This window comes from Mercurialis annua, linkage group LG3 (genome assembly GCF_937616625.2).
Source record: "Mercurialis annua linkage group LG3, ddMerAnnu1.2, whole genome shotgun sequence".
Taxonomy (NCBI): Eukaryota; Viridiplantae; Streptophyta; class Magnoliopsida; order Malpighiales; family Euphorbiaceae; genus Mercurialis; species Mercurialis annua.
Genome location: NC_065572.1, coordinates 71,212,326 through 71,264,485, shown reverse-complemented (window position 1 = coordinate 71,264,485; position 52,160 = coordinate 71,212,326). Strand labels below are relative to the sequence as shown.

The 52,160-nt window shown below is 30.7% G+C and overlaps 5 protein-coding genes across 6 annotated transcripts; 2 read left to right on the top strand and 3 right to left on the bottom strand.

Moving 5' to 3' along the window:
* Nucleotides 1-17,557: 17,557 nt before the first annotated feature.
* LOC126675437 (ethylene-responsive transcription factor 2-like) lies at nucleotides 17,558-18,599 on the top strand. The gene has a single exon (XM_050370079.2). The coding sequence runs from the start codon at nucleotides 17,638-17,640 to the stop codon at nucleotides 18,436-18,438; it is 801 nt and encodes a 266-aa protein (XP_050226036.1). The 5' UTR covers nucleotides 17,558-17,637; the 3' UTR covers nucleotides 18,439-18,599.
* A 2,808-nt stretch (nucleotides 18,600-21,407) lies between these two features.
* On the top strand, nucleotides 21,408-22,264 carry LOC126675438 (oleosin Cor a 13-like). Its single transcript, XM_050370080.2, has 2 exons — nucleotides 21,408-21,770; nucleotides 21,855-22,264. Exons 1-2 carry the CDS (start codon nucleotides 21,496-21,498, stop codon nucleotides 21,982-21,984), a joined length of 405 nt encoding a protein of 134 aa, XP_050226037.1. The 5' UTR covers nucleotides 21,408-21,495; the 3' UTR covers nucleotides 21,985-22,264.
* Nucleotides 22,265-23,851: 1,587 nt separating this feature from the next.
* LOC126671300 (zinc finger CCCH domain-containing protein 54) lies at nucleotides 23,852-24,701 on the bottom strand. The gene has a single exon (XM_050365063.2). It carries the CDS (start codon nucleotides 24,699-24,701, stop codon nucleotides 23,943-23,945), a length of 759 nt encoding a protein of 252 aa, XP_050221020.1. The 3' UTR covers nucleotides 23,852-23,942.
* Nucleotides 24,702-30,461: 5,760 nt separating this feature from the next.
* Nucleotides 30,462-39,820, bottom strand: LOC126673889 (polycomb group protein EMBRYONIC FLOWER 2). 2 transcript variants are annotated; one of them, XM_050368199.2, is made up of 22 exons: nucleotides 39,712-39,820; nucleotides 39,462-39,607; nucleotides 39,197-39,344; nucleotides 39,051-39,106; nucleotides 38,702-38,813; nucleotides 38,378-38,531; nucleotides 38,238-38,288; nucleotides 37,404-37,543; nucleotides 36,383-36,445; nucleotides 36,133-36,254; nucleotides 35,615-35,679; nucleotides 35,485-35,537; nucleotides 35,236-35,289; nucleotides 35,091-35,150; nucleotides 34,239-34,285; nucleotides 34,005-34,126; nucleotides 33,210-33,417; nucleotides 32,944-32,992; nucleotides 31,899-31,982; nucleotides 31,707-31,786; nucleotides 30,944-31,033; nucleotides 30,462-30,658 (listed from the first exon to the last, which is right to left on the bottom strand). In XM_050368199.2, exons 2-22 carry the CDS (start codon nucleotides 39,497-39,499, stop codon nucleotides 30,535-30,537), a joined length of 1,920 nt encoding a protein of 639 aa, XP_050224156.1. In that variant the 5' UTR covers nucleotides 39,500-39,607; nucleotides 39,712-39,820; the 3' UTR covers nucleotides 30,462-30,534. The 2 variants fall into 2 exon arrangements, with proteins under 2 accessions (XP_050224156.1, XP_050224157.1); XM_050368200.2 differs by lacking the exon at nucleotides 35,236-35,289.
* Nucleotides 39,821-44,940: 5,120 nt separating this feature from the next.
* Nucleotides 44,941-46,009, bottom strand: LOC126671249 (uncharacterized). Its single transcript, XM_050365006.1, has 2 exons — nucleotides 45,515-46,009; nucleotides 44,941-45,435 (listed from the first exon to the last, which is right to left on the bottom strand). The coding sequence occupies exons 1-2, from the start codon at nucleotides 46,007-46,009 to the stop codon at nucleotides 44,941-44,943; spliced, it is 990 nt and encodes a 329-aa protein (XP_050220963.1).
* Nucleotides 46,010-52,160: the final 6,151 nt, after the last annotated feature.

Here is a 52,160-nt window from a genome sequence, read left to right as displayed (position 1 = left end):
TTTTAAATTTTTTCCGAATTTTTTATAAATATAACTGTTTCATATTCAATTTAATAAAATTAATGAATTCAAAACAAAAATTTATTTTATTATTTAAATGTGAAAACAAAAACAAATTATGTTTTTCTTAACATTCCATTATTTTCAAAACTATAGTATCCTTACAGTAATTTATACACAGAAATACATACATACACGCACAATGAGTATTCTTAATTATTTATTTGTACTTGTATAAAATATTTTAATAACTATGATTTTAAATAAAATTAATAAAATAAAATTAGTAACTAAATTAGAAAATATACATCATTAACTCATTTAAAAACTTTATATCTATAACATTCAATACTTAATTTTCTAGTTTTAAATTTTATTTATCAAAATGCAAATTATAAGTTGGTTAGTCAATTTTTTATGTGATCAGTTAATGAACCAAAAATAAAAAATTCCGTCGGACCAACTGCATTAAATGTAGGAGTTGCTATAAGAACAAAGTGACATCATCATCTACACAAATAAATGTTTATCATACAAACCTAACAATAATTTGAATAGAATTATTAAAACAAAATTGAAAATAATATATAGTACTAGATAAATAGTATGATATATTTAAATATCACATATTTGAGCAACTTGACTGAAAAATTAGAAAAATAAACCAATGAATTTATGAATGATGGTGACTTCAAAAATTGTGTACGCAACGAACAACAACTATCTTTTAATTATATATATATATAGACAGAAGAAAATATAAAATATAAATTAAAGTCATATTCTCAGCCGTAAATTAACAGATTTCCTCATCTTCCAAATAATTACATGCATCTAAATGCAAACTCAGGTTTATTGCATTATTTTTCAACCTATTTTTGAGTCCAACATATTGACTCTTTGACCACATTTTTTTTTTGAAAAGTTGACCACATTGTTTTAAAATTGCATTCTTCTTCTCTTTTATCTTAATTTAATTTATTTACCATTTTTATTTTATTTATTTTGCACAATTTTCAAAATATAGTGAGAGTTTTCAATTCAACATGTGCTTTAATTGTTTTTTTTACTGTCAATTGACTCATTGTCCCTTGTTAAATTGATGAAGGCTTAATTAAATTTTATTTCGAAATTTTATTGTGAATTCAATATTTGTTCAGCGTTTAAAAAAATCACTCAGGGTTGTTTGCTTTTTTTTCTTTCTAAAAATTAGAATCCATTAACATAAGATTAAAATACAATTAAAAAAGTCATATGATAAAATTTCACAATATCATCTTTCTAACTCTATTCTATTTAAAGTACTACAAACAACAAATACATCAAGCAAAATTAATCGAAAATAAAAAGACTCAAGCTGTAGATCTCGCTAAGGTTGTCATTTTTGGCCTACAAACGATGAACAAAGTCCCATTGCGTGTGAGAGTCTTTGAGTACGAAGCACTTCCGATTTGCACCTTGAAACTGCTACATCCGCTGAAATTTAGTATTTCTGATCATCTTTGTCCATGGGATTCGACGAAATTAGATTAGAAAACTCTTCAAAATTTTAAATCTACAAGAAATTGAATCCAAAGTCCGAACAATCGCTATAAATTCTTGATAGATCTAAAAAAATCAACCGTAAATAACCATAAAAGCAAACAAATTTCAACAAAAGAACATAAAATCCATGTCGAAGAACTAGACTGCGGAGAACTTTTATTGGAATGAATAGTAAATTTATAAAATATTTAATATTTATTGGCAGAGAGGAGGTGATTTCCGGTCAAAACCGGATAATCACCTTCTCCCACCGTTCAAATGGAGAAAATAAGATGAAGTCTTTTAGAGAGAAGGAGGAGCAAAGTTTTTTTTAGAGAGTGAACTTGTTGGTCAGATAAGTAGGGTCGATTGTTTTACTACATTGAAAAAAGTTAAAAGATAAAAATAATTCTAATTATTTATTTTTAATAAAAAAATACAATAAATTTTCTATCAAGAAAAAAATATGTAACTAAATAACATATAAAATAAATTATTTGCATCTTTTTGTTATTCTTATTTATTGCTGATTATGAACCAAATGGATCTTAAATACTAAATATATCAGTAAATCTATTTATATATCAAATGTGAGTACTTGAGAGAAAATGAAACAGTGAAAGAAAATATGTAGAAAATGTTCATTTGCTATACTTATCTCAACATTAAAATTCTTGCATTTGAAAGGTATGAAAAAGGAAAATCGATTACGGTTGTAATCATTTTGCTTGGGACCAAATTGATGAGGTTCCGGCTGTACTTCGTTCCTTGATAATTAGTTAGTTAGAAACTTGTCGTAAAGCCAATTTTAAATAATAATTTAATTGTAGATATTAATACAAAAAATGTGAAAAATAATAATTTAATTATAGATATTAATACAAAAAATATCAAAAAAGATATAATTTACAAAAGTAATAAAAAATTTATTCTCTCAATCAAAAAAATAAATTATTCTAATAGTCTAGTGAAGAATTATTCTCAAATATTGATATTTATGATACACTTTTTACGGTTAATATCTTTTTATATTAAAATTTAGTCTTTTTTCTCCTGTGATTTTTTTATATGTTTCTTCGCAAATTTATATACTTCTTCTTATTATAAGAGCATCTCCACTCTAATGCCAAAAATACCTCACAATGCTCTAATTTAGCATTTAGTATAAAAAATACATCTCCATTGCACTTCTATTTCATGTGCTAAATTTAGCATATGCTAAATTTTGTGTCAAATTTGTTGGAAAGTTTAGCATATGCCAAATTTTATTATATCTAAATTATTTACAGATTTGTCATCAATAATGATAATTACTTATAAAATTATAAATTTAGCATTTAGTTTAGCATTTTGCAATGTAATGAATTTTAATAAGGCTTAATACATCATTTGACCCCTAAACTATACACTTTTATTCTCTGAGACTCTTAAACTAATTTGATATTCTATTGGACCTGTTAACTTTATTTTTTGTTCTATTTAACCCGTCAACTGCAACTTTTTTGCCGATCTGACCTTTTTCCTCCAACGTGGTAAAAGCGCGTGTTTTCAAAGTTTTGAAGCGCGTGAAGGATAATTAAAAAGCATAAATTGTTCTATTGAACACACGAACTACACTATTTTGTTCTATTTGACTCCTGAATTTATTTTATTTTCCTATTACACCTTCAAACTTTTAATTTGTACCCATTTAACCTTCTCCAAAATATAATTATTTAATTTTTATCCATTTAATCTTCTAGAAAAATAAAATAATATTGAAATTTAGTCAAATAATTACATAATATAACTTCTTGTACATGTAAATATTTGTTTACATTTCAATAATGATAAATGAAGTTTGTCTGTTTTTAACGATATTATAAAATATATAAATTTACTATACTGTGATAATATTAAAAAAAGACTAAATTTTTTAAAATATTATAATTTTTAGTGTGTTTCACGAATTTCCAATTTTAATACGCCAACTTTTAATTTTTTGCAATTTCAAACTTTTAAATTAATTCTGAATTTTTAAAATTTGTGTTAAAATTGGAAAACACGCTAAATTTCATGACTTTTAAAGCCTTAGATGATTTTTTCAAATAATATGTAAAGTATATCACTTTTTATTTTAAATAAAAAAAATATATTTAGGCTTAATATATTTTTTGACCCATAAACCTTACCCTTTTATTCCCTATAACCTCTAAACTATTTTAGTGTTCCATTGAACCTTTTAACTATTTTTTTTATTCTATTTAACCTCATGTCAGAAAAGCCATGTCAGCAATTTTATCCACGTCATCGCGCGTGGTTTGCACATTCCGTGTGAGGGGTTAAATAGAACAAAAAAAGAGTTAAGAGGTCCAAAAGAAAACGAAATTAGTTTAAAGGTCGCAGAGAATAAAATGGTATAGTTTAGGGGTCAAATTATGTATTAAGCCATTTTAATAATATGTGCTATATATAACATTTTATCTTATTTTGTGCTAAAAATAGCATAAAAAATACAACATGCAATGGAGATGCTCTAATGAAATTACTTGTATGGACTCGTTTTTTTTTCAAACAATTGAAGTTTACTTTAGGTAGAATGAAGTTTTTCTTAATTATACAAACTAATTTACTTGACATGAGGTATATAATTGACTAAAAAGTAATATTTTAATAATTAATAAATAAATATATAGGATTATCAATTCACTAAATTATTATGATCAATAATACTAGTTTTATAGCTAGATTCATTTTATTGTTAAAGATTTTATTAGTAAGTTCAGAAATAGTTACTACTCTCTTCATTTTTAATTACTTATCTATTTTATCAAATGGATATGTTAAATAATTATTAATCCGTTTAAATTTTAAGATGATTATAATCGTTTTTTATTATAAAATGTTTATTAATTAATAGGACTATATTAGTAATCTATATTTATAATTCAAGACAAAAATAATACTTTTTAGTATGTATAATTTTAGATAAATGGATAAGTAAAAAACGGGGGGAGTATTATTTAAGTATAAATACTAAACAATCTGTTAATGCTAGATAAATTATATCGAAAAAACTTCCATCACATGCTAGTACATAAAACAATAAAACTATGCTAATACAGAAAACAATAGAATTAAATTTTATTGTTATTTTAATATTATTATGTTTTCAGTTATATTTTATTATCAGAAATTTCGAAGATTTTTTATTGTATGATTAAAGTAAAACTAATGTTTACATTCTTAGAATTAAAAAAATTTAGATTCATTATGAAAAACTCAACCTGTCCAACATATTATTTGTGAATATTTTTTTGACGATATTTCACAACAATATAAAATATTGTATAATATTATAATTAAAATATTATATTTTTTCCCATTTAAAAAAGTATCTAATTTTTATATATCTTATTTTAAAAGTTTATACTATGTCCTTTTACACTTTTTTTTTCCAAAAATTAATGGCTATAACTCTAAATATAACTGATAAAACAATCGTTAACAGAAGATAAAATAAATAAAAACATAAGTTGCTATCTTTTTAATCTATGTACTGGTATATTTATTAATGTATTGAAATATGACTTCATATAATAACGATATGCTCAATTTATTTAACTATATTTTTTTATTTTTTATTTTAAACAAAGGCTAAAAACTATATAGTTGAAACAGGAAAGAAGTAGATAGCTTAAGAAGATTGGGCATAGACAGCAAAAGAGATGATAAACTTGGAAATATTTGATCAAAATTTGCGACTCTAAATACCATGTGCCTTTGAATCTTGACTTTTACTTGCTTTCTTTTTCACACAACATCGCTAACACAAACAAACAAACTTTTCAAACAAGAAATTGTTACTACTGTTGTATTTATTAGGAAAAATATCTTAGCAAACGCTCAGTTTTATAATTTTTTTAATTTTTTCCATATGTTATAAAATCGTCAATTTTATTTAAATCTCTACTTTTTACTTTTAGTTGTAGCTAATTTAATAAATTTGACTTTACTCTATTCGATTTTTAAAAAAAATCTTATAAATAACTTAATTTAACTCTTTTCTATTCGAAAAAAATTAAAATTAATGACTTTTTTTGAACTTTTTCGAGTGATTTTAGGGTAATTTTTTTGTCGACGGAGATGCTCCTGTTACACTCGTAATCTTTGAAGAATGAGAACCAAAAACGGGACCAATTTAATACTTCTAGGTAAAATTAAAAGTGAAAAGTAAAAATTTAAATAAAAATAGCGATTATATAAGATAAAAATATAATTAAAAAATTATAAAAGTAGATGGTTTTCAAAATATTTTACCTTTTCATTATCTAATTTATAATTAATTAATTAAATAAAATATGTAAATTAACCTTCCAAAAACAAAACGAAGTTGCATTGCATTTGCATGCATCCTCCACTTGCATCAATTATTATGACTATGCGTTTATGATCAAGTTGGCCATAAGCATCCAATTTCAGCTTTAAACTTGTCCTCACGCCACCTTATCAATTTATTAATTAATTGATTTAGAGGGAATGAATTTGGTCCCTTTTGTTGTCATTTATTTTTATATTCGTGATCGACTCCTTCTATTTTATATCTAAAATTGATTACTTAAGTACAATTATGACATGCTTAGACGACATTTTAATTATTCATGATGGCTTCACACACTAAAAGTTTCCTTTAAACTAAACTAAATAAAATCAAAATTAAATTAAATATTTTTTAAAATCATATCGGACCAAAAATGTAAAATATTTAAACAAATAAAATCAGTCTGTTTTAATTAATCTTTTAAAATTTATAGCGCGTGCACTAAAATTTAATTGAAAAAATTATATTCAAAATAGACTCCTATATATACTAAAGAAATAAAATAAATTAAAGTGAATGAAATTAGTTAGTTCAATTTTAGTTTTGGTATGTCTTACCGTTTTAAGAGAATTTTAATGTATGTGAATCTAGTCCACCATATAGGATTATGGACTATCCGTCAATAATATGCCGCATCGGATAAATATATTAAACAATCTGATCAATCAACACCATTTAATTTTAATATATGAGTATTTAATTTCATTTAGAAGGAGTATTTTATTTAGTTTTCAGGAGAGGAATGGACATGGAAGGGGGAAAAGGAAGGAAGTTGCTTCCTTTATTAATTATTACAATATCTTAATCATACACACGTATGTATGCATGCACGTGCAGTAGAAATTAACAAAAAGTGCTCATTGAATTCAAAACTCCTTTACTTTGTTTATTCAATTGTCAATTTGCATTTACCCCACTAATTGGTTTTAATTATTCATGATTATTTCACATTTTCATAAGCATAAGAAGTAAACTAGAATGTTAAGGCTTAAGAAGAAATGTTTATTTGGGATTCAGATTTTAAATTCAGTAGTCATCAAAAACCTTGTTTTGTGTGCTTTTTAGGTTTCATTTTTTTTAATGTTCAAACAAATAATATTTTCAAGTTTTGATTTGGGTTTGAAGCACAAATGTACAGAGAATACCAACATTAAGGCCTAAGTTATGACTTTATTTGATGCCCATAAATGTGTCCTTGGGCCACAAACTCCTTTGAATAAAAATTAAAATCTATCCATTTTTTAATGTGATATTTATAAATTAAACAATCCTAAAAGATCACTTAATTAACAAAAATACGTATTTAGTTAGAAAAATTCAATTGTATATAAAAATAAAAAAATTACATAATTTACGTATATTTTTACTATAAAAAATATATTTTTGATACATATTTGATATATTATCAATACATTTTTGATACAGTATGTAAAAATTGAAAACCTCTTTCGTACTTTTATAAACTTTTTAAGGTATGAAATGTAAATTTTTGGGTAAACACGTATTATTATAATTCTTTCCGTTTTTAGTTTTTTTTGTATTTTTCCATTTTTAGTTTTTACTTTATTCACAAAATATACACCACACGCAAAATTTTAAATATTTTATTTTATTTTATTTTTACTTCATTTACTTTCTATTTTAAATTATAACTCAACTTAACAAGAGACAACTGATATTTTAATTAGCAATATGGCTCAAGTCAATATTTTCTTCATTAGATCACAATATAACCAAATTTGATCTCCTTTAATTTTCTTTTTCAAATAAAAAAGAAAAAAAAAAGGGTTCCAATTGCTGATTTTTTCATTCAACTAAAAAAAATTGTGTAGCTTGAAATTAGTATGAAACTATTATAAAAATTATAATAAAATTCTTATGAAATAATTAAAAGACTAAACTTTTAAAAATCTGTTATAAAGTTTCATATGAACTTCGTTTAGAAATTTATTTGTACTTTTATAATATTTATTTAAAGCTTTACAAAATATAATAAACAGAAGCATTAAATTGTTGACGGAAATAAAAATGGAAAACCACGTCGTTTGATTGTAAAAAACAAAAGTATAAATTATGATACAGAAGATCAGAGTAATTTACTCTAAAATTTCACATAAAATTAATTTCACTTAATTGTTATTTGGATTTCAATTGTTTTCTTCTGAAGACATTGATATTAGGGCTTATAGAAATAGCTGGTGCTGGCCGTTACTTTGCAAAAGGAAAAATCTGAGAAACGGTTAGTCAAAATTTAGACAGTTTAAGTCTTCCTTCCAAGTCCAAGTTCTACCTTTTGAAATTTTGACAATTCCAATTTTAAATTATTTTAATTGTCTAGTAATTAATGCTCAGTCGCCATCACTGCTAAATTTCATATATAAGCATTTTATAACTAACATCTCTCTACAAAAATTTCTTAAATCTTGATTTTTATATGGAGAGGGGGTGGGTTTTCAGCATTTTAATTAGAAATTCACCTTTTATCTTTGTTATTGTTTTGAGTTTGTAGGTCTGATTTTTTGGTTTGATTAAAAAAATTCACACCGATTCTAACTTGTAAGTTACATGCTTATTGATGAATCAAAACTTTTAGAAAATTGAGTTCAAACAATAACTTAGTTCCTCCTTTTAGGATGTATAAGATGATATGTACAACGTCGTGTATGTGTTGTACCCAATAAACTATTGCTCAAATGATATAAGTACTGGTCAGTTGTTAAATTATTTTCATAATTTTTTTTAATTATAAAAAAAAACATAGATCTTGTTATGTTCACATTTATCAAAAATGAAATCTGTATTGTAATTATTATGGTTTGGAACTAATGTAGTGGATGAACACTTATTAATTAATAGATTCTATACTACTATTAGATTTTTCTTTCTCACGCTTAAATTAAAGTTATAAAATCTAATCTCAGAATAATTGTCTTGAATAATTAAGGCCAAATGACTAAAAAAGTTCAAATCTTTCATAAAAGATTCACAAAAATTCAAATCTTTCAATTTTATCCAATTTGTCCTGAATTACAGGATTATGTTTCAATTATGTTCAACCACGCGATTTTATTGATGTGACGCTTATATGACGCTGATGTGGCATGTCACACATCAATAAACAAAATCGCTTAGTTGGACATAAGTGGAACGAATCCTGCGTTTTGAGACATATTGAATAAAATTAAAAGGTCTAAATTTTTGTAAAACTTTCATAAAAGATTTGACCATTTCTAATTATTTGGCCAATAATTAATATGTGCAATATTTTTTTGATGATACCTCTTAACTTGATTGAGTTCTTCAATCCCTGAAACTCTCTTTTCACACAAGAAATATCGAGTTTTATGGCAGATTATATGATTTTTCTGTATTTGGAAATTGTGAAAAATAAGAAATAAAAGGGTCTTCAACAATGTGATTATAAAAGTAGACAAATTGTTATTTATTGCAGTTTGCAAGGCGATAGAGTATTATAAAGAAGGACAATAATGAGGGGTTTTTATATACGGGGAATAATATGTCTCGAAATTTACTTTTATTTTATAAATTTGATTAATATTTTTTGTTTTTTCAAGGATTTTGGCAATCACAGTTTTATAATTTAGCTAATATATATATACATCATTTATCTAAAAAAACTTTATCTGGATAAAGTATTCAAATCAAAAAACCGACCAAAGTAGAAAAACAAGTTTGTTTAAATATTTAATGATATTTGTTTATATTCCGGCATTAGCTATAAACTAAAATTCAATTATTGATTTTTACTCAGGCTCATAATTTTTGTCACCTCACCAAATTATTTTAATTTTTATGGAAGCGTTACACTTTTTAATTCTATTGCAACCTTCTTATCATATTTCTTTTGGAAAAAAATTTAGATAGACCCGGTCCATCACGTCATCTTTGAACTAAACCTATCACATAATAACACATTATTAAAATGACGGCAATCTTATAATATTACTATTCAAATGTGTAAATAAATAATAAACAAATTTACAAAATTGTCATCATTATAATGACGTATCATTATATGGTAGGTTTAGTCCACGAATGACGTGGTAGACTGAATCTATCTAAAAAAAATTCATTTCTTTTGAGATTCTTGTAATGTGATACATCTTTTGATATTTATGGCTTTATGTCAGCACTTTTGAATGTAAAATATGTAAAATCAACGGTGAGAATATTTTTATTATCTTATTTAAATATTAGAAATTTTATGGTTATAAAAAGAAATAAAAAAACTTTAGCGAAACATAAGTGAAATGTCAGGAATGTGAGTGAAAATAAACCATTATACCATTATAAAAATTATTTATGATTATAAATTAAAATTAAATTTTTTTGTAAAAAGTAAATGAAATTCAGAAATAGCGGGGAAGTTATTAAGAGTTTTCACAATCAAGACGCATCTAATAATATAAATAATATTTTATATTTTCGATTGTGTAAAGATATCATCTCATGTTCATATAATTATATGTAATACTCACATTTTCATGATTTTAGCAATTGAATTAGAATTAAGTATAGAATTTTTATTAAACACATATCATCCACTTTATAAAATTCAAAACTTTATTTGATGAAATTTCAGCCATTTACTTTTTATTCTAGAATATGATCGGCTAGCTAGTAAAAACGATTTATTATATTCACTATTAACATGAGATAGAATTCTAACTCAATTTTACAATTTGAAGCAATCGGTAGGCCATATAATTTGAAGGATGAAAACAAGTAAATAGGCATAGATACGGATGTAAATGAATCAAGCGGAGCCGAACTTTGAGGTGTTCATGTTCGGCTCGTTAGATAAATGGGGATGTTCATATTCATACGACCTTTTAATAGGGTATTTATTCGGTTAGTATTCAGCTCATGTTCATTCATTTAGCTAAACTTAAATATGACTAGTTAGTTCGCGATAGTTCTTATACAAGTCAGCTCGCGAACGTTTTATCGAGTTTCTACACAAGTTAGTTCGTAAATTCTTTATCGAGTTTCCATACAAGCCTGTTCATGAACTTCTATCGTACGAGCTCGTTCATAAATTTTTAATCGAACTCGTCCACAAACATTTAAATGAGTTTTTTCATGACCGTACACGAGGCGAACATTATCACTATGTTCATGTTCAATTCATTTAAACAAATGAGCATACTTTTAAGTTCAAATTTGGTTTATTTGTGGTCTAAATGAATATCAACTTAATTTTTATCGAGCTGAATATCAAACTGCTCGTGAGCAGGTAGTTTGTTTACATGCCCTAGCTAAAGAAAACAAAAAATGCCGACATAAACTATAATGTAAATTAGTTAGATTGCCTATATTTTAGTATTATGTTATGTATAAGGAATAAAAACCGTAATGAAGGAAGTCATGGCCAGCATTGTCTAGGGCAAATGTATCTACCAAATGTCCCTTTAGCTGCCTCTCTTGCGCTTTCTACAGCGCACGTTTCTCTTCTACAACAGTTTACAACATTTTACTGTTGGAAAGCAAGTTTGAAAGTGACTACATAATTATCAATTTGTTTTGTTTCACATACCATTTGAAGATTAAAAATGTAGAACTTTCTCATTAATAATTTCACACAGGCAGCCAATGATACTCAAATTTCACAATATATAATTAAGGCTTAATTCTTTAAAAAAATCCCAACTTGCATTTTATTTTTATTTATACCCTGACCTTGTAAAAACACCATTTGTACCTAATTTTGAGTTTTTATGTTTCATCTCTACCCAAAAGTATTAAATTGTACTCTTTTCATTTGAAAAAGAGTTTAAAACAATCCTTCATTTTTAACTTATATACTAATTAGATATTAATGTTATTAATAGTACAAAAATACCATCTTCTTCAAAAAATTAAAAATAATAATAATTTTTTTTAATTTTTTTAAAAAATATTTCCTATTTTTTTAATTTTTTTTAAATTTTTTTAAAAATATTTCCGACAAAAAAATTAAAAATAATAATATAATTTTTTTATTATTTTAATAAATTAAAAAAATTAATTAATTATTTGGATGTATTTGATTATTTTTTTAAGTTTAAGGATTTATTTGTATTTTTAAAAATAGAAAAAAAGTATGTTTTAAACTCTTTTCCAAATGAAAAGAGTACAATTTAATGATTTTGGGTAGGGATGAAACATAAAAACCCAAAATTGGGTACAAATGGTGTTTTTACAAGGTCAGGGTATAAACGAAGAAAAAGTGCAAGGTGGGGTTTTTTTAAGGAATTAAGCCTATAATTAATTACCACAATTCTGATTAATATATGACCGCATAAATTATAGGCTTTTTTAAAAAAAAATACGAATTATAAGCTTGAATGCACTAAAAAGCACAACGTTCACGTGTTTTACATATTTAATATGAACTTTTAATTTTGGCAAAAAAGTAAACGAACTTTCTATTTTTGCAATTAAGACCACGTTTGCATTTCCTTTTAAAAATAGTGTCGTTTTATATCCAAGACGGTGCTGTTTTACATCCAAAATGGGGTTGTATCTTAATTGCAAAAATTGACAAGTTTGTGTACTTTTTGCCAAAATTAAAATTTTATGTTAAATATGCAAAACACGCAAAAATTTGTGATTTTTTGTGCATTTAGGCTAAATTATACATAAGTTTTGAAAATTAAAAGGATTTCATATATGCTTAAATACATCAAAAATCACCAACTTTCGCGTAGTTTTGACATTTAACATGAACTTTTAGCATATATAACATGAACTTTCTAATTTTAAAATTATGTATGATGTTTGCGTTTTTTTTCATTCAAAACAATGCCATTTTATATTCAAAACGGCACCGTTTTACACCCAAAACGGTGATGGTGTCATTATTGCAAAATTTTGAAAATTTATGTATTTGTATGTCAAAATAAAAATTTCACGTTAAATACCAAAAACACGCGAAAGTTGGTGATTTTTTGTGCATTTAAGCCTTGAATATATAAAATAGTAAAAAATACTTTCACTTCCATCAAAATTTTATTTCCTTAAATAATATATAAATTAGTTAATTTAAATAATATATATTCAAAATTATCAAGAATGTAACATAATCCTAATTGTACATAATTTCTAGTTTGAAAATTATACCATCTCAAAGAAAAAAAATGTGAACTAATCTTTTCTTCTAGTTTATTCTCCTGAAAAAGATGTAGAACTAATTATTTGATAGATGATATTAACCTTTTGTACATTGAAAAATGTCTACATGAATCCTTTACCAAAAATGTAAAATAACTTTTAGTTAAAAAATTTATGTAAGAACAAGACAAAACAAAAATTATAGAAATATTAGGACTATGTTGTATGAATTGACTTTTGAAATAAAAATTATATAATTAATTAATTTTATTCTACTTTAATTATTCAAATTACACAGTGGATATATCGGACATTAAGCAAATGAATAAAGGGTTAACGCACTTTTTAAATTTGTGTCACGAGATCATTTAACCCAATTTATACTTTTTTGAGCAACTAACCCCAAAACTCTTAATTTTTGGATCAAATAATCCCATTATTGTATTTTTAAAATGCATAAAATACAAATTGAAGATGAGAGATGTAAAAGAAATTATTAGATACTTTTTTAATTGTTGCTATATAATTATTCTAAATTTAATTTTTGAAATAAAAATATAAATTATAGATTATTTGATTTAAAAATAAAGAGTATTGAGATTAGTTGATTAAAAAAATATAAATTAAATTAGATGATCTCGTACCACAAGTTCAGAACATGTTGCCCCTTTATTTTTAACCAAATTAGTATGAGATTCTTATATTCTATCAAGGTGCAGGGTTGTTGTTCAATAACTATAATTTGATGATGAACATCAATGATTACGCATTATTGCTGTGGTACTTTCCCTTTTTCTTTTCTTTATTCAGTTCGTCAGGAGTGACGGGATAAGCACAACTAAATAAAACATACAACAATGTTTAAACTTTTTATAGGTACATTATAAAGAACCAATAAATTTATTAAAATGTATTAATACACTATCTTGAAGGTATAAACTCAAACTAAGTTTTTGCATTGACATTTTTATAATCTCTAAACAAAATAAAATATATTAACATAATCATTTCAATATATCGTAAATCAACCGTTACAATAAAAAAAACATTGATTCAGTATAATTAAGACAAAATAAGAAAGTAGAATTCAAAAATGAAATTTTGATGACGCTATTAAATTAGAGAATTCATGTATTGATAATTCCTTAACACTATTTACACCTTAAGTACTTTCACCTTTAACTGTTCCTTGTCAAATATACTAAAATTATTGGACTAAAACCTCAATTTGCCAAGAAATTTGGATATGAAGTTCGAGCAATAGAAGGATCGACACAAACAACAATAATTAAAAGCATCAAAAGACATTAAAAGTTCATCAGATCTTCACAAGCGAAATAATTTGTTAAAATAAAACTAAGATAAAACAAAAAAAATAGCCATGCGAGTGATGAACGATGAATTTTTGGCTCAAGGTCGGATTTGCCGCCCCACCATCCTCAAAAACGAAACTTTAATTCTTGGCAGACGTTAGAAGTTCTTTAGAGAGATAAAATGAAATGGTAAACTTCTATCGATGTTTTTTTATAATTATATATGAGTCACAAATATTACATGTTAATACATAAGTAATAAACAACACTTATTTAATAAATTAGTTCAAATACAAGTTATTTAATTAATTATGTCAAATTTTAAATACTTATATGATATGCTTAATTTTTTGGGGTAGTGTTGGATAAATTCATAAACTATATATATTTTCTTAATTTAATCACAAATTTTAAAACGTCTCCAATGTATGTGGGATGTCCATTTTCATTCGATTCGATACATATGCTGACAGCACTCATTCATTGGTGTGATTTTGCTAAGGTATTTTTAGGATACCAGGCCTCCTGGCCTCTGTTTGCCCTTTGTCACCATTTAATTTAATTGGTGGGCGGCAGAACAAAACAAGTCCGACCTGGAGAGCTTTTTCATAGGTACGCGGTACTCGTGATGATATTTTCATTTCCGATGAGCCCGTAGCTCAGTCTTATTCTTCAGCCTTAACTTAAGTAGGTTGGGGGTCTTAATTAGTTATCAAAAGTCCCTCATATCTACTTTTGGTTCAGTAGAGTTTTCTAAGAGATTTCGAGTCCGGAGATTGAGTAAGGATGTTAGTAATTTATCAATCAAGAATCTTTTTGGCAGCCACATCATCATATTATGACCTCGTGTATCGAATTGAGAAAAAATAAAACTTTCGGCATACAATTGAAACGTTTTAAAGTTCGTGATTAGATCGAACAAAAAGATATTTATAATTTATGAATTTTTTTAATAGTATCCCTAATTTTTTTAAGGAATATGCTTATTTAATGAGTTTACATGTATTTTACTATTTTTACTAACTAGTATTATCATATAAATCATAGTATATATAAAAATATATTTAATATGCTTATCCAATTAAAATAAGATAGATTATAAAAATTTAGTGAACTTGTTAAATAAATACAATTTATGTGAAAATATAAATATAAATATAATTAAATATAATATTTTAAAGGCAAAATATGGATATTGAACTCCGTACGTCACTAGACTTCTCTCAAATTACAGAAAGGTCACTAAACAAACGTTTCTTACAAAATAGTTATTGAACTATACCTTTTGTTACAAAAAGGTTCACCCATATAAAACGTACCGTTTTCACATAAAAATGCAACATTTTTACTTATATGACAAGCCGAAATTAAAAAAAGGGACATAATTTAGTGACTTTTTATAATAAAATCTATAACCCAATGACTTTTGTGTTTTTTTTGTAACAACATGAACACTTTTGTCATAAAGGTATAGTTCAGTGATTATTTTGTAAAAAAATGTTATTTAGTGATCTTTTTATAATTTGAAAAAAATCTAGCGATCTACAGAATTTAATATCTAGCAAAATATAAAAATATCAAAGGTTCAAATTAAAATTCTTTGACAAATCATTAAAAACTACTCCCTCCGGTCCATAATATTTGTCGCAGATGAGAATTTCTTTTGGTCCATAATATTTGTCACATTAGAGTTTCAAGAAAGCATTAATTGCTATTTTTTCAAAATTATCCCTAACAATAAATACTTTATAAGGTTAAAAGAACTAGTCAAACATAAAATAAGTGGTAATTTTTTTTTTGAGAAAAAATGTAGGATTTTATTGCAGCACTAGAAAATGTATTACAATTCAAGCATATAACTTTTTGCGAATACATTAATAGACAAATAAATAATAAAAGCTGCAACCCTTTTGCGCAAATCAATAAGATAAGAATTTCCGATGATAGCAATATGAAATCGAAAATTGCAAATTGTTGATAGAGCATCACAATGTCTTCTGGACGCAATTGATCTGGATTTCGTCAATTGGGCATTAGATTCAAAGTGCACTTTATCAAAATCCACAGCTCTGACAGTTTCAATCTGAATTGTTCAACTGGATTATATATTTGAATGAATTCAATTGAAACCTAAAAATAAAAATTCCATCATAAACGATTCAAATCTGCACCGCAATAGAAGAGCCACAAAAGGACATCAAATCCCATAAAGGGCAATAGAAAATTTCCACGGAGGAAAATATAAACTCCATAAAAGGAGAGATAAGAACAACCATAAATAAAAACATAAAATAGCAAAAAACAACGATCATATATAAATATATAAATAAAAACTAAAACAAAGGAAAACGAGACACCGCCGATCAAAATATTGAACGGCGGTGGCTTTGAAGGAAGCCAAGCTTAGAGTTTGTTTTTTTGTTGGGAGAGAAAACAAGTGGTAATTAATATGGACAATTTAGTAAAATTATACACAAATCAAGACATATTTATTATTTTCTTAATCTATGTGAAATGGCCAAATACGACAGATATTATGGACCGGAGGGAGTACCTAATTCGACATTAGTTGCATCCGGTACGAGTTACTCCCTCCGTTCTTTTTTAGTTGTCCATTTAGCCAAAATTACACATATTAAAATAGTGGAATTTTTGTCTTAAATAATAGAAGTAAATACTAATATAACCCTATTATATAATAAATGCTTTGTAAATTGAGTTATAGAGTCATTTATTAGGGTTAAATTTAGAAGATGATAGCTAATGTTATCTTAAAATTCTAAATGGATAACTAAATGTAGACAAATTTATTTGGCTAAATGGACAAGTAAAAAAGAACGGAGGGAGTATATGTTAGTCCGTACAAGAACGCACTTACTTAAATTTTGTAACAATTTAAATAGCTTTTGAAATTGGAATAGATTATAAAAATTTAGAAAAAAATCCGCTATAATTGAAAAGATATTAAACGAAATAAAATAGGTACACGTTCTAAAAAAATGTTATTTTCACATAGCGTATTGGCTTAGAAGAGCAAATGATGTCAGCATGTGGCAAATATCTAGTTATCAACCACTAGGAGGAGACACCTCTTTTCCCCATTTGCCCACTTGAGCATTCAAGAACCACTACCTCTACAATACTCCAAAACATTGCCAAATCGCATTACCATTATTATAAACCATATATTATAACCATAAATATCAATTTATATCATACTTTTCATTTATCTCCTATATATATATATACCCTTCATCGTTTATGTTCTAAATTCGATCCCCTCTCTTCTCTTGCAGAAACAAAAAATAATACCTAAAAATACTTAAAATGAATGAAGCAACTTTATATTATGATTCATCAAATCTGTCTCATCATCAATATTTATACCCTCGAACATCAAGCTACTCGAGTCTCATACCTTGCTTAACAGATATCTGGGGTGTCTTGCCGTTAAAAGTTGACGATTCTGAAGATATGGTCATTTACAACTTCCTTCGTGATGCTGTTTCCTCTGGTTGGTCTCCGTTAGATTTCACCGCCACCGCAACAACAACGACCGTTAAAGCCGAGCCCAGGGAAGACTTAGAGCTGCATGGTCCGGTTTTAGAAAATAAACCGGTTCAAGAAACTGCTTCAGGTTCATATTTTGAGAGTAAAAAAAATATTGAATTTGTGAAAAAGCAAAACAAGAAAGTGCTCGTAAAAGGAAGGCATTATAGAGGAGTAAGGCAGCGGCCGTGGGGGAAGTTTGCGGCGGAGATACGTGATCCGGCGAAGAATGGGGCCAGAGTATGGCTTGGTACGTACGAGACAGCTGAGGAAGCTGCTTTGGCTTACGATAGAGCGGCTTTTAGAATGCGCGGCTCAAGAGCTCTATTAAATTTTCCAGATAAGATTGGCTCGAATGAGCCTGACCCGGTTAGAATCACGGCTAAACGTCGAGAGTCTGATATGGCTGTGGTGGCTCTGGGCAGCGGCTCGGCTAAAAGAAGAAAAAACTTAGCGGCTGCTGAAGCTGATAAAGAGTCGGACAGGGAGAGTGGATGCAGTAGTGGTGGAACTGTTGTGTTTCCGGTTAGGGTTAAAATTGAGACGATGCCAGCTGGCGAAGAACTATTGGTTAGTTAGTTTTATGTCTTTAGGGATTGACTTGTAGTCGGCAAGGGCATGTTTGGAATTGTGTAATGTGTGTATAGAATGAGATTTTAGTAAGTTTATTTATTGATGATCAGTGTAACTATCTAAACAAAGGTCAATGATACAGCATGCTAATGAGATCATTAAATCGATTTTAACTTGTTAAATTTTTTATTATGTTAAATATAAGTCATTAAAAAAAACTTATACTAATTAAAATATTTTAATCCAATAGGTAATAGAAGTATACTTCATTATAACCACAATTAATTACTAATTGGGTGCTGTTTAGTTAATCTGAAAATTAAGTATTTAAAATATAAAATTGAATTTGAAATGTTGAATATAATAACTACTGAAATTAAATAAGGGGTAATTGATTTTGGAGGTCACTGTACTTTTCAAAAATTGCAAAATGGTGACTGAACTTCAAAACGTAACATTTTAGTTACTATACTATTTGGTTATGTTAAGATAGAAGAATTTTTGGTCACCGAAGAAAAATATTTCGAGTCGATTTTTTGTTGATTGTATGTATATATGAAATATAAGGTATTATTTGTCATAAATAATCAAAATTTGATTACAACATATGTATAATTTGACCGTAAAACACTTAAAAACCTTCCAAAATCACATATTTGAAAGTTTAGTACCCATTTTGTTACGTTTTGAAGTTCAGACACCATTTTGCAATTTTTAAAAAGTACAGTGACCCCTGGAATCAATTACCCTTAAATAAGTGTCAAAGTAAATATTTTGTTAGATAAATTTAACTACTAAAAAATATCGATATTCTCTTAAATATGTGTAAATAAATAACCATTAAAATGTATATTGTTGCAATTATTAATAATAATTATAATAATAATAATTCAATTAAAATGTTATATAAATAAAATTGCCGAGGGATTTTAGGAAACCTGGAATTGCCGAGGAATTTTAGCGATGAACCAAAAATCGTATATTTTCTCATGTACATGTGAAAAAAATAGTTAATAATATTAATAAATTATATATTAAAGATAAAACAATTATGAACAATTATTAATACTTTGTTATTAAATTAAAATACAAATTTATTTTAATAAAATTAATAATTTAATAATTTCACAATAAAATTTAAATTAACATTTTTGATACAAATTTTCAAAATATTTTTATATAATTAAATAATTTAGCATGATTATTAAACACTAGATAAAAATAAATATTTTAAATGTTAAATTAAAAAATAAGTTAAATTATCAAACACCACTTAAAATATAATTTTTCTTTTCAACAACCCTTATTAAAATTAACAAATAAGGTTACCTTATTACCCTTTTATATGTCTTCTCTGTTTCATAGTTGTGGAATATTTTATGTATAGTATTTTGAGTAACTTGTGAAATCAAAGATTTTGATGCTTTCTATTTCTATGGCAAGTCTTTATAAAATCTTGACTTCATTTCATTCTACTCATAAAAGCGAAAATGCAGGAAAAAAAGATGAATGAATGTAAAAGAAAGAATAATTTAGTGAAAGATCTTTTACTCCTCCAATTTATTAATCAATTAAAAATCAATGCCTAAAGTTTGAACTTTGAAAATGAGGTTAATATGCACATATGTCGTAGACAAATTGGCATTCTTTCAAAGAAAAATTTATGAAAATTGGTATTTTTTTTGTTATACTTTGAATTGATTTGCCCTATGAAGATTAGTTACATGGTTTCAACATAGTGTTAGATCATATGATTAAACTGTAATGGGAACTGTTAAAGAAAAAAATTATTCTTTTCTTTTTGGGTTTTCTTTTCTGGTGTTTGGTGATATATAATGATATTATATTATAAATTTGACAAAAAGAACAGTATATTATATTATACCTACCACATGGCACATTATTTATCTGCTATATTATGTCCTTGATTTAATTAACCTCCAATTAGGCCAAAAGTTAGCTTATATGAAACCTTCAATTGATATTTAGGTGCTAAACATGGTCTAAGAGTTTAATTTAGGTGCTAACCTTTTTATTTTTATTAATAATAAAATTATTATAATTAATATATCGTTTAACAGTTATGGTATTCTAGCTTTTATGATAGATTTTTTTTAGAGTATTTGATCCCACGATTTTAATAGAATGTTGTCCAACACACTTACTATTTGAGTTATAACTCATCGTTTAATATTTAGTCCTTAGTTTAGCCTAAAATAAAATGAATATGTACTCAAATTGGATGACTATTAGACATCCATTTATTATATTCAAAAGATACTAAAAATTAGTCTTTGATAAAAAAAAATATTCAAAAGATAATAAAAATTGTTTATTAGATTAGATCATCTAATTGAAAATCCAATGTCAATTGACATCTTATTAAACTTTTAAATTGAATGACTATTTGACATTCTTTTCTTATATTGAAAAGACACAAGAAGATTGATTATTTAATTAGCCCTTCTAATTGAAAATTCAATTGATGTTATTAATATTTAAAACAGCCCTGTAATAGACTCTGGTGGATTCATTCTAATTAAAATATGAAAGTTCATCTCTCTTCTCCCTATTTGTTAATTGGCATACACAAATTAAACATAAATGTTTATTACACTAAAAACCCAATAAAATCACATGAGATTGAAGTGTTCAAATCTTCTAGCATGTCCTTGTATTTCCTGTGGGCTCACTAGATAAACAATTATTTGGGCCATGCTTAAAGCCCAATACTAGAGTTCTTCACCTTCATGGGCTTCCTTAGTCGTTTAATCCCAAAGCGGAACTTCTTATGAAGTCTGAACTAAAGCTGGAATCCGACAAGAACAAACGTGTCCTGTAATGAAACCACCTCGTTTGCATGCAACCCATGCATGACAACCTCCTCAACACGTGCCTCTTCTCTATTCAACACGTGCCAATCTCATCGGCACCATCTTTCGTCACCTCAGTATAAATCACAGACTCTCTCAACTCAAAATCCTTCATCATACTCATCTACTACGCAAAAGTCAAGCAATCTTTGTTCTCGGACAATACAGGCAGAAATTTTAAAAACCAAATATGGCTGAGCAGACACTGTCAATGACGCAGCAGCCACGGTCACACCAAGTGGTGAAGGCAGCAACCGCCGCCACAGCTGGCGGTTCTCTCTTATTCCTCTCTGGCTTGACCATGACCGGTACAGTCATTGCGCTCACCATCGCTACTCCACTGATGGTCATTTTCAGCCCGGTTCTTGTTCCTGCTGTCATTACGGTTGGTCTCATCGGTGCCGGGTTCTTGTTTTCCGGAGGTTTCGGGGTCGCTGCACTAGCTGTCTTGTCTTGGATGTATAGGTACATTTACATATATAAATTTGTTCATTGAATTTGTTTATGTTAGTAATTTGGTGATATAAGAGAAATATGTGGTAATTGCAGGTATGTCACCGGAAGACATCCACCAGGTGCAGAGGGGTTGGACCAGGCGCGCATGAAGCTGGCCGGAAAGGCGAGAGAGATGAAGGATAGGGCTGAGCAGTTCGGACAGCACGTAACTGGTCAGACTTGAGAAGTAAAAAGTGTGGGTTTTTTTATGGATGAGCAATGATTTAGATGAGATTTAAGATGGCCCATATGTGCATGGATGTTTGGGTTCGAAAGGCTATGGCATTGCTTGTTTAGAGTTTGTATTTTGGTGTTTCTTTTCTTGTGGGTTGATGCTTCTGTTATAAAGTATTTTGTTGGTGGTTTTTAAATAATTATGTATTTGATGAGTTCTTTTCTTTAATTTTGGTGTGTTTGTGTTAAATGAAGTTTTTTTCTTTCTGTCCAATAAATTTTGGTATCATAATTAAACTGAATGATTAATTATGAAATGCCCGTGTTCCATTTGGTCTATGAGTTAGAGGGGCAGCGCATTGCATCTCAAGTGGAAGTTATTACATAAAATATTAATCCTCTGCAAATGAATATCCATTTTATAATTAGCGACTGATTCTTAAATTCATGGAAGCAATTATAATAATTATAATTATAAGCATAATAAATTAATAACAATGTGCGAAGAATTTGAAGTTTTTATTGGATTATTCGAGCTGCAAATCTTAAAGCACAGTAAATGAATGATAAATCATGGATTTCGAGTGGAAAGTGTTAATATGTTAGGTCATACATGGTCCACATGCATCGATTATAAGAGAACTTATATTTTGTGATGTGTAAGGAAAGAGTAATTATACAACGCAACGGTTGCGGCACGGCATTAGCCAATGTTTAATGATAAAAGAATAAACAATAAATAAAAATTCTATATCGCAAATGATTATTGGCTTGTTGTAAAATGAGGTGGCATATTTGTTGTATGAGATAAACACTCGTAAGAAAATGAAAGGAAGTCATTTTTACGGTTATCCAACTGATCTTTTCTATGGGTCTTTTACATCCGGTCTAATTCCCACTTAACGGACCCGCTGTCTCCTCATCCAAATATAAACAACTATTATTTTCTTGCAAGATATAATATCCTTTTTAGCCGAAATGATTGTATCGGTTAACTACGATGTACTTCTAACATTTTTTTTTGGTAAACCTATCCGGTTTCCAAGGCTTCCCTGACTAATCCGGATCCGACCCGCGTCGCGCATCTGGCATGGTGTGTGAGTCTGCCGGTGGAAATTTTCTGCAATAACATTTGTTTTTAACTTTTGATAAAATTAAGTATATTGTTTCCTATTTTAAAAAAACAGTCCTAACTTGGTGAGAACTTAATTAATATAGCATAATTTAATTGTGAAAAAATTGATATATATTAAAGCCTAAACAAAGTTCAATCTTATAACTTATGGTTAAAAAAAAGTTCAATCTTATAACTTAATTTAAATAAATGATTTGAGATTCAATTCGGTGATATATAAATCTATAAAAATAACTGTGTAATGGAAATTTATACTAAATATTCAAATTCACTATTTGTATGTATTTTAAGAATTACTACGGTTTGATCTCTTAGTTATTTGTAATGGAAATTATAAGATTTTGATTTATTTATTATCTAAACATTTATATATAAATATTAAAATAATGTTGTTGGTTTTGAATTCCCTTTTTCAATCAGTTTGTTGGTAAATCAAATTAAGATCAAAAATTAAACTTCCTATTTATTTTAATTTAAATTAATTTTTTAATTATATTAATTGAATTAAAATAAATTTTAATTTGAACTATTTCAAATTAATTTTTGATTTTGGCAGTCCTAAGCATGAACATAAATTTAGGAAGCTAATAATCTTCAACTAGTAATATAGTATAGTCTCTTTTGACATTAAAAAAGAAATTTAGAAGACACTCCCCGAAAAAAAAACATTTGATATAATAAGAAGAAAATTAGACAAACTTTATTTAAACTTAACAGTTCACAATAAACAGTCCTCGCCCACAAAACATACTTACGTAATGACTGCAAAAATATTATTCCTCAATAACCCACAATTTATAAAAATTGTACAAAATTTACCAAATCTTTATAATTCACTTCACCAGTTCTGAAATCCAATCAAGCTGTGGCAATCCATCTTCAGATTCATCAATTGCACAAATAATCTTTCCCTCTTCTTGATCATGATCTTGATCATCATCACCATCACAATCAATCCTCACCTTTGAATTCCTCAAGCTACTAATCAACAGCTGAGAAACCCCTTCAAAACACATCCTCCTATCCACCCTCACAGGAGATTCCACCACAGGAGTGGACGTGGCTCTTTCATCACCACCCGATTCAAATCCCAAAACCCCATCTCCACCGTTCATCCGAGCCCTATACACAAACGGATACGCATATTTCTTCTCCGACCGGAGCTGATCAGGAGTATGAGCAAAAAAACAAACTTTACGTTGACAGAATTGCCCCGCATTGCACGTGCGAGTACGGTACCGGGCAGGATGTAGCCAGTACTCAAAAACCCCGTGCGCGAACTCGCACGTTTCGCCTCTCAGGCATTTCCCGTTACGGAAACCAGGGCAAGCGATTGCTATGTAGGAAACTTTCCTAGGGTCGCGGCGCGTGGCTTTCTCGCCACGGTGAGCGTAAGGACACTCCGTCCAGTCATGGCTGCGGGTTCTTGAGCACCGTTTGATCTTGTAAGCAAACATGCGGAATTCATCTGAGCCGTAGATGGCGTCGTGGATGTTATCGTAATGAGCTGGGGTTATACCAAGCCCTGAAAATGCATAATCCCCGAAATCGTAAAATTTGGTGTAGCTCGACGGGTTAACTCCGGTCAACATTTTCTTGATCGTAAACCAAAAGAATCTTGAAAATATTTAAAATTATTACAGTATAAGATATATCTACAGCACCATATAAATATATGTACGTGTATATAAATATATATAAATATACAACTTTACAGAGAAAAAATGAAGAAGTTGAGAAAAGGAATTGATTTGAGCTTGAATTTCTTCATTTAAGCTGAAAGAATTGAACATAAATGGGTAATTATAAGAGGTGGTTTTTGGTGCATTTATAGAGCAATGAAGTGAAGTGGAGTTGAGTTAAATGTAACCATTATGATGAGTTACAAATGAACTCATCAAATATATATAAATCCTGACGCTTAATCTGACGGTAACGGACGTCCAATGAAATGCCCTGGCCTGTTCTACATCTGCCATTAATTGGTTACTGTGTGTCACACAGTTGTTAGCTCAAGGAGAAACCCTTTCTTCTCCATTTAACAACTATGTGCTCTTTTGTTTTTGACTCGCTCTGGCTCACTTTTCTAAATTACTAATTTCTACAATTGTTTTCTTTTTATTTAAAATACTATTAGATTTTTACTCTATCCAATTAAGATCTCTTTCCTTATTAAAATTAAAAGTATGTGATATATTGGGTGGAGATTTTCGCACTCCACCCAGTTATAATAACACTCCAATTTTTTTTATTTTAGCCATAAAATCACCTAAAAATAATACTTTGAAAAATTAGAGCTAACGAGAAATATTCAAATACAATCTCAAAACATCAGCATACAACCTTGACCATTAATTTTTACTTTTTTAATAGATATTAATTTGCATTTAAGTAGTTCTTTATAGGGTTAATGTCAAAAAAAATCATGAACTTTACACGTTTTCTCATTTTAATCACGTACTTTAAATTTTCTTATTTTCATGCACGAACTAACATTTTTTTCTCAAATTCATACATGGCACTGAGGTGGCACTCATTCATTGGTCTAAAATGACAGCTAAACATATAATTTTTAAATTCTATTGATAAAAAAACAACAAGTGTACAAATAAATTATTAAAACATCGTCTAAATATGATATATTTATATATTATAAATTAATTAAAAATAATAATATATAAATTTATGATGGAGTTCGCCTTTAATTAATTGGATTAAATATGATTTACATGATTTTTTTCTAATAATAGAAATGTTTAGATTATAGTTTTTTTACCTCTTCTCTTATAAAAAAAATGATTTCTAAAAAAAACAGAGAAACACTTAGAGAAAACGCCACTACACTGCATCACACTAAGCTAGTTACTACTTACTACCAATACCATCTTATAGGGGGGGAATGAATGAATTAAAATAAAAATAAAAATGCAGAACTACATCCATAGAAAACACGTGCTAATACTCCTAATGGGTATAAGCAAGCACGTGCTATAATTTACCTGAGAGATAGATAATATACATCTAAAAGACTAAAAGGATGAGGTCGGAAATCAAGATAAGTTACAATATATAGATAATATTAATTAATTTATATAAAATATTTCACACACACTTAATTTATTATTAGCTTTTTGTATTTTAACTTTTAGGTCTATTTCTAATCGATTCAGCTAAGATTAATGAGACATGTAATAATTGATATTAAAATAATAAACAACTTTTTATAATATATGATAAAATATTAAAAGTTATTTTCGGAATGGAGGAGGAGTATTTTGTAATTTTAGCTTCTTTTTTTCCATAAAATACAATTATAAAAATAATAAAACAACAAATTCTATAAATTAATTCTAATCTACCAAACAAACAAGATAAACATAAATTACAAAAATATAAATACAAAATTAATCTAAGGGGTATGTGATCTATTTTTCATCCTTTCTAAGCTATTCATTGTGTATTATGTACGCCTTTAAATAATAATCTGTCAGTCAACTTGTATATAATAGACAATTAATATATGAATTTATTAATTATGAATAATTGACTTTATTTTGACAATTTGCCTCCGCAATTTGTAAGCTAAATTTCTTCTAAATTGACAATTTATCTCCTCAACTTGTAAGCTAATTTGCCAAAATAAAGTTAATTGCCTATAATCGCTAAATTAGTGACTAATCTACTAGTAAAATTAATTTATATGTTAGTTATCCGTTACATACAAGTTGAGGGGACAAATTGCTAATTAAGTTCATTGTGTATTGTATGTGCCCTTAATTCTAAGTAATTAGCTTTGCTAGTTTTCCGTTTATCGGTATCTTTTTTATCGAAACAGATGCCTCTTTTAAACTAGCTAAGATTTTTTATGTATTGGTGTTGATTCAAATTTAAAAGAAAAAAAACAAATTAAAAATAATCAAATTTAGATTTGCAAATGGTGCCAACTCGTATCTCAACGACAGGATAGCAATCTTAGCTTGTTAATCACAGACATGCTAAAAATGGGTTAATTATATACAAAATCACCACCTCACCACTATTATATAAAATTTTAAAAATAACACGACCTTTATAACGTGTCAATTCGGAGACTACCTTATGTCTCTTTTTAAAAACAACATCGACGATTTTTAGTGCGTTTTTTTATGACGTGGCATGCCACGTGGCAGACCCATCAGATGTCCAAGTCAGCAAAGTTTTACCTAAATATATGCCCATGTTGTTTTTGAAAGGCTAAATATACATATTATACCCTCACCTTTGATTCGATTTTAAATTTGGACCCTAATGAAATTTTTTTTTTTCGATGGAGGTACGTAGCGTTATAAAAGAATTTTATATTGAACTCTTTGTACTTAAAATTAGAGGTGGCCACGGTTCATAACCCGGCGGTTCCGGTTCGGAACCGCCGGGTCACGGTTCAAGAAAAAGTTGAACCGACCCGGAACCGCCTAAGAGACGGTTCTATGACGGTTCAGAACCTGACGGTTCCGGTTCCGGTTTAGGACGGTTTAAAAAAAATTCAAAATAAAATTAAAATTTAATTACTAAAAAATGTAATTTAATAATAAAATAACTCACGGAAATAGTATTACAAGAAAATAAAAATTTTTTAAAAAAAAATATTAAGAAATTAACCAAAAATTTAACTAAAATAAATATAACATATATTTTATTGCAAAAGTAAATATATTATATGATAAAGATATAATATATATTTTAAATATATAATATATATTTTTTATCAACGGGTTCGACCCTTAAACCGCCGGTTCCGACCCGAAACCGCCGGTTTACGGTTCAACAAATATGGAACCGGCCCGGAACCGCCATTTATACGGTTCCGGGCCAGTTTTAGTCTGGTTCCGAGTTTGACCGGTTCCGGGCCGGGTTTGACCGGGCCGGTTCACGGGCTGACCCGGCCCATGGCCACCTCTACTTAAAATGCCACATGTCCATTAGTGAGACCAGTATGTGTCATCGAACGTAATACATGAGCACTAAGTTGGCCAGTCATTAGTTGACATATGACATTTTAGGTTCGGAGGGTCCGATGTAATTTTTTTTATAATGTTAATACCTCCATTGTATAAAAAAGGTTCATTAAGGTGCAAACTCAAAATTGGACCAAATGTGAGGATTCAATCTGTACATTTGACCTTTTTAAAAAGAAATAAGATGATGTTTTGAATTGACACGTTTTTAAAATCGTGTTATTTTTGAGATTTAGTAAAAATGGTGATGTTGTATATAATTAACCCATAATATCTATATGTTTTTTTTATGAATTCAAAAATCTCTATATTATTATCAAATTGATTCAAGCACAAACATATGTGCGTCATAGGAAGAAAATTTATATCAATTGATAATCTTTTAACAAATCTATTATAAAATAATTTTTATATTAACTAATTGATTCATGCAAATCAGATTACATGTAAAAGTTAATCGGTACACATGAAAATTAATTTTGGATCTTATTAATAATTAGGTAATAAAATAAGTAAAAAAATCATTTAACATACATTTTAAAAATTAAAATATAAATTAGTAATATTAAAAATTAAAAGAAAGTATCATTTTAAGTAAGTAAATATTAAGAAATGAGGGTTAATTTAGTTATAGAGGTTGGGAATAGGCCTGTTGTGTGAGATGTTATTCCGTCTGTATTGGATCCTTAAAATGACATGATCGTGATAGCGTGGCATTTTTACATCGTTATGACTGAAGCTGAGAAGTGTAAATGTTGCTACAAATGAAATGCCATGCAGACGAACACGTGGCTTTGGACAAATATAAAGGTGTTTTTGTGTGCAATCGAAACCAACTCAAACTGCGAGAGAACCGCCCTCTGATTCCGCAAGCGTTTTCTGATGGTTTGGTAGCAAAACGACAAAGCCTTTAAACTAATTTCGCTTTGCTTCCTCGTCGTTTAGTAGGTGGCCCACTAACAACAAATATCAGAATCCCACACATTAAAAGAAGGGAAATTGTATCAAACTAACTTCTCCTCACTTCCTCCTCGTTTGGTTATTAAATTTAGGGTAATGTTATCTAAATCTACCTATTCTAACCCAATTTTGGCGATGAAAATTAAAGCACACACTTTTACAAGAATTGAGCTAAAAACGACCACATCATGTGTGGTACAATAAAAAATGTTAAAATATATAAACTTAAAAGCATTTTATTTAATTTTATTATTTAATAACCATTAAGAGCAATATTATGAATAAAGTAGACACATAAAGCAATAAAAAAATTTATCAAAAGTAAAGTAATTTAAATATTAATAATGTCAAATATGAATTATCAATTTTTTTAAAAAGACCAAGCAATTTTATCATAAAATAATATTGGCATAGATACAAAAATGTGAATTGCTCTATTGTCCTTATCATCATTTTTATTGCAGAATTGATAATTCATATTTAATATTGCTCTCATTTAAAGTTTGTATTATAAAATTGGCCTTATCACTCAAAAACCCCTCACCTTTAAACTTTTTTTCAATTCTACCCTGACGTTGAAAATTTGTCAATTTTACCCACTTTTGAATTTTCCGTTTTCAATTGTACCCCAATATTTTAATTTTTGTTAATTTTTTTACTTAAATGATGAAATCATTCAATTAATTAAGTCTAAACATGAAATTAATTTTTTTTTATTCAAAAAAGTACAAATAAGTCCTTTATTTTTAAAAACTAACTAAAAATCATAATCAAATTAACACTAATTTAAATTCTTAATTAATTTAACTAAATTTAAATAAATTTTAAAAATATACAATTAATATATGCGAGACATGTAGAATGTTTTAAATAAATTTCCAAACGCAAAAGACGTTAATTTAATTTTTCAGGGTACAATTGAAACACAAAAATGCAAAATAGGGTAAAATTGATAAATTTGCAACGCCAGGGTATGATTGAAAAGGGGCTAAAAGGTCGGGGTTTTTTATGACATTAGGCCTATAAAATTCAGTTAAATTCATGATTTAATATATATATATATATATATATATATATATATATATATATATATATATATATATATATATATAATTACCTATTCTTTAATTCATTAATAGAAAATTGTAAAACCTTTTAATCTATTGTATCATTAGATGAAAATGTATACCTATCATTCAATGTTTGGAAATGAGTATAAAAATGTATTTAAAAAAAATAAAATAGCTATACTGTCATTAACTTTCAAATTTCAGTTAGATTTTCCTACATTTGTTTAGGTGGAAACATACAAAATACATTATAAATTTAGAAATAAAAGTTATCAAGACAACAATGCAGAACAAATGTGAAAGCCTAAAATTTCAGATGAAGCACGAGTTATGCAAATGCAATGGTAAAACTATTCCACTGTTAAGAATTTATGTGCAAATATTTTACATAGGGCTTTTCTCTAGCTTTTCATAGGATCAATATCCTGCTTTTGGTATTGCTCGAGACTAATATTACAATTGTTCATGGTTCTTGCATCCAGAAGACCATGATTCCACAGTTTTATCATTAATAGTCTCCAGCACCTGTCCTCCCCCAAATAATTTCATATTATTAAATTGCAACATTAAATTAACGGTAAAATGAAAACAAAAAGGATTAATCGGGAGATAAAACAAAGGTTAATAATGAAAAATTCATGATTTCAATTTGGTATATATTATCTGAATTGCGTCTCATTTTGTATCAGCATGCCAAGAATAATTATTTTTTTACAGCAAAAACAGCCTATTGAACTTGCTGAGAAAATGCAATGTGAACATTTTATAATTGATTGAAATAAAATTATCAGCATAAATATAAGGAATTACCAGAGTAGAGCCGGGGCTCGGACAAGATCGTGCCCATGTAATCTTGAGAATCCCTCGCATGCCCAAGGGATATGGCCGTCAGCCAGAACGCTGCCAGCATGATAATCAAATAAATTCGAGATGGAAATCAGAAATCAACATATATAACAATCATTGATTACGATCTTTCAAGCAAAAATTGGCATGCACTCATTTCACCCATAAAGACGAGCACAAACTCGTTTGATAAGCATTCAAATCTACTAACAAAATCCAAATGATCTTGCTACTATGTACGCTTGGAATAAGTATATATAAGGGAAACATAAACATTTCATTGAAAGAAAATGATGAAAGAAAACAAAATGAAGCAATAACTGTTTTAGGCACAGCTGAAACAAAATATTAGAGAACCATAAGATAAGAAACCAAAGCCGCTCAGCAGAGTCATGACATAAATCAGGTTGTCAGTCATCACAGGTCTAGGAGGATATCTCTCCCGCCTCTCCTTAAATCACAAGGTGCCTATTTATATATAGGTTCGAGTCAATGGACTTCCCCTAAAAGCAAAAAGATCCCGGCATTATACCGCAGCTCACAACTCAACTTTCCAGAGGGGTCCAGAATTTATTGAGTTTAATACTTAAGATGCTTATGTAAATAAATGAGCGTTTAGTTATGCAGCAATTCCCCCAGCAAAACCCAAGCACCCCAAGAAAGAAAGCCAAGCTGACCTCATTTTAAAATGGTAACAGAACAAACAGTGAAATAAAGAGACCATTACCGCTGCTTTCTGACAAAGGAGTTCCACAAGTGCATGATTTGCTTTTCATCTTTAGTAACATCCACAAAATCATCAAGCATCTGAAGAATCATAATCAAATTAGACCACCAATCTAATGGTTTTAACCCCACACACTGAAAATATAGTTCAACAGGTACTACAAAAGAGAGGCCATGCTAAAAATATGCATACCCTTCTGTCTTCAAAATCGGCAACGTCGTCATCAACTTCATCCTCGCTATCACGATCTGACAACACTTGCTCTATATCCATTGGCTTAAAATCCAAAAAGTGAAAAGGAAAAAAAATCATTTTCTTCATCTTAATGGATATAAAAAGTGTAAATCAATATATTCGACATACTTGTCTCAAGGAGGGAGTCAGATAACATTCACTAAGGGAGGTCATAGCATGAACTCTTTATCTTTAGCAGGACCAAACAGTTATTTTTCTAAAATCTCAAGTTCCCATGTAATACAAATCTTAATGAGTTCATCGTTGGTTTTCCAAATTACAGCAAGCAAAGCTAACTTATAAGGAAAAGGCAAGCGCAAATCTATCTGGATGAGTACTTTGGTAAAAGACTAAGGAACGTTTAAAGCAAAATTGCTATAACATTGACAGATTCAAACATGTATCAGAGCAATAATCAGAACAGATAAAACATTACTCTGATCAACGTTTCAGAAAAAAGAAGCTCCAATTTTACTATTTCTGTTTGATAAACAGCTAATGTTATGTCAAAAAAAAAATCAATCATCAAATCCTTATGACCCATTGGTTTCCTTATTTCATTCCACTGGCAAGGTTAAAGAAATTGACTATTAATTGGAGCCGGAAAGATCCAAAAGCTACTGTGACGTTAGTAGAGGGTTCAAAAGTGTCCAAAAAAAATTTAGGAGACAAGACAATTCCAATTCGTTGCATGGCTTGTAAACGGGCATATAAAGTAGCCTACTTATTCACCGGCTCTCCAAATTCTACATTAAAAAATGTATAAGAAAACTGATGACGTTGAGACACAATCTGAACTGCTATTTTAGAATTTCCATAAAGCTTTTAAACATTTGCTGCATGTCTAAGCAACAAGACCTTGCAGATTTTTTGGGCTAATCAATTTCAAGAAATATAGATAATAGCACAGATCTGCCTACCATGGTAAGTTAAACAATGTTTCACACAGGTTAACAAGCAAAACAAAGGACAATTGCAATTAAATTACAAGGTCATAAGTCACCTGAGCTCTATGCGAGTGAAAAAACTGTCGCTTGTGAAGGAGTGTACGGCTGAAAAAGAAAAAACATGATAATGAAACCCAGATGTTCTCAGACTTTTCCAACAAGTAACATGATATTTCAAGGATATGTAAACACTGTCCTATCATTTATGTCAGTTGGCTAATGCATCCTGATAATCAATGCATACCAAACAACTAATCAAAGATTTTCCATTGCCTAACGGGTTATAATGTGCTAGAAGAGTACAAGAAGACTTAGCACATACTTCCTTAAGTCGGACCGTTCAACAGATAACTTTCTTGTCTTCGCAAATTGCAACATGGCAGGGGGTGCAAAATTGTTCCCAGATGCTGCTACCTGTACACACTCAGGATCTGAAAATGCTTCTGAAACTCCAGCAACATCAAAGCTGGAAGGAACATGTTCTGCACACGCTGTTGCACCTGCAGTACTATGAAGCAAGCCTTTCCCACCTGATAAGCAAGCATTAAAGAAAGTATTTGTAGGTACACACAAAAATAAAAAACACATGTACAATTTATTAAACAGCCACATAAATATGTCGCAATAAGCTATAAGGCACATAAAAGAAGTTATCATATATGCAACATCCTCTTTACAGCAATTATGCTTATGCAGTTATTCATGCAGAAGGGCCATTTTAAAAAAATCTACTGCTTGGAACCGAACCTTTCCACAGGTAAGGAAAAAAGAAGCAGCCAATTACTTTTTTTGGTTTATGTCAGCATTCCCTTGCGGTTCTCACGTTGTGATGTTGACCCTACATGAAACCTCCTTCAAATATTTAAATATGCAAGCCATTTTCTGTAATGTAAGAGATGCAAGAATTCTTTGAGGGTGCAATCATGATCACACCACTGATACATGATCATGCATGAAAATAATTTTCTAGTTCTAATTCCATTTTATTCTCTTATTTCACTTTCAAGTGTCTAAACAACAAAGTAGTCATCGAGCATTCTTTTATTAAATTGAGATTCCACTAGAAGGATGTATTCATCAGAATGTAGATAATTGGCAAATAAATCAATGTGCATACCGTCTGCCTTATCAAGAATACTGGAGGCTCCAATGCGTAAGTTTGAATCATGAACCAATGGTTGCACATGCTTTGAATTATGAACAAGGTTCTTTCGTCTGTTGCGCCTTGGTTTCTTTGAGCTGCAAATACATGTACACACATCTGAGTCTAGCATGTTCTTGACCATAAACATAGTTGCTTTACAACACAGGCAACTTAAGAGTTCAGGCAATAAAAAAGTTGTTGAACTACCAGAAATCAAATGTTTGCTGCTTTGGATCGACACCATCAGCAACAATCTGAACAAAGAATATTAGCATGTTAATTCAAAGAACATAAAATAAAGAAAACCATAGTTGGCATTAACACGTGTGCCTGAACCTTCCATCAGTTTTGCAATTAGCAGTTAACATGCATCCCCTGATGTTCTTATAAGCATCACTTTCCAAAGAATATGGCAGAAACAGAATGACAGCATAATTTAAGCCATTGTTCAAATTGATAAACTCAGGGAGTCGCGGCTATAATCTAAAGCATCCTTTCGAGGATCAAGAGAATCTCCCTCGACAAAATGAAATAGACTCCAAATTGATACAGGGAGAGTAATATATGCATGAAACATCAACCGGACAATAGCTGACTTATGTATCAAAAGTTAATTTTTTACTACAGTTCGTCCAATGAGCCATGCTTCTGATCATCATGACAAACTTATGTAAAAAAAAACAGTATGCACATACTTACGGAAGACTTACTGAACAGTAATATGAGTATAAATATTGCATATGCGTTCCGACATTCTTAATCAGTAAGTCCATGCAAAGATCAGTTAACAGAAGATTATTAATAGTTATTCAGACTTCAAAATTTATAGGTTGCATAAGGTGGCACTGTTACAATTGTCATGGCAGATTGTAAGCAATAATGAACTCTTAAAACAAGAAAACGAACTGACTGGAACTGTTTTTTTTTTTTGTCTGGTGGATCAGAAAATTCATGGGTAATATTGCAGGCATGCCAATAATATGTCCTAGCTCAACACTAGCAAAGTACGTGGAGTATTACTTTAAAAATGACAAATTCATAGATAAAAACACTTTTGACCTCAGATCTCCAGGTGTCAGTCTTCACAGATATATTTACAGCTTGAAACTCTTCAGTTACCTACATGTCATTCAAAGCATAAATAAATCACTACTCAAAAAAAATAAATGATCAGACTTCGCCAAGATTGCTGAAGATTACCAACCCAAAATTCAAAGTTGAAGAGATCATGCGATGAAGGCAAATGATATCTTAGACCCTAAGGAAAGATATAGAAAAATGGAAACAAAATCAACAAAAGAAGGTAAATTTCAAGCATGAGAAAAATAAAATGGAGGAAAGAACCAAAAACTAAAATAAAATTAAAAAAAACCACAAAATCCATATCTGGCCGCTATAGTTTAGCTTCCAGAGGAATTAACAAAGTACTATCAAATGCTAAGAATGCTCCAACCTTAAAGCTCCCACATTTTACCAAGCAGAAGGGGCATGAAAACTCTTCAGTTACTGCAAGATAGATATTTAAAGAATTAGGGAAGAATGGGTAAAGGAACGTAAAAACAATTAAGGGAAAATAAAACGACCTTCAGTCTTTTGCAACTTGTTATTGTAATATCTATAGTTGAAAATGACATTTCCAGCCCTCAACCTAAACAATGCAAATAAAGAAAACCTTTATTATACACATAATAACCCATATAAAAAGAATAAAACAGATGTATAAATGTTTCATGTTGTGGATTTTCAATATAGAAAAATACCATGAATAAAGACAAGATATCCTAAACTGAAAAGAACCAATTCTAAATTTGAGATATGGCAGAGAAAACTTTTTATTTTCAGGCCTATCACCCACAAATGCCACCATCAAAAAATATCTATCATAGAGTTCAAATAAATTTATACCAATGACCATGCAGAAAAGCTATGACAGCATTAAGAAACAATTATTAGTAATAACTCAAGGGTCACGTCATGCAAATATATCAGATTGCACAAACCAATTATTCCAGGACTAGAATAAGAGAGAAAAACAAGAACGAATTGATAAGGCTGACAAAAATAGATTACCGAAATGAAACAAAGATCCATCGGGAATTACCGAATAATATGAGATAGTGATGAAGAAGAAATGCCACTGAATGTGTATGAATGATAAGGAGATTTTTCCTTAGCCCCAACCTCTTCTGCAGAAACATTGGCTTGAAGACATTGTGATGAACTCTGTGGAATTAACAATAACCAAAGAGTAGCAAATATCTATCAACAAGTATACCCAAAAAAGTCTGCAGCGCAAAGAATCCAAAAGTAGATTCAAACTAAAAAAAGCAGTGATTAAGGACTGAAAATACCGTAGTTTCCGTACTAAATGGAAATTGAACTGAAAGAGATTTTTCCTCATTCAAACAGCTCAACTGTAAGACGAAACACAAAATTGTAAGAACAAAGTACAAAACACTATTGAATCCCTAAAATCATTAAAAGCAAAATGAAAATGCACAAAATAAACAATAAAAAGTCAGCCTTGATTAAACTACATCAGGTTAGACATATTAGAACAATGAAGTTATAACTGCTGTAAAAGTAGAGGTCAATATCAAAGGTCAAGAAAGTGGTGCAAGCCTGCTAGCAGTTGGTGTAGCACTTATACATGGTCCAGAGAGCACAAAGTGCATGTCACGAATAATAATGCAGTTGGTGAAGACCAGCTTGGCTAATCAGATTAAAAAAACTGGTCATAAGCCAGAAACTAGTTCAGTTGTTTGAATAATCACTCATCTCAAAGGTATTCATATGTCCTCATCCTTGGCCACTTTCTTAAATTGGAAATTGCAAATAGAGTGTCTTTTTGTTGTTCCCAATGATTGAAACTACATATGTGTGGGCATGATGAAGGGATGATTAGGCAGCCCGTGCTAAAAGGAACAGTGACGGAAACAGCAGTGACATCTTAATAGCGATATATTTGACGATCACTGGAAGATATCTCTTCTGGAAGGGAAGAATAGAGATAGTGGTTCAACCTTGTCACTCTTGGTTTTTATGTTGTTAAGAGGAATACGGTTGCACGAAAAATTAGCTGAAGCATTTTTTATGGCCATTACCACCTCAGGTATCAACTATCTGGGTTAATATGGGCAGCCATTTTATCCTGGTTCATCTACAGTGCTACTGCTCCATGCTAAACGTGAGAATCTTTGCATTCAGTTGCCTCAACCTTAACCAATCAATACTAGGCATTCATTCGAATACACATTTCTCCTTAGCAATGTAACAGTTTGTATGGCAACTTTAGAGCAGATCACAGATATATATAAAGAAAAAGTTAAACGTAAGAAAGCAGTTTACTAAAACAGTTCTGTAGAGCCATACCTTCAAGAAACATGATTTCATTTTAATCTGTGATGTCAACTCCACTCTTTGTCCCAAAGTCAAGTTTGGTGACTTCTCCCATGACATACAAAGTGAATCTAGAGGCAAAGTGCCCAATAGACAGCACCCTCCAACATTTTCTGTCAATTAGAGAGAACAAAATTAGAGAGTAAAGAGGAGTTACAAAATCAAACTTACACTAACCCAATAAGTCAAATGTGTAACATTTTGGTGAAGCATTATTTGTTTTTCAAAGGAATAATTAAACACCCATCAAAAGAAGAGTTAATAGATAGTTATTAGCTACTTGACATCATAAAAATGAAAGAAAAATTGTATACCACAGTAGACATAGCACCAAGATTGTATTAAAGCAATTGATCAAGATATGACAGATAAGGTTCACATGACACTGCTTGAAGATAAGCTATCATGAGATGGTAATGAGTACTCTTGAACATGCCGAATGCTAATGTATCAATGCTTCTGTATGATTCCAAAGACTCCTCTACTAACTAAACATATGAAAGATGAATAAAGAAACAGTCGTCTCTCAGACAAACATGCCTACCGTCAATCTAATTCCCATTTACAGCATCTTCTTCTTTACCTAAAATTCAGACCTTATATTTACACTTGTCGTCATCCTATCTATCTACGATTCTGCTGTAACTTCACACAAATTCAACATTTACAACTTCAACCATAACTGGAAACACGCATGAGATTTCTAAAGGCGCCTTAAATTAGGTACATAATATGACATTTTGACCATTAAATGATACAAAAAACAGTTGGGGAACAAAAGTATATCTCACATGCAAGCATTCATACCCAAATGACCCTTGGTTAAATCAACTCCATGCATAGAATTTTGGGCTCCAGCTGCAAAATAGAAAAGAACAAAAAATCAGACAGAGCAATCCAATGAAATCAACAAACAACGTTTAGATATTGCTAAATCAATGCCTTACCGAAGCTAACAAACAAGATAACAAGTGAACCAGATTTGGCCTCTAATGCTAACTTATTAATCTCAGGTAGGACAAAATTTGCTTGAGTACTCCCCTCAACTCCAAAGAAGTTCGTCAAAACACATGCTCGATGAAAGCGATATACTGCAGAATACTTCATTTTGGAATAAAAAGGGAAAAGATCATAAAAAACGCTATGATAAATTGTAGCACACTACCACTAATAATGAAATGCATATATACCAAAAAGTATATATAAAATATTTCAGTTGTTGATCAATTTGACTTGGCATTCAACAAAAAACAATGTAGATCAACTCCTACCTCTGAAACCCTGATATCAGAAACTGCTCTTGCCAATAAAATGTATAACGGATATAGACTACCAGAAAGTGCACCATTCACAGTCTCAAACAGAGAAATAGACACTTGTATTCTACATGTTCAAACAAAAGTAATTAGAAACTATAACAGTAAATTCATTGCATAATTTTAATCCAAACAAATGCACTTCGGCAACTAAAAGCAGATATAATCATCAAAGGCCAATACAATTCAACTATCATAACAAAACTTCTTACAAATAATTCAATGCAACATCAAAATAAATACCAAAACATTTTCATTCAATCAGTTTCAACATTAAAAAAATTATGAATGAAACAATTTTTACCTCCTCTTGTGCTTTGCTTGTATTTTATAGCTCAAAGATCTTTGTAAGAACGATGGCTACAACATCATAAACATAAACAAAAGTTCAACTTCAAATTCAAACATAACATAATTCAAAACAAGTAGACACTAAAAAATTACGATTACATTTCTAATGGCGCGACGCTGAAGGATGTTATAGAGTTCAACAGGTTTGCAATAAATAGAAAGACTCTCCTCAGCCGCCATTTCTTCTTCTTCGGATAAATGCAATCTAGCATCCTCACGGCACATTTGCTCCGTGTTTCTAGTATATCTTCCGATTTCACCAACAGTAAAATCACTCAAAAATCAGAAAAATAAACCTAAACAATTTCTGATTTAACGATTAACAATAACATTACAAAATCAAACGAAGAAAAAAAATACATACGATGAAGTTTCGCGAGCCACTAAAGGGATCCCCGGCATTCTTCGTCACACTATTTCAAGTAGTGTATATAGCAGTTATTTCCATAGCTTAAGCTACGATCAACAGTAAATTTTGTATAATTACAGCTTCACTGTAGTCAATAATACCTGCAAAAATAAAATTTAATAATCTCAAAAACAGAAACCTAATTTTGTGCAGTTTGAAATTGATTTGCGAGATTTTCTTTAGGGCAAATGTGAAATGCGCGCACCTGAAATTTGATTCGATTGTTTTTTTCAGATACTGGAGAGCGCCGAGAAATTCTCGGTTTAGCTATATGAGTAAGGAAACGACATAATCAGATTTTGTGTAGTGAGTTAAACGACAGAGGGATGAGAGAGACAGCGAGAAAATTAGGATTAACATGAGATTTGGCCCTAATGTGTTTAAATTAAGAAATGGTTCCTACTAATTTATTTCATTGTTACTTTCACGCTCAAATATTTGAAATGGCGTGAATATACCCTTTTGTTATTTAATTACATCATTTAGGAGTATTTAGGCCTCACTTAGTTCATTTTGTAGTAATCTCCGGAAAGTTAACTTCGTGAAAAGTTAACTTTCCGGGAAGTTTAATATAAATTGCTTGTTTTAATTTTAATTTTTTGGAAAATACAAATTTAATTTTAATATAATATATAACTTTTAAACTAAAATACATAAATGTTATTTTTTTTATGATATTTTACATTGTTAAGTAAGTAAATATTGTCTTTTTTATATAAAATTAAGGATTAACTCCATAAAAAAATCATGATGTTTACACAAATTTTTATTTTATTCACGACCTTTAAAAGTTATTGATGGATACCGAATCCTACTGTAAGTATAATGGAGCCGAGTTGCAGGAGATCCACTCTCAGGCGACACCGGACTCCCCCTGGAGACGGAAAGATATGAAGGAGATACCGAATCTCTAAGATTCGGTAATACACTAATAAAGACCGAATCCCACATGATCCGCCAAGAGCGCGTCAGGTCCGGGATTCGGATAAACGACTAAATATGGAAACCTTGTCCTATTTGGACACAAACACTACATATGGAAGGATAAGCTCTACTTTAGGAAGATAAGACTATTTAGGAAGACGTTCCTAAATAGGATTCTTATCAGATTAAGGTAGATCTCGACAAATCAGGAGAATCCTTAAGATACGGCCGAATCCCTACAAAGTAGGATTCACCTACCTAATACAACTCTACTAGGTATATTCGTCTACTATAAAAGGAGCACGAGGTATGCCTAGAATTACAATTACATTCATATACTCAAAACGCTGCTCAAAGCTCTAAACTGACTTTAGCATCGGAGAGTTAATCGGACAACCACCGTCCGGTTAGCTTCTACCCTGTTTTGCAGGTTCACTCACCGGTTCAGAAGGCAGACTCCATCAATTGGCGCCGTCTGTGGGAAAAGCTTAACTAAACTTCAAAAGAAGGAGCTTTTCTGAACTCAAAAACAAATCTCATTGAAGAAGATGACTTCTGAAAGAGTAAACCTGAAAGATCAAACGACACAGAGAAAACGAAAAGCAACAGAACTCTCAACTCCTCCTCCAGTGACTTTTGACGGAGAGGACTTCGGGAGAATAGCCGAAGAGCACAACGAAGCTCTGGTAGTGGCCATGATCATCGAACACTGGAACGTTGAGAGAATCCTAATCGATGAAGGAAGCGCAATAAACCTGATAACAAAAAAGGCCTACGAAAGCCTAGGAGGAGACCTAGCGGAACTAAAGAGAAATGCCACGCCTGTGGTAGGATTTGGGGGCTTGCCAATTAAGCCCAATGGAACAACTACTCTCGACGTCAAGCTAGGAAGGACAAGGAAAAGCGAGGAATTACCTACACGGTTTAGCGTCGTAGAAATCGACCTGCCGTACAACGCGATACTGGGGAGACCTTTCCTCCACGACTCAGCCGCCGTGACAAGCATAAAGGCGCTAACCATGAAGATACCGACGAAACAAGGAATTATCACGATACAAGGAAACCGAGCCGAGGCGAAAAAGTGCTACGAACAAGCAATAAAAGAATCAGGCGAAGCAATGGCAATAGAAGAAATCCTTAATCACGACATCGAAGAAAAAGAAACAGCACCCGAAGGCGAAACAAAGAAACTCCAACTCGACAAGGAGAAAAGAGTAAATCTCGGCGCAAACATGAACCCAAAGATCGAAAGCGAAATCACAGCCATGCTGAAAAACAACGTCAAAACCTTCGCTGCTAACGCATCAGAAATAGTCGGAATAGACCCCCACGTCATTACTCATGATCTAAATGTAGCAGAAGCGGCGAACCCAGTGAAGCAAAAGAAAAGGAAGTTCTCGGAAGAAAAACAGAAAATAATCGCTGAAGAAGTAGAAAAACTGGAGAAAGCAGGATTCATACGAGAAGTCCACTACCCCGAATGGGTAGCTAACGTAGTTATCGTAAAGAAAGCCAACGGAAAAAATAGAATGTGTGTGGATTACACCGATCTAAACAAAGCGTGTCCTAAAGATAGTTACCCTCTCCCCGATATCGACCAACTAGTGGACTCTACTGCTGGACACGCGATGTATAGCCTAGCCGACGCAGCTCAAGGCTACCACCAAATCCAGATGAAGGAGCAAGACCAAGAAAAAACTTCATTCATCACGGAGGGAGGAACTTACTGCTACACGGCAATGCCTTTCGGCTTGAAAAATGCTGGAGCAACGTACCAAAGACTTATGAATTTCATGTTCAAAGACGAGATAGGAAAGCGAGTCCAGGTGTATGTAGACGATCTAATCATCAAAAGCGAGAAGGAAGAAACCCATGCAAAAGATCTTGAAGAAACATTCAGCATACTGAATAAGTTTGGAATGAAGCTGAACCCCGACAAATGCACGTTCGGCGTACAAGGCGGGAAATTCCTGGGATTCATGATATCTCAAAGAGGAATAGAGGCGAACCCCGAGAAGATCAAAGCAATTATGGACATGAAGGCACCAAGAAGCATAAATGAAGTTCAAAAACTCAACGGGCGAATCATAGCACGAGTCCTGAAGGGCGCGGAGACACGATACCCCGAGATCGAAAAAATGGCACTTGCCGTACTGACCACAGCTAAAAAGCTGAGATACTACTTCCAAAGTCACAATGTTGTAGTAAGGACAAATCAACCATTGCGAAAGGCGATCCAACGACCAGAAACCTCCGGAAGATTAGTCCACTGGTCCATCCAACTCAGCGAACACGACATAAGATACGAACCTCGCCCAACTCTGAAAGCACAAGCTTTGGCGGACTTCGTAGCAGAAATAACTCCAACCGAGACCGGCCAACCCAAACCAGCCTTGGTATGGGAACTCCACGTAGATGGAGCATCAAATGAAAAAGGAGCTGGAGCAGGAGCCATCCTCAAAGGACCCGACAAAATCAAGATTGAATATGGAGTAAACATCCAATTCGCCGCCAGCAACAATGTAGCTGAGTATGAAGCCCTAATCGCAGGCCTCGGCCTCGCATTAGAAATAAGAACGGAAATCCTAAAGATCTATAGCGACTCCCAGCTGGTGGTAAATCAAGTCAAGGGAGAATATCAAGCCAAAGAAACAGGGATGATCGAATACCTGAGTCAAGTCAAAACACAGCTTCAACAGCTAGAAGCACAAGGAGGACAATGGGAAATCATTCAAATCCCGAGAGAGGAAAACACCGAAGCCGACGCCATCGCCAAATCAGCGTCAGAACTCGGAGATCTATTCACTAAAATGCAGCTAAAGGAAATTCTCGAGTCACCAAGCACCAGAAAAACAGAGGTCATGGCAATCGAGGAAGCCGACTCCTGGATGACTCCACTGATCAAATATCTAGACTGCGGCGAGTTACCAATAGACAAAGTCGAAGCCATTCGCACCATCAGAAAATCTGCCAACTACTCTTTTCACAATGGAGTTCTTTACCGAACCTCATTAACCCATCCATGGTCTAGGTGTGTCTCGCCTCAGACAGGAGAATCCATCCTAAAGGAAATCCACGAAGGAATATGCGGCGCGCACGAAGGAGCAGTCACCATAGCAAGAAAAACAATACTCCAGGGATACTACTGGCCAACCATCAAAGAAGACGCAAAAGCATTAGTCAAGAAATGTGATAAATGCCAAAGACACGACAACATCAGTCGTGTACCGGCAGTACCTCAAGGATCAATGGAAAGCCCATGGCCGTTCGCCACTTGGGGGATTGACATAGTTGGACCGTTCGAAACGGGAAAACATCAAGCGAAATTCCTAATCGTCGCAATAGAGCACTTCACAAAATGGGTAGAGGTAGCACCTGTCGCAACCATCACCGCAGCCAAAGTAGAGGAATTCTTCAAAAACGAAGTAATATGCCGATTCGGCATACCCCACACTGTAATAGCAGACAACGGCAAACAATTCAATTGCAAGCGGTTCAAGGCATTTTGCAAAGGACTAATGATCAATTTGAAATTTACTTCGGTGGCGCACCCCCAAACAAACGGAATGACAGAAGTCACCAACCGAACCATAGCACAAGGCATAAAAAAGAGACTTTCTCAGTACAAGGAGAACTGGGTAGAAGAATTATACAGCGTTCTATGGGCATACAGAACAACTCCTAGAAAAGGAACTGGCGAAACACCTTTCAGGCTCGCCTACGGCACTGAAGCAGTAATTCCAGTAGAAATTGGAATACCCAGTATCAGAGTAAACTATCTAGAAGAAGAAACCAATGAGGCTAGAACAAGACTATGTCTAGACCTACTAGAAGAGAGAAGGAATGAAGCGGTAGCCCGAGCCGCTACATACAAGAAGCAAGCCGCAAAATACCATAACAAAAGAATGAATTTTAGAGAATTTCAAAGAGGCGATCTGGTCTTACGAAACGCGGAAGTTGGCAGAGGAAACGCAGGAGTAAAGAAAATGCAAGCTAATTGGGAAGGCCCCTTCATCATAGAAGAAGCTACTGGCAAAGGCGCATATAGACTAAAGACAATAACTGGGTCCATGGTACCCAGATATTGGAATATAGAACACCTGAGAAAGTATTATCAATAAATTCAGGGCTTGTACTTGTTTCCATTTTTGAAATAAAAAGCGATTCGGCGAAACAAATCTTATAGGCTCGCTCGAGACCTAATACATACAACTTAACAAGAATCGTTTGAATCTTAGTTAAAAAATAATTTAGACTCGTCCGAGTCAAATAAATAAAAGGATCCATTCGGACCTACAAATAAATTACACCAGCAGAAGTTTAGATTAACTTCTCAAAACAACAAACGAGTTTAGATTAACTCTACAAATAAAGAAAGGCAATGGTCAAAAGATCATTATATTAACAGAAGAAAAATTACAAAGGATCCGCCCACGATCCAATACAAAAAAAGAGAGGCGAAAGCAACAAATACTAAAAAGCAAAAAATACAAAAAGGAGAAAATAAAAACTAAGCCTTATTCAAAGCGTCTTGCTTCTGCTTATCAAGCTTCGCCTTCACCTCCTTCGCTAAAGAAGCAGGATCCAACTGATTGACTCCAGAAAGATCGACGCCAGGATTCTGCTCCCGCAGCTTTGCCCCGATCGCCAACCGGTATTGAGTCATGACTTGGGAATAAAAGCTCCCAGAGTCACCCAATCGCCGGCGGAGACGCCCCTCTTCTTTCTTCAGATCATCCCTCTCCTTAGCGAGAGCACCTGAAGAAGATTGTAGAGACTCGACTTCCTCGGACAAAGTTCGAACCCGAGCCTCTAAAGCGGAAATCTCCCGAGTCTTGGTAGATACGGAGGACCTCAGCTGTTGGATCAGACCGGTCGCCTCGCCAGCCTCCTCCTCCATCTTTTGTTTCTCGGAGAGCCAGGATTCGGAATCTCTCTGGAGTTTCTTCAATTGATCCACCGCATCCCTTCGGCGGCGCTCCAAAACAGCGATGGACTGGACCACCTGCGAAAGAAAACAACAAATAAGAAAAACAAAAGAAAAAAGAGAAACAAATCATAATATAAAAAAGAAAGAAGCATACCGAAAAACCGCCGAGACAGGCGAACTCAGCCAAATTATCGCCATGTTCGCGATCAATGGACTCAATGTCCTCTTTTATCATAATATTCTCCATGCAAGCATGAAGAATGGCGACGTTTGAAAGACGAGGCGGATTTTGCGCGTCCGCCCAAGCAGCAAACCGAGGTGCCTCCTCGAAAGACACCCCAGAAGATTTCTTCTTCTTGGGACGCTTGGTAGAAGCCCCAGCCTGGTCCTCAGCAGGACGCTTCTGGCCGGCGGTAGGCAACCCCTTCAGAGAAGGACCTGACTCCTTCGAAGGAAGCAGAGGCGACTCGGAAGTCGCAGCAGGAACTTGATCTCCAGAAGCAGGATCAAGATCCGGATTCACCGAATCAGGCGTCGGATTCGGCACAGCAGTTGTAGAGGGATTAGGAACGCCGCTAGTCACCTCGCCCATATCTACAGTCATATCGACATGAAAATTATCAAGCAAATGTTCAAGAGAAGTCGACATCCTACAAAACAAAACATAACAACAAAGATTAGAAAAATACCTTCTAAAGGAAGATCCGCCAAAAGTATTTCACGGCGACTTAAATACTGCTCTAAAAGAACGCTGTGCTTGGGCTTGTCAAAACGACAATCCGACAGCAAAGACAGGGCGAAGTCCTTCTCCCCATCATCCAAATCAGGTACATTAGTAAGCGAAACCTTACTAGAAGTAAAACTCCGCGAAAAAGAGGAGAAAGAAGAGTGTTGAACCAAGAAAAACTTAGGGGTCTAGCCCTTCAAAGAAGAAGGAAGACTAAAAAGAGACCGATTCGGTCGACCACCAGCAAAAATAAATTCCTCACCCTTTCGGCGGGAGAAAACATAAAAATAATTAAAAAGAGCAAGCGAAGGCTCCTGCATCCGAACCCTGCACGATTCCATAAAAGAACAAAGAAGGCGAATCGCGTTCGGATGCAGTTGGCCCAAAGGAACACCTAAATTATGACAGACCTCTACGATTAAAGACTCTAAGGGAAACCTAAGACCCGCTAAAAGTTGCTCGTGAAAAATTACTATCTTAGAAGGCGAATCCGTGCTATGATTCGCCCGATACGATTTCGCCGGCCTCAAAATAACATACGACCCGGGGAAGCTAAAATCCTCGGCATAACCGAGTATCTGCTCTCTTGACAAGGAGCTCCGCGTATATTCTAGCTCATCACGAGCACCCTTCGCCCCCTCAGTTACTTCTGACATTTTAAAATTTTTAAATGGGGGGGAAACACGGAATGATGAAAAAATTAAAACTCTAAAAGATCAAAAGAAGGGGAAAGAAGGAGAACAAGACGAAGAACAATGCGAAGAACAAGAACAGAAGGAACAAAATCAAAAACGAAGAACTACCAGAAAATTAAAATTAAAGAAAAGGTAAAATACCTCGCAAGCAAATACGCAGGATCAAAAGAAAGGTAAGGAGCAACTTGAAAACGAGGAATCTTGACAGCAGAAGAAGGAAACCCACGAAAAGCTTGAAGAAATTGAAGGTTAGCAGTTGCAGAGAAAGCAAAGGTTGGAAAAGAAAGAAAATGAACTATTATATAGCCTGAACCAAAGAAACTGAAAAGACGAGATCCCATAATACTAATGGCGCACGAAGACACTTGTCGTTCATCCAGTCATAACCCTCTACTGATGGACAACACGTGGCAATACAGAATCTTACTAAAGAAGAAACGTCACCCACAAACATATGAAACGACTCGCCCGGAATACAAAGCGACTCGCACGCATAAAAGAACTCAGCTCCAAAAGAGCTAAAATCCACTAAGGCATAAATGCCAAACTACTTCAGCTCACTTGCGGGGGGGCTAATGATGGATACCGAATCCTACTGTAAGTATAATGGAGCCGAGTTGCAGGAGATCCACTCTCAGGCGACACCGGACTCCCCCTGGAGACGGAAAGATATGAAGGAGATACCGAATCTCTAAGATTCGGTAATACACTAATAAAGACCGAATCCCACATGATCCGCCAAGAGCGCGTCAGGTCCGGGATTCGGATAAACGACTAAATATGGAAACCTTGTCCTATTTGGACACAAACACTACATATGGAAGGATAAGCTCTACTTTAGGAAGATAAGACTATTTAGGAAGACGTTCCTAAATAGGATTCTTATCAGATTAAGGTAGATCTCGACAAATCAGGAGAATCCTTAAGATACGGCCGAATCCCTACAAAGTAGGATTCACCTACCTAATACAACTCTACTAGGTATATTCGTCTACTATAAAAGGAGCACGAGGTATGCCTAGAATTACAATTACATTCATATACTCAAAACGCTGCTCAAAGCTCTAAACTGACTTTAGCATCGGAGAGTTAATCGGACAACCACCGTCCGGTTAGCTTCTACCCTGTTTTGCAGGTTCACTCACCGGTTCAGAAGGCAGACTCCATCAGTTATTATATAAAATCATGACCTTTAATTTTTATTCAAATCTATTATTTCAGTGTATTTTTGTTAACAAATCCTTCACTAAACCATTAATGAACGACCAAAATTATAAATCGATACCAAATATTATTATCTTTGAATTAGAGTATATAGGATTAGTAATTTTTAGTTAAAAAAATTTACCGAATTTTATTTTGGTGATAGATTTGAAACAAAATGGAAGGTCGTGCCATAATGCCAAATTTTAAAGGTCGTAATTAAAATGAAACTTCGTGTAAAGGTCGTGATTTTTTATGGAATTAACCGTAAAATTAATAAATAGTTTAAATATTATTTATTGACTTTTAATTTATGATTCAAGTACTATTTGAATGACTTTTTAAATATTAAATAAAAATTAAAATAATTTTATTGTTTAATTTTAAATAAAAATATTATCGATAATAATATTAAATAAAAATATTTAATTTAATTAAATATAATAATCAAAACATAAATATTGTATTTTATAAAGTAAAATAAAATATTTTTATATGAATTATTATTAATTTGTGACTAAAATATTATGATATATTTAATTTTAAATTTTATTTAAAAAATCTTTTATTCTCGTGAATTATATTCTATTTATAAGTGATAATATATGTTTAAAATCAGGAATTTAATACATTTATAGAAACATGGAGAGGTTTTGTTTTTGTCTCGTTATTACATTACTGGGTCACGTGTTATCAATAAAATCTCGGACGATTTTGTTACCAACAAACGCTAACTGTTTATAACTTATTAACTTGTTAGGGCGTTCTCAATAAATTATGTGAAAGATTCAATATATTCAATTTAAGGAGTTAAACAATAAAAACAAGGTTCAGTAAATTTAGAGTTGAGAGTGAGTTTGATTCACCACACATATATATATATATATATATATATATATATATATATATATATATATATATATATATATATATATATATATATATATATATATATATATATATATACATACATATTAATTTTATTATATATTTCATATTTAATTATATGAGAATTCAGTTTTTAAAACATTTGAAATTAATATACTTAGGTCTCATTTGGTTCGTTTTATAATAATCTCCGGAAAGTTAACTTTGTGGGAAGTTAACTTTCCGGGAAGCTTAATATAAGCTGCTTGTTTTAGTTTTAAATTTTTGAAAAGTACAAATTTAATTTTAACATAATATATTACTTTTAAAATTAAAAGACATAAATGTCTTTTATATATATTTTTATGCTGTTAAGTAAGTAAATATTATCGTTTTATATAAAATTAATAAATAGTTTAAATATTATTTATTGACTTCTAACTTATGATTCAAGAACTATTTGAGTGATTTTTTAAATATTAAATAAAAAATTATTAATTTTGTTGTTTAATATTAAATTTAAAAATTATCTGTAATAATATTAAATTAAAAATATTTAATTTAATTAAAAATAACAATTGAAAATAAATAGTTGTATTTTATAAGTAAATAAAATATTTTTATATGAATTTCTATTAATTTGTGAGTGAAATATTATGATATTTATTATATATAATTTAAAATTTTATTAAAAAACCTTTTAATTTCTCATGAATTATATTTTATTTATAAGTGATAATATATATTTAAAATTAGGAATTTAATGCATTTATAGAAACATACAGAGATTTTGTTTTTGTCTCGTCGTTAAATTACTGTGTCACGTGTTATCAATAAAATCTCGAACGATTTTGTTACCAACAAATGCTAACTGTTTATAGCTTACTAACTTGTTAGGGCGTTCTCAATAAATTATGTAAAAGGGTCAATCTATTCAATTTAAAAAGTTAAACAATATTGGCAAAAAGAGAGAGTTAATCAGTAAAAATAAGGTTCAATAAATTTAAAGTTGAGAGTGAGTTTGGTTCACCATACACACACACACACATTACACACACACAGATATATATATATATATATATATATATATATATATATATATATATATATATGTGTGTGTGTGTGTGTGTATATATATATGTATTATATGTTTCATATCTCATTATATGAGATTTTAGTTTTTAATACAGTTTTTTAATTGATAATTTTAGTTTTTGACAAAAAAAGGTTAATTGAAATCAAAATAAATGAAAATTATTTTAATATTTATAAAAAATAAAATGAGTCGTAAATTAGCAAGTCTATATTACTAAATTGAAATTATACTTTTTTTTAAATACTAATTGTGTTATTAAATATATTTTTTATTATAAAAGGTATGATTGGAGATGCTTTTATAGTGTTTAATAAAATCTTAATTTACATTTAAATTATCACTTTCATTTTTACTTTTTAAATAAAACATTTTAAGATTTTAATAGTTTTAATTGAAATTTTTATTAAGAGAGTTTTAATTATTTAATATCAAACTATTAAATAGTTTAAAAAATGATTAAACTAAACTCCTAGTAATAGTAATTATTCCTTTTTCTTATAAAAAAATACAAGAAGCGAACAAAATCAGTGTTATAATAAAATTCATAGAGCATTAAGAGACTAATTAAAAATGCTAAGGATATGGTATATTAAGCAATATTGTTGAAATAGTAGGTGAGTCTACTTTATAGGGGTAATTGATTTTGGAGGTCACTGTACTTTTAAAAAATTGCAAAATGGTGACCGAACTTCAAAACGTAACATTTTAGTTACTATACTATTTGGTTATGTTAAGATAGAAGGATTTTTGGTCACCGAAGAAAATTATTTCGAGTCGATTTTTTGTTGATTGTGTGTATATATGAAATATAAGATATTATTTGTTATAAATAATCAAAATTTGATTACTATGTATGTATAATTTGACCGTAAAACACTTAAAAACCTTCCAAAATCACATATTTGAAAGTTTAGTAACCATTTTGTTACGTTTTGAAGTTCGATCACCATTTTGAAATTCTTGAAAAGTACAGTGACCCCTAGAATCAATTACCCACTTTATAGATTAGTAGCTTTCCTTGTATATATAAAAAAGAGAATAATAATTACTACTCCAAAAATATCAAAATTCTGGAGATGAGCTTTCATACTTTAATTAACCAAACCCCATAGAATAATACCATAAATATTGCATATGATAAGGAAAAATATAAAATATTTTAATCTGTAACATTTTCTTGGCAGCCAAGTAATTTAAAACTGAACAAAATTAAAATTACAAAAATTTAGTCTAATAATTATTAGAGATAAAATATTCACAGGGGACATCCGATAAAAATTAATAGAGATAAAATACTTTGTATAATCTTTTTGCAAATACAGTCATGCTATATCTCAAATATCAAAATAAATTCCACAAATATCTATATAGTAATGGATAATTTTGTTAGTTAAAAACCGTAAAATTCCTTCTCAATTAAACATTATCAATAATTATGCGCTGGATAATTAGTTTCTTGATTAACAATCTAACAAAGTAAAACCTAAAAATCTGGATTTGATTAAATATTGCAGCCAAATAAATATTAGTTGTGCGATGAATCAGATTTAACAAATATCAGTCAAACTAATCAAATTTAAATTTGTCAGATAAATTAATGACTGAAATCAAATCTTCCCATTTTGTTAGGGGTAAAAACTGTCAAAAAAAACTACACTACATATAGTAATAAATTGGAGGGGTATCATAGTCACAATTTTCGAAGACAATAATAAAAGCTAAAACATCCAACGGTTGATATAATATTTCGAGAAAATCAATGAAATCAAAACCGTTAACAAGTATTCCAAGTCGAAGATGGATTGTTTAAGTTGGGTGAGAAAAAACCTATCAAACCAATTAATCGAATCGAAACCGAAATATCAGATTAAAAAATATGGTTAACCGGTTTAAAAATTCAAATATAAGTTTGATATTTTTAAATTATATAATTAATGGTTGAAGTTTAAAATTTAAAGTTTAACAACGGTTAACCGATTAATCAATTTATTGATAATTTATATTTTTCATAAATTATATATATGTAAAATGATAAAAAAATACTTTTTCTATTCTCCATTTTTATTTGTTAAAAAATAGAATAGAAAAAGTTCCGTACTAGACCATATAAGATTTAATTCTATAAAATTTAATTTTTTTAATTATTTTCATCTTTTTATGCTTATATGGTTGAAAACCGCAAAATTGAAAATTCTAACAAATCTAAATAATT

What these genes read in the sequence shown, in the direction of transcription:
- LOC126675437 (XM_050370079.2), top strand. Translation starts at nt 17,638, where the DNA reads ATGAATGAAGCAACTTTATATTATGATTCATCAAATCTGTCTCATCAT.
- LOC126675438 (XM_050370080.2), top strand. Translation starts at nt 21,496, where the DNA reads ATGGCTGAGCAGACACTGTCAATGACGCAGCAGCCACGGTCACACCAA. An exon ending in GTCTTGTCTTGGATGTATAG is followed by an intron (nt 21,771 to 21,854) that starts GTACATTTACAT and finishes TGGTAATTGCAG; the next exon opens with GTATGTCACCGGAAGACATC.
- LOC126671300 (XM_050365063.2), bottom strand. Translation starts at nt 24,701, where the DNA reads ATGTTGACCGGAGTTAACCCGTCGAGCTACACCAAATTTTACGATTTC.
- LOC126673889 (XM_050368199.2), bottom strand. Translation starts at nt 39,499, where the DNA reads ATGCCGGGGATCCCTTTAGTGGCTCGCGAAACTTCATC. An exon ending in CCGATTTTGAAGACAGAAGG is followed by an intron (nt 31,787 to 31,898) that starts GTATGCATATTT and finishes ATGATTCTTCAG; the next exon opens with ATGCTTGATGATTTTGTGGA. An exon ending in TCCTTTGTCAGAAAGCAGCG is followed by an intron (nt 31,034 to 31,706) that starts GTAATGGTCTCT and finishes TCATGCTGGCAG; the next exon opens with CGTTCTGGCTGACGGCCATA.
- LOC126671249 (XM_050365006.1), bottom strand. Translation starts at nt 46,009, where the DNA reads ATGTCGACTTCTCTTGAACATTTGCTTGATAATTTTCATGTCGATATG. An exon ending in CCTGTCTCGGCGGTTTTTCG is followed by an intron (nt 45,436 to 45,514) that starts GTATGCTTCTTT and finishes TTTCTTTCGCAG; the next exon opens with GTGGTCCAGTCCATCGCTGT.